At 39.5% G+C, this 60,948-nt stretch overlaps 1 long non-coding RNA gene across 1 annotated transcript; it reads right to left on the reverse strand.

Moving 5' to 3' along the window:
• Window positions 1–33,483: 33,483 nt before the first annotated feature.
• On the reverse strand, window positions 33,484–49,617 carry LOC143441872 (uncharacterized). Its single transcript, XR_013109614.1, has 4 exons — window positions 49,494–49,617; window positions 49,096–49,180; window positions 48,763–48,858; window positions 33,484–33,636 (listed from the first exon to the last, which is right to left on the reverse strand). It is a non-coding gene; the product is annotated as an uncharacterized LOC143441872 (long non-coding RNA).
• Between the last annotated feature and the right edge of the window lie 11,331 nt (window positions 49,618–60,948).

Genomic DNA, 60,948 nt, shown 5'->3' on the forward strand with positions numbered 1-60,948 from the left:
ATGAGACAAGGAAACAGCTCCAGAGTCCTTAAAGACCATTTTGCCCCACCTTGGCACCCTCTTGTACCGAAGCTGCTGGAGCTTTTGTCCCAGCAAAAAGCCTCTCTCTCTCCTGCCCTCTCCTGCGGCCTCCTCAAACTCCCACAACAGCTGCAGGGCCTCCATGTTCACAGTCAGAGACCCACCTGGCAAGCAGTGCTGGGTTCCTATGAGGCCTGGAGAAAAAGGCAAGGTAAATGTAGACTGGGAGCAGCCTCTGCTTCTTGAAGGCCCCACAGATCAGGTGGTTTGTATAGTGAGGGTCAATGTGACAGTAGTGCCACCCTTCTACCCCCAGGTTTGTCCTTCCCTTTGATATAGCACCTGTTCAGGAATAGATTGTGGCAAATGAAATTCTGCCAGGTGGGACCTGCAGGGCAGAAGCAGCAGAAGTTGTTCCTGATTCACTTGTAGATGGCTGACAGAGGGATCCTGGTGGCCATGCTAGCTTGTCTGACCATGAAGAAGGGTCAAGGTAGAGAAAGAGTAGAGCAGCTTGGGTGCTTGAGTGCCTTTAATCCGAGCACTCAGGAGGCTGAGGAAATGGATCTCTGTGTGAGGCCAGCCTAGTCTACATAGAGACCCTGTCTCAAAACAGAATAAAACAAAACAAACAAACAAAGCAACAACTACAACAAAACTCCTTAGATGTACCCAATTCTTGTCATACAACTAACAATGTTTATCATCTTGGGACATGGTCATTATCCCCTGTAAGTATGAGTGAGCTTGCAACATTTTACTCTTTGTCACCAGGGGATTTTAGCACGAAGCTTCATCTGGATGGTCATTTCCTCCAGGATCTTCAACGTCTTCTTTTCATTTATGTAGATCTCTTCTAGTGAAACCCTGGGGATTCCTATTTAGCAACCTTCATGTGACTACACTGTCCATCTTTTCCTGGTTAGCTGCCTCCTCATGTCCCCAGTCAGCACCACGCCTTTGCATTTCTTTGCGACTCTTGCATCTACTATACCATTAATTCTCTCTTTACATCTTGTAAAACATCATATGCATTTATCACAGAAAGACACATGGCAACACACTTGCACAGGTTGTTGTCTGTGACTCCAGTAAAATATATGCACTGAAGCAATCGACAGATGTGCTGTTTGCACGGTAATTTCTGGACAGAAATGCAACCTGGGAAGTTTGTCCCTCCTAAACACTACGTCTTGTTTTACCATCACACAAAACAACAAAAGAAATTGTTCAGTCTGATGCCACCCAGAGAAGTATTTTACCCAGTCTCCCTTTCCTTCTCTTTTCCCCCATCCTTCTCCTTCCTGTCTTCTTTTCCCATTTTACATCTATTTATCGTCCTCACAATCCCAGTCACATCCTAACAGGATCTCAACTTGACTGAAGCCACAGATATTGTCTTTTCTGACAAGCATCCATTCTAAAAGCATGGCAATGGATCCACAGTAATCCTGTAGGTGCTGGAGTCCCTGCTTTTCTGTGGTTTCCAGTTCTTACTAGTAGAATATCTATAAGAAAAGTCTCCTGATGCTAACATTAATTCTTTCCTATAATGTAAATAGATAGATATTCAGTATTTTCATGTTTTCTTATTATGAGAACAGAAAAGAAAACAGATGTTCAACTATCATAAGTTTTGGATAGTGATAATTAGTCATTCTAGGAAATACCAAGAATTAAGGATTTGGGATTTTTATGAAAAATGCTTATTTTCTCAGACACTTTCTCACACCCATGACTTTCCAGTAAAGTATTACTAAAGACCGTGGGATAGAGATAGTCTGGGCCAGTGTCTCACAGTGGGTTTCCAGGGAACTTCTTCAGAAGCAGATCCCTGGTTCTCACTTTTAATCTACCACATCAGAAGCAAGTGTGGGGACGCATAGACACAAAATGACATTGAGAAATTGCATTTTTAACAAGTCATCTGGGTGATGCTAATGGGACCTGATATTTGTGGACTACAGCTGGCTATCTTCTTCTAGTTCTGAGATGGAACATCTCAAGTGTGGCCAGTGCCCCTTTGTTGATTCTTTCTTTCTGACACAGGCTTAGGTGAGCCTTTTGCCTTTGACTAGTTCCTAAGAGAAAATTTTCAGTGCTCCTGGAGTCTGCACTGAAAACAAAACAAAACAAAACAAAACAAAAAACCAGCTAGACTGTGTAAATGCCTGAGAACTTGGCACTATTTCTTAAGATAACATATATATTCTAAACATAAGGAGACAAAATAACCTGAATGGTTTTCTTTCTTATAACAAAAACAATGGTAGGTATGGCCAAATAAAAGCAAACAGTGACCTTTGTTATATCTAAGGTAGTACAGTTAGCACACTAGCCAGTTCCAAAGGAGAGCAATGACTCGTGTACAAACCAATCTCCCTGCCATGCCTCCATTCCATATTTCTCAAAGATGACTACTCTGTCTCCAGGACCATTAAGGAGGGATTATTTGTCTGGCTCTCTAAACACACCTGCGGATGAGTACTTAAAACACATCTTCAAATATATCTTATCCTTCTCAAGGCTCTCATGACTTCTCACAACTCATTTTCTGGTCGTCCATGACAACGAAACAAGGTAAAATATTGTTAACAATCGACAGTTGTCTCACTAACCCACATGCTGCAGCTCAGAAATATGAACGAAAGGACTCGTATTCAAGAATCAAAAACCAAATCCTCTTTAAATGTCCCCTTTTGCTATATTGTCCAGGAATCCTTCCCAAAACACTTTGTTGGGAAACTTAATTCACAGTGAAAAGTGTTAGGTCATGGGGCCCACTGGCAGCCACAAGACCAGAAGTGCTCTACCCTACGTGGATTAATGCTGATTTTGATAGTTTTGAGATTGGGAGAATCGTTTCTGTATCTCATTATCTCTCTTTTCTCTCTTTTTTTTTTTCTGTTTTCCCCCTTTTTACTGGGTATTTTTATTTATTTATTTACATTTCAAATGTTATCCCCTTTCCGGGTTTATAACACGTTTTTTTTTTGTTGTTTTCTTTTTTCATGACATATTTTTTAATTGGTTATTTTGTTTATTTACATTTCAAATGTTATCCCCCTTCCAGGTTTCTCTTCTGAACACCCCATCTGGCTCCCCTCACCCTGCCTCCAGGAGAGTGTGCTCCCACCCACCCACTCCTGCCCTACCACCTGATCATTCCCCTGTGCTGAGGCAACAAACCTTCACAGGACACAGGACTGAAAGGATAACACATTCTTACATAGATCTTTACCGGATGTCTGCTCCTTGATCTTGGTGTTCCTATACTCCAGAGGCAGCAGTGAGACAGTAAGCCATGTTGCTATATATTACAGAATGCAGCATTCTGCTAAAGTAACCGCTACACAGCAATTTCTCCTGGATTGAACTATCCCTTCCAGGAAAGTTGATGAGATGTAGGAATTAAACAAACCTCACATTTCTGGGAAAGCTGAGGTCTAAAAGATTCACAGAGCCTTTCTCCACAGTTTGAGAATCGGTGAACAACTAATGGCCAGCTGGGCTGTCTACATGAGACTCGGAGACCTAATCTTAAAGCCATGCAGAGAGCTCAGGGTTGCAATTTCTTTCTCTGCTCCTCTTTCCCCTCCTCCTTTTCTTCCTCCTCTTCCTCTTCCTCTTCCTCTTCTTCCTCCTCCTCCTCCTCCTCCTCCTCCTCCTCTTCTTCTTCTTCTTCTTCTTCTTCTTCTTCTTCTTCTTCTTCTCTCTCTCTCTCTCTCTCTCTCTCTCTCTCTCTCTCTCTCCTCCCCCTCCCTCCCATCATGTCATTGTCTGTGTTAGCATGGGCTTTTGGGTAAAAGAGTTGATTTTCAGTTCTACCTGCTCCTCCTGTAAGTAATCGGTCATCCACACTCTTGCTCATAATCCCAGTAAACTCATTGGTTCACACTGGTATAATTGTTACATTGGTGTGTGGCATGTTGCCAGTCTGCCATAAGTATATTCATTTGTTATGTAAGGGGAAGGCTCATATAACAGTAACATAATACAGATGAAGACACATGCAGGTGTGAGTTACAGATAATCTACCCAGTGCTGTTGCCCTCTTCCTGATGGCAGGGGTTAACAACATGAGTCTGAAAGTAAACTACAGTTCAAAAGTAAGCCATCTCTGTCCAGTCATGATGTACTGTAAGTCAACAAAACAGCAAAACTCTAAAATAGTAACATCAGTTAGTACTGTTAGTGTTATTTGGACCTTAAATAATAATATAAATTAGTATAGTGAATGCTGTATGAACTGTGAGTCTTATACAAAGAAACAAATATTCAGGCACTGTCTGACTTACCTCCCAGTCATCTGAGTACATAAACATGTATGCAAATTAAAAATAAATCAAAAAGATGCAGCAACCAAGTACAACTAATATGTTGAAAATGTACATTTAAATCCACTCTGTATCTGTGTAACATGTAAGTTATGTCTTCAATAAAACAATGATATTTATGATTTTGATTCACTTGGTTTCCACATGTAATATAAAAACAGATACTTTTGTTTAATAATTAAAAACCTGCAAGCTATCTCTGTATTATTGGAGCTATGTCATTTGGCACAAGATACTGGAAGATAGTATGAGGCTACTTTTAACAACCAAGCATTATTAAATGCAGGTTCCAACTACATTTGAAGTGGAAGGAGCTAACACAAATCAAGTCTCTCACTGGCATTTTAAATGTAGAGAAAGGATAGCTCCATATGAAGCAGAGCTATTTATAAGCCAGGAATAGCCATCAGACTAACCTAAATATCATTATGGTTCAAGTCAACTGAGTCAAAAGAGATCACAGCAGCTCCTCCCAGTACTGAACTTAGAAAGCCATGATACTGCCCCATTATTTATGTGTGACTGTTCAAGGATCTCTATACCCCGCTAAAGCTTGTGAAACAAAGACAAGCTAAAATCCCCTGGGATTACATCATTGGGAACAGTTTTCCAGCAAGGACAATAAGATACTGTTAAGAGAGGATTTTTTTTCCCTCTCCTCCCCTAGCTGTTAGAGTAAAGACATCCTGAAAAGTTTAGGAGCAGCTTACCTGGTGTCAAATTTCCCAGAACACCTCCAAAGGCTGTCACAGGATTTTACAAACCCAGGGAATATCTCAGATCCCCCCTTAAACACACACACACACACACACAGGCTATAAGTTGGATTATATACCTATTACCTCAAACTTATACATGAACAAATACTAGAGATTCATAGTGTTAACATATCAGCCTTAATTCATCAACTGACAGTCATTACCAGAAGCAACAAGTTTATGATCATTCCTTCGGGACACAAATATCCCTGGTCTCTCAGGAATTCTCTTACTTGTAATATACGGTCTTATATCAATCTCTTCCCCCACCATACTTTCAAAATATATGACCATAATAAGAATGCCATCTAGTCTGGTTAAGGCATTTGTTCATTAAAAAGCCAAGTCGCAGCTAAATGAAGAGCCAAAGAATATTAGAGGTGACAGAGCATGGAATGTCTGAAATGAGTGCCTCCCACCAGGCCTCAAATATCACCTTGGCCATTTATGAGTCTCTTGGTGTCTATTTTATACACCATTTATTTAAAACAGCTTTGAGAGAAGGTCATTCAGGTATTTGGACGTGGGTTAACTTCTAAAATGAACCATGGTTTATTATTCTTCTTATTGTCCATTTACTAAGGATAGTACAGTAGATGGTTGAAGTCTATGGCCTCATTTGAGAAACTGCAAAAACAGCACTTTGATGCCAGTCATATTGGAATGAATATCTTGATATTTAAGGCTCTAACCCTGTAGGAAAGAGTGCTGATTTTGTGCATATAAATACATCTGCACCACATCTTTCTAACTCTGGAGCATAATATTCAACTCAGGCAGAGGAGAGCCGCCGCAAAAGAACATTAGTGTCTGCAGCAATGTCCTCTTTAAATGAATTGGATCTATAAGACAGTCTTATCAGGCTTATTTTAATGTAAGTGGCAGCTTTATGTCGAAGCACAAGAGCAGGTAGTGAAGGGTATCATCCTGCATCATAAACCTGCAGGAATTTTACAAGCCAAGATAGATGCTGCGATAATGAGAACGCATTCACTTGTCAGGAGCTGCGATGTCAAAACCAGAGTTTTCCATGAAGTTTCAAGAAGTAGTCTCCACAGTGTTTTCCTTTTTAATACATTGACAACACAGTAGCACCCAACAGCATCTCATGATGCCCAGAAAGGTGTGTAAATTAATATGAAAATGAAGCATCTGCCTCTGGTTGTCAGGAATGCCTGTGGGTAATTTAAGAGTCACTTTAAATGCTGATTTATTTTTTAAACCTTAATGTTTGCAAACTCTCTCAAGTTTGTTTCCTTCATACTGAAACTAATTGGAGAGGCATACTTAGACTAAAAAATAATTGATGCACGGTTCTAAGTAATATTTTTGTCTTTATTCAATTTTCTTTGTTTTGTTTTGTTTAATTTTGTCCAGGCAGTCCTGGAACTCCAGTCCTCTAAAATGGCCTCCAACTCCTTATGTATGCAAAGATGACCATAAACTCCTGACCCTTCTGCTCCCACCTCTCAAGTGCTGGAATTACAGGCATATAGTGTGTTTCACCTTGCTTGAGAAGATTTCTTGCGACATTTCCCCACAAGTGAGAATTCAGGAACTGTAGTAAGCAAAGGTCAAAAGATGAAAGCCCATCACTCAAACATCTCTGAAGTGAACTAAACAGAGTTAAATGTGTATGGCTCAGAATATAAATAAATTGATACGGGAGCATGGGACATGCCCAGAGTCGAGTTTAAAACTGTTAATGTTGAATGAATTTATTAACCTAGAAAAAGAAGGGCTTATAAATTTAAATGTATACCCACGTTGCAGAAGTGCTAAGAGAGTTCAGGAATGAAAGGTTTGTGAGGGTTGCCAGTGGCCATCTGGTTTCTTCCCATGATCTTCTCTAGGTGATGGACAGGATCATGCATGGCAGATAACACTTTTCACTGGAACCGTAGGTAAAGGTTCTAACCATAGAAAGTACTTAGGATTTTAAAAGGACTGCGTAGGGTTGGGGGCAGAAAACATTCAAGTTAGAACTTGAAGAAATCGAGGAGAAATGATTCAATGATCTGTTAATAACTGATAACTATGGTCATTGGATATGGTGAAAATAATCTATCCAGTATATGTTTATAATAGAAAATAATAATCTGGGGAAGTCTAACTGGCTTATAAAGTCAAAACTGAAGAAGAATTAAATTTTTTTTAAATCAGTGTATAAACAGTGATACAAACATATGGTGGACACTATTTATATTTTAGTTTGATAAGCAAAGATGGTACAATTTTATTTAAAAATATAAGTGGTTTTAAGCATTGCATCCTATTATTTCCCCCAAGACCAGTACCCCCAGCTGCTCCAAATGGTGCAGAAAAATGAAATTAGCCAACTCCCTGGAAAGTCTGTAGCATTCAGCTTCTGGGCTTTGTTAATTCTCTATCTCCTGGGGTTTCAAGGGAGAACTGAGAACAGAGAGGGGAGGAAGAGAGAAGAGAGGAATTAACAAGCTTTCTAACCGATTGCTACTCCTACATCTTCCAAGGGAATTGGTTAATTTCACTTTGCACCTCCATTCAGATCAGCTCAAGTTTGAAGAAAGCAGCAATTAAATAGATGGAGAAGGGAGACAAAGGTAGTTGGGTGGAAACGGGAAGGATGGATAGAATTGAAATGAGTAGCCACAGTCTGAGGTATTTCCCCACAAAATGTTCAAGCACAAGAATTTAACTGTTTGTTTGTTCGTTTGTTTTTGTTTGTTTTGTTTTGAAAATCCAGTTAGAACAGACTTTATTTTTGTTAACTTTTATAATCATTCTTAATTTTGATAACTGTTACCCTTCCTTAGGATCTGGGTGAAGCTCCTGACTTCCATCATCTAATGTAGCTGATCCCCAGGGCTGGCTACTGTCTGATCCACACAATATTCATATGCACTCTTCACAATCTTCACAACTTCACCTGCTCCTAACAAGTGTTGTAAGGTCAAAAATGAGGAATCTGTAACTGAAGGGAAACATTGCCTCGAGTGACAAAACCATGATAGATATGAGTAAAGAAACTAAAAGGGTGGTCAGTGCAGGGGACAGAAGGCAAGAGGCTATGACAATAGTAAGTGTACAGACGTTCCCAAAGGACAATGACCAGCGGACCTTTAACAATAAGAGGAAAGGGTATTGGTACACACATTCCCTTGTGTCAGTAGATAGTTAGCAAATCCTCATCATGACATCAGCACAGGAAAGCTCACTGAAACAAATGTAGAGGTGCTCTATGATGTACTTGGATCTTGGAATTACCTAAGAAGGTCTCTTCTTGCTCCTCTTAGATAGAACTTAGAGGATTACTCCTTATTATCAAGTTTCTACAAATTTGACCCGAGTCAACCAATATGAAAACCTGAGGATGTACAGGGTATTGTTGACAGCTCTCGCCATGAAACAGTAAAGTACCTGGACTGCAAACAAAACCTGAGTCCATGGCTGTCCAGGGGGATCCCCTATATGGCCTTAGAAAAATTACTAGACTAAGAAAGAAATGACAACTTTCTTTGAAAAAAAAATAGGGTCATAAGAACTTCTGAGTAAAATTCTTGCGTTAAAGAATGCAACTCCGTTTCATAAACAAAGTGACTGACAGGATAGATGTTTACTGTCAATCAAATGATGGCTAGCGTGATTAAAAGCTTAATATGGACATGTCTAGGACCAAAAGGCAGTGCAAAAAGTCAACTTATCAATGGATTTTCAAATCAGTTTTATATCAATACAACCTGTACAGAGTTTCATAAAACTAGAGATTTGGGAGTCTTATCTCAAACTTACTTGATCAGAATCTCTGTGAATGACATCCAGAAAATTACTTCTGAATTACCAGGTATTTTTTCATTAGTGATATTTTAGGTGGGTTAAGTCACTTGCCAATATCTTACAGTGGAGTGAAGAACTTTGAGTCCTAGATGTCTTGTGTGTCTATATGAATTTTACCCCATTATCTCCATGGTCAGCCAGCATCAAACTTGGGGCTATGTCTTTATTATTGTTTATTTTTCTTATTATTAGTATTAGTGTTATTTGATGTTCCACTTATGTATCCTTAATATATTCCACTGTTTTCTCCTAAACCCTGTTTTGTTTTGTTTTTTTTTTTTCTGGAAGGCAACATGGTAAGTTCATCACATTCCATAGACTCCTAACGTTCATCTGTTACTATTTTGTATACAAACGTAGACCTGAATAAAGAACCTAGATGTTCAAGCTTCCATGTAAGTACATCAAGAAAAAAGTATTAAGTCTGGATGTAAGTGAGAGCTTTTAAGAAAAAAAAAAAAAAAAAAAAAGGTAGCAAGCAACAGATTTACCTTGCTGCCTAAAAGAACTGGAAATAGGTTATAAAACACAGAATCCGAGAACACAGGGCAGCAAAGGCCAGCGGTTCCTGCGAGGTAAGGCAGGAAATAATGCCAGTAAAGCAGCAGCTCATTCCCTGAGGGGCTTCCAGGCCATCATGGGGAGCAGAGATCCTGACCGCTAAAGAGGGGTCAGCCCATCAGAGGATCTTATCTTGCTACTCTGGAATTAATTTAGAAGTCAACACTAGTTGAGGTCCCTGAGAAAGTCCCCAAATATTTGGAAAGGAAATAATCCTCTCTTAAATAAACCATCAGTCGGTGAAGGGGTTCAGAATGAAACAAGAAATGTTTCCAGCTGCTCTGGCGTGGCTCTCAAGCCGTCTCCAAAGTTCATGAATTGAAGATCTGGTTCTCCAGTCCAGCAGTGTTGAGCAGTAGGACCTTTGTGGGTGGGGAAAACATGAGAGCTGTGTTCTCAAAAGTGGATTATTACATTCACAGACTCGGGTCCTAATGGTTTGGGGGAATTTATTTTTATAAAAGCAATCTTTGTCTCTCTATCCTTGTCCATTTCCTCTTTTCTTCCCAGATACTATAAAGTAAGCAGGGTGCCTCCAGAACACACTTGTACCATCATGCAGCTGCTTCCCAACAGGCTTGGGGACAAGGCCAAGAGGCTGTGAAACCACGAGCTGAGAAAATCTTACCTTTTTTTTTTTTTTTTTTCTACTTTTGGTTAAGAGTCTAGCCTTTAGCAGTTGAGCATCTTTTCAGTCCATAATATCTCCTATTTAAAGACAATTTCCTCAGAGATGGAAAGACAAGTAAATAAGGGACGATGGCCTGACTCACGTCAGTTTGCCTAGCCATGGTGAGCAGTGCTCACTGCCAAGGATCCTCAGGAATATCCTTCAGTGGTCCCTGACATGAAGAAAATAACTCTATGCAGTGTCCTTCATCCTCTGAAGAGTTTGAGAACCTCTCCCTTATAGCTGAGGTCCGAGGAAACCACCTCTTTTGTGTTTAATACTCATTTCGTAAGACCCATGCAGATAGTTCGATACCTCTGTTTAGAGCATAGAAATAGTTGGCGCCTGTTTTATCAGGATGTAGCTAAAATAACCAAGTGTCTGTCTGTCTGTCTGTCTGTCTGTCTGTCTGTCTGTCTAGCATCTGTTTTTAACTTCAGTTTGCAGGTGAATCGAGCAGTAGTTCCTTAAAAGCAAACACAAATCAACCACATCTTTAATCAGAAAACTCCATCCTCAAGAGATTAAAGTATCCAATGTTGAAAGAAATGCATGCCTTCTTTGCTTTCTCATCAGTATGGGCAAGCCAGATGATTTCTAATACAAAAATCATATGGTGTTATTGGCTCATAAATATGCAATATACTTATCAATGAATCTAAAAGTTTAATAGCCAAAGTCATCAAGTTATACAGAAAACTGTAATTAGCTTGTGGCCTAAGTGTGCTTTTTGTTAAATAAATAACAAAATCAATTAATTTGTAAAATCAGTTAATGTCTTTTGCCTAATTGGCTCGTGGGTGAAATTCAGATGAGAATAAAAGAGCCAAAAACAAATGAAGAGAAAAATGGAATGAAATAATCTTAAACACTAGAAATCATTTAAATGTTCAGCATATGCTTTAAGAATTATGGGTACATCTAAAACTTTTAAAGATGAAGAGAAAGTCATTTCATTACACGTGATTCATGCAAAAGAATCTACACATTGTTACACCTATATTTATATTAAAAAAGATTAGCTTCACACAGCAAAATAAAATGCTAGAATTAAATGACTGTGTCTGCAGTCACTCAAGGCATGGACTTTTCAGGAACACATAGTTAGCACACATCACTACCCACTGAGTAAATCCTCGTCCCCTGACATAACTCATCTGCTTGGAACTCTACTTGAGAGAGGAACTAGAGCTCCTTTATCTTTTGAAAACCCTGCCAGATAACATCTTCCATTTTTTTCTGCCAACATAAAATTGTACCATCACTTATGGTGGAATTGCATGTGTCCAAAACAGAACCTTGAGTCTAAAAACTATTTTTTCACAATTAATAAAAAGAGAGAAAACAGCAAACCACAGTATTTTGACTCCATAAAGAGCATTGTTTATATGAATGGCGTGATTTAATTAGGAGTCTGTTCAATAGACTCAACACGTATTTACATTTAACAGAAATCATAGATGTCTACTTCAAACACTTTTAAAAACCTTAGGAATTTTTTTTAAAATGTCTTTTAGGGAGGTAACAATATTTATTAAAAGTGGGAAATATATTTCTGCCAGAAAGTCAGGTTTACAGTGTACGCTGATCTTAAATCTACTTTCTCTCCAAATCTCTAACTCTGTCTCCTTCCAAAGTGTACATCACATACAATCTTGTAATAGCAAAATGCTACAACCTAAAAGTCAGCAAGAAACTCACTAAATACAACTGAGCGGAATAATGATTAAAATAACAATGGCACAACTCTCTTTTTAAAAGGTTATATTAAAATATATTTTGAGAATTTCCTAGGTATTTTTGAAAGGCAGAGATGTATATAACTAACACTGTATATATGTATATAACCACTATACTAACACTGCCACACCAGTACAATGATGCATTTTGAACATATTCACTTCATTTCCAGGTCTTCAGGTCCTACTATTACCAAGCTCTTGACCTTTCTATCCCTTCCCATTCAGCCTGTGCTTTCTTCCTCATCCTCTCTGTCTCCCTCCTCACCTCTACACTTCCTCCATTCCTGCTGCTTCTCCTCCTTCTTCTTATGATTCTTCCCCCATTTGAATCCAGCCTGTGTTACCCAGTTAGCTTAATAGAGAGCCCTACCTGGTACCTTTGTATATAGAGAACCTTCTGGGGATCTTGTGCTTAAAAAAAACTGACTCACACTCTCCCAACAGTGATCAAATAATCAAATACTTGACCACCTCAGATGGTCATTGGATTTCCTATCCCCCTGTCTCAGCTCTGTGCTGGAATTTTGTCTGGGTGGAGTTTGGTCAGGTCTTGTACCTGCTGCTACAATCAAGGTGATTCAGAAGTTCACTTGTTCCTGGAAACACTGTTTCATTGATGTAATTAACCACCTCTGGCTCTTACACTTTGTCTGCCCTTCACAGTGAAGACCCTTGATCCCTGGTGGAGAAGATAATGATATGAGTGTCCCATGTGGGGCTGACCATCACACTGTCATTTATTCTCTTACTGTTACAATTGTCCATCTCACTCTCCAGTTACACACACTTGATGCTCTGATGAGGCCCTTCCTGACTCTCAACCCTCATTCCTTGTTTAGTACTTACTTACAAATCAGATCAACCTCAGGACTTCCTGTTGCACATGGTTAAAATTTGTGTTCTCCAAAAAACTCAGGATGATGGTCTTTTACTCCCACAGTTCATCCACCCCAGCCACCGTCTCTGTGAGCCTCTCTGTTCTTTCACAGAATATTCTATCAATAGGTTCTGTTTAGTTTTCATTTTGTAGGTGAAAGTTTTCAAACCTTGATTTTAGCTTTAACTTGGTTGTTCCAAACTCTGTCACTTTTAATGGACTTTCAGAACACATGCTGTATTTAGGGAACCAAGCAATTTAGAGTTCAGTGGCATAGAACTTAATGAAACTATCAGGATGTTTGGGCATAAATGTAGCTTTCATTTTTGTCTGTCCGGATCTCCCTTTTCCAAATTTGGTTCTCCCCTTCTTCTTGTTCACCTTTCCTATCAACACAGGCTCCTGTCTCCAGCTCTGTGAGACTGAATGGTCAGTGTGAAATTGAAATTTGAGAGCTGGAGGGAGCTTAGTCACAACTTCCCTTGCACAGCATTTCCCTTATTCATTTGCTTGTTCAACTAAATGGTTTTGCTTGGGTGTTGTTTTGAAATGCTAAAGATTACATTGTGGGCCTTGGGCATGCTCAATAGACCCTCCACAGCTGGCGTACTCTTCCCCTGTCCTTAACTTCTTCTGGTGTCTTTCAGCTTGTCCTGCACTAATATTACTTGAACATTTGTCTGTTTCCCTCTATATATTCACACCTTTCAGGAAGAATCTTAGGTTATTATGGGTGACATTGAACCACATACACAGGACTCTATTTAATAGTTGTGGAATTTAGGACTGCTCAGATTCTTGTGCTACAATTAAGGGAAACAATACTCTGGAACGTAAGGGACTTTTCCAATGTCATACATTTGGTCACTGGAAAATACCAGATGAACCACTAACCTTTAGTTCTTTCTGTGGGATGCGTCTAATTCAAATTTGAGTCTTTGGCACTGTTACTGAAAGATGACTGGCTTACATTTTAACGTGTGGTGTTTTAAAGGCATTCGGCTACCACCCAGGCTGGTTCAGGAGGGTTTTTATGATCAAGTGCAGTGATGTATGACAGGGTCAGTGACAGAAACAGTCTCCTCATGCTCTTATAATCACAGTACAAGAGTCATCTTAAGGGGAGTCACAGAAGCCTGAATAAGGAACTTCTTGGGACCCTACAAGTATTCTTCTCAAGTCTTTGAATATAGAAAATGAGTGTGTCATTTGTTTGTGTCTTCTGAAACAAAAACAAACAAAAAAACACATGCGAGAATTAATCAGCCATTGTGTTTAATTATATTTCACTACTGACCAGTTACACACTCAAGCAGCTTCTTTTCTTTCTGTCACTGAGAGCATCTGACATCCAGGGCAGTCTTCTGTACCCTGTTCATTCACAAGAACAGCGTTGTTCCATTGTTTTGAAAGGATCAGGAGGCACAGTTCGTTCACCACACACACCCCTTCTACTACCAAGGAGAGACAACTCCAGTGGAATACCTCCACCATCATGTCTTAAGACATCAAGATCATGACCAACACATAGTCAAGATTTATTCCTTAATTATATTTATTTTTATTAATCATTCTATTCATTTACATCTTAAATGACATCCCATTTCCCAGCCCCCATCAGAACACCTCCCTCTCCTCTCTCCCCTTTGCCTCTATGAGAGTGCTTCCCCACCCACCCTCTCCTGCTCCACCCCTCCAGTATCCCCCAACACTGGGGCATCAAACCTCCACAGGACCAAGGGCCTCTCCTCCCATTGATGTCAGACAAGCCACTCTCTGCTACCTATGTCCCTGGAACCATGGATCCCTCCCTGTACACTCCTTGGTTGGTGGTCTAGACTCTAGGAGCACTGGGTAGGGTAGTCTGGCTTGCTGATGTTGTTCTTCCTATGGGATTGCAGTCCCCTTCAGCTCCTCCAGTCCTTCTAAAGTCATTGAAACTACATACTTTGATGGGTACCACCTGATGTGTGTGTGTGTACGCACGCGCACGTGCGCATGTGTGTATGTGTGTGTGTGTGTGTGTGTGTGTATTCAAATAGGGTTGACTATCTTTATCTCCTCAAACATCTATCATTCTTTTATGATAACAACGTTTCTGTTTGAAATACATGGTACATTCTTGATTGATACTCCCCTGTACAATATCATTGCAGAGGGACTAGACAGTCTCTCTTCTTGTCCCTTACCTACTCAACAGTCAGCTTTCTTCATACTGTCTTCTCACAGCTCCATACTCCTCAAGTTCAAATAACCACAAATCTACTCTCAATTTATACAAGACTGACTTTTCTAGATTCTACATATGACAACATGTAGTAGTATCTTTCTCTACCTGTCTTTCTTCACATATAACAATCACCCCTTCCATTCATATTGTTACATGTGACAAGAATCCGTCTGTCATGTGGTTGAATATTGAAGTATGTGCAAATCCATTTATCACTTGATGGAAACATAAGATTATTTCCATTGCTTGACTACTGTGAACAATACTGCCTTGAACATGAAAGTGTGGGTTTCTCTGTAACAGGATAATCTCTTTTGCTATGAGTTATAATTGCTGGCACTTACAGTAGTTGTGATTTTAATACATGGAGGAATTGATAAGTTTCCACTTCTATGAATTACTTTTCTTGTTACTGTGACAAAATAGCTCACAGAAGCAGATTCGATGCTAGAAGACACTGTATAGACACAGACTCAATGATAGAGGATTTTTGCATACCCATGGTTTCACAGCCTCTCGGGTCATCCTGGGGGAGAAGATATGGCAATAAGCGAAGCTTATTGCATCACAGAAGTAGACAGAAACCAGAATGCACCCAGACCTTAGAGCAGCTATAATCTTCAATGACTCATTTCTACCAGCTGGAGACTCACATCCCAAAGCTTCCACAAGCACCAAGAACAGCACCATTGGCTTGAATCAATGTGCTCCAACACACACCGCTCTGGAAAACACTACATGTTCAACTGATCACTTGGATCAAGAGTATGCAAGGGCCCTGTTAGCACTTGACATATTGAGTCATTTTTAATAAGTCATTTTTACTGGGGTATAGTTTGGATTTTCATTTCCATGGTTATTAGTGAAGTATTAGTGGTATTTTCCTTTGAGAAATATCTAGTTAAGTCTTTCGGCTTTGATTTGTTTTTCTATTGAGTTTCTGCAATTCTTATTATATCCAATGTGTTAATCCCTTGAACAGTATATAGCATGGAACTGTTTTGTCAGGTGCTATCAATTGTCCACTTTAATGAGTCCTTCCTTAGCTGTGTAGCAACATTTTAATTTGATGCCATCTTTCCTATTTTTGTTTTGTTTCTTGCACTTTTAGGATCTTGCCCCACTAAAGGCCTTCTCCATTCTGTTTCTAGGCAATGTTTTTCCTGTTTTGTTTTGTTTTTGTTGGTTTGGTTTTTGTTTTTGTTTTAAACAGCAATGTTGTAGATCTCCAGTCTAATATTTATGTCTATATTTCAGTCACGATTGCATTTTGGAAATAGTAAAAATCTGACTGTAGTTTTATTCTGAATTAACCAAAAACACTTTCTTTTAGTGGAAAGTAGGTTGGCTGTTGATATGGGACTTTACTTTTAGACTATCTGTTCTGTTTTGCTAATTAATACTGTCTCTTTCTTTCTTACAATATTGTGTTCTTTTGATGGCTACAGCTTCTTACTATATCATGAAGTCAAATAATACAGAAACTTTTGTTTTGTTATATTTTTGTTCAAAATTACATCAACAAGTTGAAATTTCTGTGACTCAATGAACTTGAAACTTTTAGGAATTTTTGTTTCTTTGTTTGTTTTGTTTTTGGTTTCCTATTCAATATCCCACATCCAAAATTTTCATTATAGAGATCTTTTATGTCTTTGGTTAAACTTTTTCCTCATTAATATTTCCATATTTGTTGTGAGGTTGCTCTCTTGATTCCAATTTTAGATAATTTTGTATTAGCATATACAAGTGCTGAGTTTTAAATAGTAGTTTTATATCTTTTAATATGGCAAATTTATTATTTCTAATAATTTTTATTAGAATCTTTTGAGTTATATATTTGCCATTGTTTGAATGTTCCCCATTGTCCTCAGATATTCATATGATACAGGTTTACTTAACAGGGTGGTGCTATTGTAGTGGTAAAATACTTAGGAACTAGAGCCTAATGAAAGGTATAGAGGTCACTTAAGATATGCCCTTGAAGGGAACAAACCTTTATGGTTTGTTTATGGTTTATGTTTATATGTTGTTGTTTATGGTTTATGGTTTATGGGTTTTGTTCCTCTGCCATGATATACTAGTGCAGACCCAAAGCAACTGGGTTGAGCAATCCTGGACTAAATTTTCAAAACTGAGTCAAGGCAAGCATTAGCTTTTTTCACTGTTTATTATAATAATAGAAAACTGACTATTGTAGAGTCTTCACCTAATCCTCTCTTCCTCCCTCTCACTTGAAGTAAGGCTGGTAAATACAGGTAGCCACCAAATTCAGTAGACATGTCTCCCTGAAGTCATGAGTATATGATAACTGGGTAGGAGCAACCAACTTTGCAAGTCTACACCCTGATTTGTAATGTTTCATCATTCAAATCTGGGTCTCTGAAGACAGACAGAATTTCCATTGAGTACATTGTACCTTAAATATTTCTTAAACCTGAATCAGTGTAGAAAATGCAAAGGACAACCTCTAAACAAGTGGTTTAAGAACAGGCTAGATCTTGATTCCAGGTTATCAGAATCCAGTTGATACATCAACATGGACTGAGAAAGCCATGATCCCTAAAAGCCTCTGTGTCTTTTAAAACCTAATAGTCCACATGCCTCCTATGTATCAAATGACCACAGAGATCTCCTCCATCTTCACAAACAGAAACAGGAAAATATGATGTCATTCAACAAATATCTTCGTATATTATTTGGATAATATTTATTTAGTCTCTTTCCTTTTGTTTGAACTGGTGCATCATGACAGTGCAAAGCTTGCTATTTTAATGGTAACACAAAAGCCCTGCAGGAATAAAAGAAGCATTCTGAATTCAAATAAATCAAGTATGCAGACACCACAAATCTCAGAAAATATAACAATACCAGCACTGGAAAAGTTAAGAAATGTGGAAATAGCATTACTCTCTTTTAGGATAATTACTAGTGATTATAATAGAAGCGATTATCAGCATTTCACTGTCTTCTCTTCCTTTAAGGTCTTTCATTTCAATTGCTGTTGTGTGTCTTATTTCTTGGGCCAGATATCATAAAACATAATTAGGGTCACTCTTTCTTTTGGAAATTTGTTTGAATTTGAATGTTTTCTCGGTTACTGAAGAAAAAAAAAGTATCATAGATTCTAGATTAGCTCTTCCCTGAGCTTCTTGCTCATCAGTCTGTTCATATGTATACTTACTGATCTCTCTGAAGAAATCTGGGCTCAGAACTCATTTTTCCTCTAAGTGAGTCGGAGCATACACATCATGCATATATATGGTGAGAAAGGCAACAAACAGTTGTAGGAGGAAGATGAATGATCTATGTAACGTTTTACAATGTACATTAGACAACATCAAAAGACATCATGGCCTTTATCATACCTCTTCAGCTAAACCTCCACTGAAGCTTTTCTTTTACTTTCTGCAGTGCCCTGACACTGTGCGTGTCTCTGCTCTCTCGGGTATTTTATTCAACGACAGTTCCTAAATTCTTAAGAATGCAGTTTAAACATGTCTGGTATTAGAACAGGCTCATTACGGCTTGCCCTGTTCATTTTCGACTGTATCACAATAATCTTCTGTATGAGATGTTCTCCTCTCTTTCAATATACAATCTCATGAAATATCAGAGGTACAATTTTTCTCTTTGATTATTTCTCTACACTGTTCATTAGACTCGAATTCAAATTCCTTATTAGCGGTAATAGTCACACTCAATCAGGTGACCCAAATACAGGGCTCGGCACTGGTGGGGAATGGAATGGATGGTGTCACCACTTGCCTGTAAAAATGGGTGAGTCAACAGGCCCTGAGGACTTGGCTAGAAGGCAGCCTTTACTTTCCAGAGCCCACATGTTTCCCAGCTCTGAGAAGCACATTCCATAACACTCTTTTCATTTCAAACCAAACATCTACAAACTTGCAAAGGTAGAAATGATGGCCACAGGGATCCAGATAATTATATCTTGGATTTATAGGGCACTTTTTAGAGGAGCTCGGAATTTGTCCATGGCTCTACGAATTTGTCTAAGGAATTTCTCCATCACCTCCCTTCCCTGAGTCCCATAATCTAAACAGCAGAGATTATAACTAAGACATCTAAGGCTTACCTGGAACACTCTCCCTATAACTGACTCTGGGAGGGATGAATAGCAAGCTGGCAGTGAGTTCTGGCTCCTGTGGTGGTTGCAATGTAGTTTGCTCTCTGCCTGAATAAAGTGTTAAGACATGTGTCAAGCATTGTTAGAGAGGGTGTTCAGCAACTGTCAGCCCCTGAATAATTATAGACCATGGGCTTCTCAGATGTGTGCCCCACTTTCTGAGGGCTGAAACTGCATTCCACCATTGTTCAGTCAGCACTACAGAGGAGGAATTCGAAGGCTGGTCCTTGCTCACCTGCGGCTAATAATTACACTGTGTCTCTTCTGTACCATGTACACATCCAAATAGTTTGTATTGTCGCTTGAAAACCTTAGAGAAAAAGACAGCAGTCAGTGCAGATTAAGGTCAGCATAGACTTCCTCATTCTCTCTCTTTCTCTTTCTCTCTCTTGCTCCCTCCCTCCCCCTCCTCTTCCCTCTCCCCCATCCGCTCTCTCTCTCTCTCACTCACTCTCTCTCACTCTCTCTCCCTCTCTCTCGTGTGTGTGTTTGCATGTATTGTGTGTATATGTTTGTGTGTGTGATCAACAACTTGCAATAGTTTTAAGTTAATATAAAAAAGAAAAAATGCCATAAACATGACTCCAGTCAAAATCATCTTTTCAAATTGTTGCTCACCTATGGAAGGATGTCCTTGACAGGGCAACACGAATGGCTACTGGGGTTGTCTGCATCAGGTGGATCACAGATATCTTTGCTGCACTGACGTGATCTCTGGTTTGAAAATGAACACCCAGAAAACTATACATCCAGAGACTTTGTTGACACTTCTTACATATTGCCTTCGTTCAGAAGGAGTTGGTCTTCATGTGGCTAAGAGGCCATCATTTTAGCCCAGCAAAGCTGCTTCTGAAGCAGAGAAAACAAAAGTCCTTTGAAGATGAATGCATCTGCCGGTCTTCATTCATTTTTATTCAAGGGCACAACCATGTTGTTCCCTGCACTGTCACAATTTAAGAAGAGCAAGTATCAGCTTCATGTGAGAGAAATGAATCATGGGATAGAGTTCTCCAGACTGCCCCGAATGTGTCCAGCCTCCCACAGTGCTCCCACTCATTCTGTTGATATTTATTTCCTCCAGAGATGTCTGTGAGTTCAATCTAAATCTTGCAGCAAATATGAAAACACATGAAGAGGTCAGTGCCACCCACCGGCACGTTTCGGTTAGCATGCAAGAGCATTTTGAAATAGCATTAGAGGGTCCTCTGGAATACTTCTTTAGACAAGTGTAGCACACAGAGCATTGGATTTCCCCAATGGGCATTGCCCAGGCCCATGTATAGGAAAACTGTCCTTTTGTAGCTTCCTGCCAGCATCCCTAATGAAACTTTGCTTTGTTAATCTCCAATTCCTATAAGTGGCTTTAAAAAAAAAATACTGTATTTGGGCTTGCAGCCGTGTGACTTTGGTGCTGGGATTCTTTCTTACAAGCTTTGTCTTTTGATCAAAGAGTTCTACCCTCTGACTTCATCTTTTATCATTCCCCAGTCAGACGTAGGATATGGATGGAATCCTGCAGTTATTTTATTTAACATAAAAATGATTTCATTTTCCTGCCAGAAGCTGGCCTTACTGATCATGTTGCTCACTACCTGAAAGCCTGGAGAATCATGGCTTTTACATAACTTCCAGTAGTGGGAAATGGCAGATCATCCTAATTAAGGAGAAACATGGACAGGGCGAAAGACTACAACATCGAACAGGAAGAAGAGCAACTCCACTGAAGTCATTATTTCCATAGTCTGAGAGACAAACTGTCAAGGCAGCAGGAAGTGCTTTCAAGAGCAGACTCTGCTCCAAGACTCTATGCAGCTGCATGCACTTGCTCTCCCGCTCTCGCTCTCGTTCTTCACTTCAAGTGAGGATTTCAATTTAATCCAGTGCCTCAATACCAGCAGCTCAGTAGAAAACATTGCGAATTCAGAAGGGGAAATCATCTTACTATTGCAGTCACCACGTTTGGGTTCAGAAGGTCTGAATATATTTCCCCCTAGGCATTCTTTCTTCTTTTTCCCAATTTCAAACCACCAGTCACTTATCTTCTAGTTGAAAACTTAAGAGTTGGTATGGAAAAAGGGCAATACCACAGTGCCCTGGCTGCTTTAGATGGAGCCTCGTGTGTTAACTAGGGTTTTTAACTGTTACCAAATGGTTGGAATGCATCAATTGCAGCCCCAAGTCATGGAAATGAGCATCGTCCATGGTACCCTGTCACGAGTGCTAACTTGGAATGTAGGCATCTGGAAAAATGCAAGATTGTCAGCAAACTGGAACCTGTGTTATACATGCCCTCCCCATAATAGATATTTTATGTTCTGTGTACATGTTTTAAAAAAATTAAAAGAACAACTAAACTAGTCTCTAGAACTAAAAAAAAAATAGTCTTGGCATCAGATGGACATACAAGTATAAACACATGAAGAAACAGCACTGTCCAATGAGGATTTCCTATTATTCACCAACTGAGTGGCCTCCAACTGCAGTGAACAGCTGAACATCCCACATCTAAAAGCAGCTATGGAAAAGCTTCTGGCCAACAGATATCAAACATGAAGACCCACTCATCCTGACATATTATATAAACACTCTTTAAAATCAAGAAACTACAGAGTTATTATAGAGTCTAAAAGATTTACCTGAAAGGGTACTACTTTTCTTTCAATTGAATAGGGGAAAATCTGAGTTTTTGTTTTTGCCAAAAATCAATCTCTCTGTCTCTCTCTGTGTGTCTCTGTCTCTCTCTCTCAATCTCTCTCTGACTCTTTCTCTGTCTTTCTCTTTTTCTGTTTCTCTCTCTCTCTCTCTCTCTCTCTCTCTCTCTCTCTCTCTCTCTCTGTGTGTGTGTGTGTGTGTGTGTCTGTGTGTGTGTGTGGTGTCAGTATAAGTATTTGTGTCTGTGTGTTTCATTTACTACTACCATAATAAAGACATTATAACTTTTTTAGATGAAGAAAAAGGTGATACATACAATCACAATCATGTTTTTTAATCAGATTATCCTTACTATTTGGGGTAAAGCTTGTCAATTTCTCTTCTAAGTGGTTTAAATGTATAAAACTACCCAGAAAAGGATAGTTTGTACTAATTTTAGAAATAAATAAATTGAAATGTGCAAAACTGGAATAATTTTTCCAGTTCAACACAGCAAAACTATAAGGACAAGATTAAGACCCAATCCCTTCTATAAGGACATGATAACCAAGCACCTCAGCTATGATAAGCTTTGCTGCCTAGAAATCTTAACAGTCCTAATTTGTAGGTCAAGTGAAATAGAGCAGTCTGCTAAATCACCACTAGCTATGCAATACTCCAGAGCTGACAGCATTCACTAGGGAAATGACCACATTTAAAGCATGAAATCTACTACTAGGTATTTGGAGTCTAGTCCTAGTATACTGGAGGAAGTATTGCATTCATTTGTGTATACTTTAGTATAACATATAAGAGGTTTAACCATATGAATTCCCTGAACTTATAAGCAAGAAACTTCATAGCAATGTGAACATTGCTTTTTGTATGACATTCTTAGATCAATTTTCTTCATAGTTGAGCTTATGTGTAATTAAAAAGTTCATTTGCCTTACCTATTATTTTTGTTTTTGTTTGGTTTGTTTGTTTGTTTTTGTTTTTTTGTTTTGGTTTTGGTTTTAGTTAGAATTGCTTCCAACTGGAAAACTCCAAGACCCTTGAAGACTTTGTCAAACCAGATCATACAGTTTTAGGATTTTGATAATGATTGACGCAGAAAAAACATGAGATATCTTAAGACACAGACAAAAGATGCATTGTATAAAAGAAGTTAGCATGCCATTAACAAAAGATAGAAGAGGCCCTGGAGCCTCAAACATGAATAAAGCGTTGTCACCTATTCTTTGGCACATAAACACTGTTATTTTTTTTTTAAGTGAGAGGTGAAAGATACACAAAGGAGCCTGTGACAATATTTGCAAACATGCTCTTTTTGTCTCTAGAGGCCCTTACAGGCTTTCAAAGTAACCTGATTAACCATACTTCTTAATGCATAAGCTAAAACATCTATGTGACTTTTTTACGGGGTATAGGAGGAATCCAGATTGTACTGGAGAACATACCAAATATCAGTGTGTACCCTGTATTTTCCAGTCTCCTATATAGTTATCAGACCATTTGACTGTAATTAGATATAAACCTCTCTCCTGCCAAGCCCCTATACTTAGTCATATTCTAAACCCAGACTCCCCCACTTGTGTATCTGGAAGTGCAGGTCTCTGAAATAGTAAAGTCTAGTAAATAACAAAATTTCTGCTCTCTCAGTAGCTACTGAGAGCAAATGTTATGGTTATGGTTATTATGTGACAGGCTCACATGTAAGAAAAGTAGCGAATCATGATGTTTGGGGAGCCTGTGTAATCTTTAGGAAGAAGGACTCGGCTGGAGGAAGTGGATCCCTTGGAACTGGGTCATGAGAGTTACATCCCCTCCTCCTTGCCCCATGAGTTCTCTCTGCCATTTGGTGGGTAACAGATGAAAAGAACAGTTACCATACTTCTGTTATCATTGCTACAGCTCCCGACTGCCAAGCCTTCTTGGTCCGGAAAGATTATAGCTTGAACTGCCAGTCACAAAAAAATCATCTCTCCTTGAAGTTGCATTTGTATGCAAAGTATTTGGTCACAGTGATGACAAAAGCAGCTAATACAGCCACTCAGCTATGACACTCTACATAAGCTCTAATGACAACAAACCTGGGTTAGACAAAGAGAATTCTTTCAACAGCAGTCAGCCTTATTTTATGAGCTTGGGTCTACAAAGTACTTCATGAAGTTTCTATGGAGGTAGGTAACATAATGAACGTAAGTGAACTGCAGCTATCCTGCTTATACAAATTTAAATCTGGAGACTTTAAACTAGCATGTTTCTTGGTAGAGCAAGAATAGAGTCAAAAATGTGTTTTATAATTTTATTCCTATATTATTATGTGTGCATTATTATATTATATACTCATATGTATACATTGGCCATATATAATATAAATACACACTTCTCCCTGTTGATATGTTAGTCCACTGAAAGTGTAGAAAGAGTATGGTCTTTTATAATGCCCATTTCCTAGGTAATAAAAAGTCTATTAAAACTTCCTTGACATTTCACCTGACCCTAGTCTGAATGGTAGTCATTGAAACAATAAATAACAACCAAGGATGGCAGTAGTGTGGATAAAGGTGAAAGGTGAGCTTCATACAGTGCTGGTGAGACTGAAAACTGGTAAAGCCACTTTGGAAATCACTATGTAGTTTTTGGTTTTTGTTTTGTTTTTTGTTTTTATAAAACTAAAGATAGATCTATTATGTAACCATGCTGAATAAGACCTTGGTACTTACCCAAAAGACTTCAAGTCAACATATCACATTACTGCAATGAAATATGCAATCGTGCAAGGTATCTAACAACAGAGGAATGGATGTGGAAAATGTGGTGAGTGTGCACAACAGAGTGTTTTTTGCTTGTTAAAAGTGAAGTTATGTCACATGCAGGAAATGCATGCCACCAGTAACACTCATACTAAGTGAATTAAGACAGTCTTAGGAAAGCAAATGTTCTACATGTGCTCTCATTTCTCATTCTAAGATGTTTAACCAAGACATAAAATCAGATATGTGTATATGATGTGAAAATAGAAGGGAACCAGTCCAGGGGAGCAAAGGAGTCTGATGGGAATAAAGAGAAATAAGAAAAGAGAAGAGGTGGGTGCAGGGAAGATACACTCACATATAATATATCCTTGCATGGAAGTGTCCTCTTGTAGGGCCATGTACAATGAAAATACACAAATTTTTAAAAAGAGAAGACAAGAAAAAAAAAGTGTTGTAAAACACAAGACTTTAGTTAATCATTTGGTGTTCACAGCAGACTCCTTCCAACATTTCTTCTCCTTGGGGAAACAGAACAGAAGATTCAGTCATGTAGAATCATGAGCTGACTAGCCCACAGAGTTAGCTCAGTTTAGCTTCTTATATAGAAAGCACAGACCTATAGAATTTCAGTTTGAGACCCAACATGATGGCCTCTGCACATTATTATTAAGCAAGCATGAGACTTTCCCAAGATAGAAAGCTATTATACTGACTTATTGATCCTCCAGAAGCCCCTCTATACTCAACTGAATTAGAGAGTCAATGAGCTCTTTCAAACAATGGTGGATTCCACATCAAACCACAGGAAGCAAGGGTCTCAATGACAGTTAACACAGGAAGTTAGATGAAATGCTAGGTGACTAACCTGGTTGGAACCAGCTATATACTAACAGAAAGAACTGGACTGAACTGAACAAGTTATAGTAGTCTGAGCTATTTATCCTTGTTCTCGGGAGACTGACATGTCACCATCAAGGATAGCTTGGGATCTATAATAAGAACTTGTCAAGGAAAGCAATAAAGAAAAACAGGGAGGGAGAGAGAGAGAGAGAGAGAGAGAGAGAGAGAGAGAGAGAGAGAAAGAAAGGTGGACAGGAAGGGAGAGAGGGTAAAAGAAATGGAAAGAAGGTTAGGAAGAGGGAGAAAAATAGGAAAGGGAAGAAGGAAGCGAGCAAAGAAAATAAAGACAGAAAGCAGTCTCCAAGGCTGGTATACTAAATGCTCAACCTGTTAGATCGGGTGAGATTGATGCGAAAGAGGATTCCGGATTCAGAGGCAAGATATAGTCTAATATTGAGCTTATTTATATGCCTGAGCCAGGATTCCAGGCCTAAGTAACATTTAAATTTCAGATGCCTCTTTGGTTCATCTTTGAGACCCAAATATCTTCTTGCAATCTTGTTGTCCATAAAAAGGTCCCTAGGCTTCCATGTCTTCTATTTTACTTTTTCTCATTGCTTGACTTGTTTGCTTGGCCCTTCTGAGTTCTAGAAATGTAATTTCAATGAATGTGTGTTGAAATTTGAAAATGTACCCGTGACTCTAGCCTCCTGATACTGTTCCCCGAAACTTTACTTTCTGAGTATAGTACAACAGGAGGATTCAAGGAATTTGAGACAGGCATCCTACGTTGCCTTAGTCACTCTTCTAACGCTGTGAAGAGATATAAAGACCAAGGCAACTTTTACAAGCAATCAACTGGGGACCGCTTACAGTTTCCGAGGCATACTTCATTATCATCAAGGTAGGGAGCATGGCAGCGCTCAAGCAGACATAATGCTGGGGAAGTAAATGAAAACATAACTTCCTCACCCTCAAGGAGGAGGAACAGAAAGTGAGGCACTGGGCTTGTTGTGGTCTTTTAAAACTTCAAAGCCAAGCCCCAGGGACACACCACAGTCAATAAGGCTGTACATCTTAACCCTCCTTGTCAGCTCTTCAACCGGGGACTAAGCATGTGAATACATGAGTCTATGGAAGGCAATCTGATTCAATCCTCTGCACAGGTTAATTCTCTGTGGGAGAAGACAGAAAGTTGGAGGCCACGTGACAATGACAAGATACTATCTTAATAGACCTCAAAGTTGTCAACCATCAAGAAAATGCAAGATCCGATGTGCATGTTTGGTTGATATCCTTGGGAGGCCTACACTTTTCTGAAGGGAAACGGAAGAAGAGGAGGAGGAGAAAGAAAAGGAGGAGGAGGTTGGTGGGAGAAGAGGAAGAGGAGGAGGGGTGGAGGAGGAAGTGTGGGCACCTGGGGGAGAAGGGAAGTGTGGGGGAAGGACTGGAAGTCAGATGAGAGTAAAAACTGCAGTCAAGGATGCAATAGATGAGAAAAATAAATAAAAACAAGATGGGTAGGAGCAAGATCCAAAGACGAGGATAGCGCTGGGCTCTCCCAAGCTTAAGTGTGAAGCTGGGTAGCCCACTAATCAGTTCTGCCAAGTATGATTGTCTTCCTTCAGCTGCATTCGACCTCGGCCCCTGCCAGGGTAAGACCCTTCCTCCATCACATGCTAGTGTCGGTTTAATCCATCAATGATATGGATTTTATTTAAAGTTCGTGGTGGGGATCTATTTCTTGGTAAAATGTTCCAACAAATGAGTCTGTCTTTCTTTCTTTCTTTCTTTCTTTCTTTCTTTCTTTCTTTCTTTTTTACTGCAGTTTCCGCCCCCCAGCCTAGTCCAAAGTAATCCAGTGCTGCTCCCAAGACTCCAGCCTGCTGCCAGGAGTCCTTATCCACCCAATCCTTGGCTGCCTTTGGGCACTTTGCTTTGTGGAGCACAGCTGGATTCTACCTTCTATTTGCTGAGACCATTTAACAGTGATCTGCTCTGTGTACTCCCGTCTTAGAACAATCTGTACAAGAATCATTTTGTCACAAACACTGTACAACTTAGCTTAGGTTGAGGTAGTCTTGGGCAGCTTGAGTATTGGATATGTACAGATTCCTGGGCAAGTTAAGTAACTTCATCATAAGGTTAATTATGAGACAGTTTTAATTTTTCTCTGCCTTTTTCTAAAAACAAACAAAAAGGCACAAAATGATTTTGGTGCAACATTTGTTTATATGTGGCATAGATACTAATAACTGTTGGATGTACAAGTATATTAAACATAAAATCACATCACAATGGATTTCAAGCAGAGAGAATCTTTTCTTTTTTTTTTTTTTTTGTATTTCAATTTCTTAAAATTATTCTAGCTCCAATGATGTTGTCCTAATGTGAAAACTCACACTTTTAAAGTTTACTCAAGTGTACAAATCTCTTCCTATATATACAACACAGGGATGTTTCAAACTATTAAAGCATTCTTTGAGTAAGTGAATATATCACCTGTATTGAGGAAAATGCAAGGAGGTGCCCAAGCAAGGGTTGAGAGTTTTTTGTTTGTTTGTTTGTTTGTTTGTTTGTTTTTGTTTTTGTTTTTTTTTTTCAAGACAGGGTTTCTCTGTGTAGCTCTGGCTGTCCTGGAACTCATTCTGTAGACCAGGCTGGCCTCGAATTCATAAATCTGCCTGCCTCTGCCTCCCAAGTGCTGGGATTAAAGGTGTGCTCCACCACTGCCCTGCTAAGGGTTGAGAGTTTTAAAGACACCCACAGATTCATTACTCAAGAAAGGGAAGCATTCAATTTCATTCAGGTGCTGAAAGCAGGGAGTCAGCATTGGTTATACTAGTCAAAGAAGATAGCCCACTCATCTCTTCCTTGCTATAGCTGAAGTATGTAGAACTCACAGACTCTGACCTGAAGCATGAAATCGAAATGTCAGCCACATACATATCACCATTTGCCAATGCTCCTCCGATGGGCCTTAGCTGTGAAAAGGGCATAACTATAATCTGAAAGAAGTTAGAATTTTACCTATAACATAGGATTGGATAAATAAAACCAATGTCTAAGAACCCAGTGGACATCTTTTGAGGCACATATCCTACATCTGGATGTATTTGCTACAAGCTGAGGGTTTGAGGCCAGTGTCCAGCACTGGAGATGGAGACAGAAGACTCCTGAGGCTCACTGGTCAGTTAGACCCTCCGGATTGGCAAGGTTACTGTCACATGAAAGGCCTGGTCTCATAAAACAAACTGGGTGGCTCCTGAGGAATGGTATCATTGGTGACCTCTGGTCTCAATATGTACAAGATTATACATGTACTCACAAGCTCACACAGAAATACACAAAAATAAATAATTGGCTGAAAAGGAAGGTCAGGGGGCTGCTGGAGTTTTCTTCTCTTTTTTACCTAGTTCCACAGAACATATTATGGAGAACAATATTATGGAGAACAGAAAATATTATGGAGAACAAACAGTTCTTCCAAATCCAATGATGTGTGATTTAGATACAAACACAATGATTTTCAAATGCAAAATGAGAGGGAGGAATGTGGTCCCTTGAAGAATCTCACCAACTTGGGGAAGTAAGTGAAAATTTGTATAATTCAATGGCATATATATATATATATATATATATATATATATATATATATTCCTTACTAAGACAGCAACTCCTGCTATGAAGGGCAGGCAGCCACTGATTCTTAGAAGAGAGACACAAGAAGACCTGTGTCTTAGGATTCCCTTGTTTTTTTCTGTGGCAAATAGAGAGAGACTAACTGCCAAGACTTTTATCATGAGAAACTGCTGGGATGTAACACAGTTTTTATAATGAACGATGATAGGAACCTGAGCTAAGACATGGCAAAGGATGCCAGAAAAGGATGCTCAGGAGATACGTAATACACTAACAAAGTGTGATGACAAACTGGATCCTTATACCTGTCAAGTAAGAGCCTATACTGGCTCTTTATCTGCCACCTGTAATAGGCAGAATAAAAGTCCCATAAAGATGGCTGCATCCTAATTCTAGAAACCAAACACTAGGTTACAGCGGAAATGGTATTGGGGTGCCATACAGAATTGGATGGCTAACCAGCTGCCCCTGAAATACTGCGAGTCCCTTGGATTATTCATATGGGCTTGATGTGATCACAAGGGCTCTTCAAATGTAAAAGATAGATTCAGAGGAGCCAGGGTTATGAGAGCTTTGAGAGCCTCTGCTGGCTTTGGAAGTGTAAGAGAGCTGGAAACATGAGAGAGTTCGGCAGCCTTTGGAAGTCAAAGAAGCAAGGAAACATTCTTTTCCCCATAGCTTCCAGAAAGAAGGCAGCCCTGCATGTACCTTTGTACTACCCTACCAAGAACCATGACTACAACTATAGGATGTTTTATGAAGCCATGAACTTTGTGAAAATTTGATCCAGCAGGCACAGGGTGAAAAGAAATACATTTACCATCTGGGCTTTGGTAGCAGAACCATGGTCTCTCAAATTCATTTATATTGCTAACATTTTACCTGACATATGCTTTACAGCTTTCTTAGCTCAGTGTTTGTAGCTTATTTAAAATCTAAATTTTAGATAGTAGGCACAAGCTTATTAGATCATACCTACCACTGTGTGACTATCACTCTAGTACTCTAAACTATTAGGTATATTTCTGTGAACAGGGAGCCCATCAGATTACCTCCATAGAGACTTGAAGGCAAAGAGCATTCTGTGATTTGGTCTCATTTTTCCTAGCTTAGCTAATCATCAGTCAACTAATGTAGTTCTCAAGCAATAAATAATTTACTGACAAAATTTAGGCAGCTTTCTGTCACAAGATATATTTATTTTGCTGCTGAATTAATTAATGTTTGGGAAATGCCATGTAAATGTTAGCTCTTATCCTTTCCCTATTTGTAATAGGTAAATAACTTTACATTTAATTCCCTACACTAGGAAATGCCATATAATGAAGCGTAAGTTCTAAATTCTAATGATGAATTTGCCCCCAACACCTTCTCTGTAACCTACATATAATATTCAGAACTGGATATGATGGAGATAATATCTTCAGACCTAGCTTGGCTCAACAGTCATGAAACATAGATGTGAATGATTTTGGCTCACAGCCTTTTAAAAACGAAGCTTTCTACAGTGTCTATATGGCTTTCAAAGGAGGGATGAGGAAGAGATGAGGTGGTAAGACATCATTCATGTGATATCTTGAGGGCAATTAAAAACTGTGTATTTACTTAAAGCCCAAAATTGTATTTAAAAATCAAGTTTTAAAAGAGACTGTTTTAACTCTGTTTTAAGGTCTCGAAGAGTGTAACATGGGGGTTTATAGAAAGTGCTCTTCCCTTGGGAGATAGATTACAAACAACTGAAGAGTGTTTATGTTCACTGGGCTTTGCCAGATGTTTTTAAAGGTCAACAGAAAAGACAATGGCATTGCAGAAGATAAGAATCCTATTATTCTTTGCAGGAATAGAGGTGCTGGGAACATTATGGTCTCCCTTAAAGTGGCAGCCAGCCAGCCAGGCGAGTGAGCAAAAAATCTACTCTCTAGTCTAGTGATAGTATATGAGCATCCTAAGGACAAAAGAGCTTCAAGTGGAGCCATAACAGGTGCACAAAGCATGACAATAGAATTGAAGCTCACTTTCAGGCAGAAAATCAGTTAGAGATACCCTTTCATAGAATCCACGACTCTCTAGTCTATGCCCTTAAGCCATAGAGACACAGAAGCCAACATGAAACTGGGTGCTGTCACTTAGTTAATGCTGAGGTGACATGATTTCAAGTTATAGACAAAATTATAACTATTCCGAATATTTATAAATTGTTTGTATTTCCGAGAGTTGGGCCGTATGCCATAAATCTCAAGGTGCAGGGTAATTGCATCACTGTGGCAAGTTTGTTTGCAGAGTAATCCTGTATTTGAGCATCTCTGGAGGGCAAGGGTGTAATCCACCACAGCTGTGCAATTGAGGAGGCTCTGGTGCACAGGAGTGTACGGGTAATTTGCAACTAGCTGAGCTCGGGGTATTTTTCTCTCAGAATACAAGGGTAGAGTTTCTGGGTTCTGGTTGTATTCCTCCCTCAGAGTGCTACAGAGTCACCTTACAAATGCTACAGAAGCTGCATGTGCTTACAGAAGCAGGGTCTGAGCTAGACCATGCAAGTGTAGTTCACCTCAAGTGTGTAATTTCAAAGCAACTTTTAAACACACTAAGAAGAATCCACCCAAGCCCAGGTACACTGTGTATCCTTCCTGGGACTGTTGACTTAAGCAAGTTTTACAGTAAGTAAATATCCTGAAATACGTCACCCACATGTTCCCATTAACTTCCCCTATTAGATACTGAAACTAAGCAATTCGCAGTATATTCAAGAGAAGTTGATGGCTGTATATGTGTAGGTGGTTCTAGTTATCATCCAGGCTCTGCTGTAATAGCACATTCTTGGAAATTTCCACAGCCTTTGTTCTGTGAAAGATATTCTACTTCATTAACTTGAGTGTAGTTGCCCTGTCTGAACTTTTCTGCATGAATTCCTTCTGAGTATCATCAAGAGAGTTTGATTTCTGGCCTCTCTTTTGGGAAAGGTTGCATTTACAAAAGCAAATTGTAGGTCATATGTAGACATAAGCTAAGCACAAACCATTCAATAGTTATGTCCCAAATCCTTCTCTCATCTATGAGAAACTGGCTGAAGAAAAGACCATAAGATCTCAAATAACTACTAATGAGCTCCTAACTTCCTGTGCACCCCTTTCAAAGCACCATATGATCTGCATAACTTGGAACAAGGAAGATTCTGATCCAAAGAAATGGACCTGGGGCTGTGCTTGGAGTCCAGCAGATAATGCAGCTCGCTTCAGAAAGATCGTCAAAAGCGGGACTTATCTGAACAGACAGCCTTTCTGAGAACATGGTTTTTAGAGGACAGTCAAGGAGAAAAAAGAGAGAGGCGAGACAAGCCAGCCTCACATTACCTGTGATCAGTGAGCAAGGAGACAGATTTTCCAGGGTAGCATAGGAACAGGTCTCTTTGGTCCCCCAGTGTATAACTTTACTCCTTATTGTTACACAGTGTTTCTGACTTGGCATATGGCATAATTATTAGTAGCACTATCATGAGTATATTAGAATTAACTCCTACAAAACCAGTTTGTGAGATTTTTCTCATAGAGATAAACTCCGAAAGAGGGACATAATCATTTTGGCCTGACTTGAATGAGCATCTTAGTACAGAACACTGACCTCTATGGATGACAGGCCAATTGCCTCTTGAACTCTCAGTAGGTGTGATTACCCCCAAGTGAGACCTGCACAAGACTGAGACTTTGCCCACTAATGTGTCTGTCACAGAGAGGGACAGGGTCTCATACTGAGCCTCTTCCTCGAAGATATCTAGTTAATAGGCTGCTGGGAGAGGGAAACTGCTTCTGGGTATCATAGCCACTGGTAAATTTACCATGCCCCTGTCAATAACTCCACATCTCCTTGCTGTGTGAGTGACCCTAATTAGACTCACTGGTCCACCAAATCAACACCAAATCATTTCTTTGGTCTGTGGTTGTTTATTTGATGTGGGGTGAGTAAATGATTGATTAACATATTTCAGAAAACATAAAGGCTCATGAAGCACTTGGCAGACAGTGAATGTCAAAGAAGAACTTATTAATTTGTCTTTTCAAACCTGTCCCAGAGATATCTTACCTTTCCTAGCAAGAGCGATTTCTAAATCTAGTGAATTGAAAGAAGAAGCATGAAATAAATATTTAAGATAATGATCGTACATGGACACAGTGTGCGTCATTAGATAGATGAGAGTAAGTGTCATAAACAGACCTATTTGGACTTTAGAGGTTTTTAAGCACATGAAAGTCCCAAATAGCCTAGGACAATTACAGCCATTTGTGAGCAAAGTGAAACACGAGAAATCATTATGAATCTCATTCAAGAGTTTATTATGATTATTCAACAAATATCAAGTGGCTGACTGGTAAACGGAGATTTGGGGATGTACTGGAAATAAAGGCTGAATTAACAATGAAAATAAATTCTGACCAACCCAAGGAAAGTACCTTTAATATTAAATTCTGTGCAAACACAGTGGCGCCCAGATTGCCCCACCACCATCACCACCACACATTGCTTCTGTTCCAGTGGGTAGCTCCGGAAACAAGGAAGAAGTACCAAGTGTGTCATGTGATTCTCAGACTCCTTCAGATTTTCTTTCTGATTCTGTAAAGCAAAAGAACCGGTGAGACGTGAGAACTTGGTTTATACCCTTCACATCCCTAACCTCTGCAGTTCCTCACACAGAGGCAGTTTGTAATTTCTGTCCATCCCGACCAACTATACCGGGCTGGGGAAGTCAATGGGATGAGGATGAGAAGCTGAACGATGCATCTCCAGGCTCACTCAGCAACACGCTACAGTGGCTTGGGGTGTCTACATTGAAACACCCTTGATCAGAGGCTTGAAAAAATGCCGGCTCACAAACTTTCTAACATCAGCAGGAAAATTTCTCTGTGTAAGTCTTTCCTGGCCCCCAGCCGACTGTCTAGCTGCTCAAGGTCTGGTAGCCAATACTCCATCATGACAAACATACTTCCTATGCTTTCAGTCAGAACCGGAAAGATAGGGGCTGAGGATATGGCTCAATCAGCAAACCGTCTGGCATTTAACAACAAGGACTGCAGTTTAGATTCCTACCACTAACTTTTTAAATGCTGGGCATGACCAAACACATTTGTCATCCTGGTAGAGGGGTGGAGGGAGACAGGAGGCACTTTGGAGCTCACCCACTAGAGACTCTAACTGATCAGCGGGAGTCAGTAGAGTGAGAGTCCCTGTATGAGGAAAAGGTGGAGAGCAAAAGGAGACATCTGATGTTGACATCTGGCCTCAATATGTCTGTGTACAAAGGATGGAATACACACAAGCACATATGAGACACACACACATGAAAAGATTAAAACAAATAAACAAGCTTCTTCTTGATGTGACTCTACCTTGTGTCTTATTCAGACAAGATGCCTACAGCCAAAGACAGGGAGAACTGCAGAGTCCAGATGAAGCATGCCATTGATGTGTGCTTGTTCTCATCAAGGTTGGTGCTTGGCTTGTGTAAATTCCCATGTCAGACAATGAGGCAGAGCTCATGGGTTCATCATGCTTTCTATGTTAAAACATGTATCTATATAACACAGCTACTCAATGACCAAAGATAGCTGCAAACAAACTCTTATGCAGAAAATTTCCACCAAGATTTTCACATCTCACTGAAGAATCCTGTAAGTGCAGCAATCAATATGCTTGAGGTCTCTGGAGTTTTCAATAGTGCCAGGCACTGTGGGTCAGGGCTTTGGAGAAACTGCTGGCCTAGGAGTCCTAGGGCAACATTCAATGTTCATGTGGCTTCTACAAAAATCATGTAACCTCTCATTGCCTCCACTGTTTGATTGCTAAAGGGAGACCACACTAATGCATCTACCTCACAAATATCTTTTTAAAGTGACATGTTTGGAAGAGCAAAGAGAAGAAGCACATGCTCCCTAAGCCTCAGCTGTGCCTAACTTGGCATCTGAGTAGAAGGTAAGAAGAAAAAAATGGGGGAAAACACAGTGAGTAGAATCTGTGGTCTTGTTGGAAAAGGAAATATTTTCATTCAAAAAATATTTCAAAAAATGAAGGATAAGAAAATCCTTGGACACATAAAAGGAAGCCTCAATTATTTGCAAGAAGAAAGGTCTCTGTACTAGGCAGTGAAGTTAAATGTGTTTTGAATGAACATTTTAAAATCCTGTGATTGAATCAGCCAACCATTAAATTTTAAATTAGGCAAAACCCTATAGAAAAGATAGACAGCTATCTAGGCAACAAAAATAGAGATTAGAAAACTTGTTAATTTGATTTTCACATGGCCTCTTTTTATGATTAATATAAATATCTGCAAAATAGAATGGCTTATCCAAAATTTCATATTAAACTGGGCCTAGACTAGTTATTCCAAGTATGTCAAGCAAGTGGTCTCTATAAAACTGTATTACAGCTTTCATATATGAGCCCTTGTAAATAACTATTCCAAAGCAAAGAAAAGAAAACTAAGAAAAAACAAGCATGCGTCGAGATACCAATAAACATTATTGGGCTAACTGGGATGAATTTACATATCGACATCAGCATGGATAATAGAAAGAGGCCAGTTTCCTCATTGCCTTGTTGAGATTATGCAAAATATGATTGACTTTTAGAAACACTTTAAAGCATTGATAACCATCTCTCACTTCCAAGTATTAAAACTGAGACTAACAGAATAGAGCCAACTTTTTCAAAGTTAAAGTGATTTGCAATCACAGAACAATAGCTGGTTCTCTTTTGGTTCTCTTGTGACCAGAAAAACACAACATTATGTGGCAATAGAGTTGGTTTCCTAAGGCTGCCATAACAATTGACACAAACAAGATTGCTTCATATCAAGCCAAGGTATAGGCAGAGCTGTGTTCCCTCTGTGAGTCTCAGGAGAGCATGTGTCTTCTATGCTTCCAGTGCTTTCCAGCTTCCAGCAGCAGCTAGCATCCACTGATGTTCATCTGATATTTTTCAACCACATTTTCCATCCATCAATAACTCCTAATTTCCTCACTTAGAACATCCAAGGGACAATAATAGATCCTTGGCTGATTACATTTGTCACATAAGGCACTACCAGTTCCTTTACTCTGTAAAACACTAGTCATAGGTCAAGATGTGGAAGTATCTGAAAGTAGAGAGTAGAGAAGTAGTAAAAGAAACATAAGCCCACCATAGCTTTTAGCACTGGCAAGCTTATGAGTGTGTCTGAAATAGAGAAGGCACTGCCGAAAGGCTTCAGGGTAAAATCTTAAAAAAGGATTATCCTTTGCCACTTGCCCAAAAACTCATTTTTTTTTAATTAACTGAGACTTGATCACAGAACTCAGCTTACCATTTTTATCTAGGTCCCAGGGCTGTACTGAACTTTGTCAAGAGATGTCAAGTTGTAAAATGTCAAAATGTGACCTGCACCCAGGGAGCTGACCCTGGCCTCTGCCTCTCTACCCACTCCACCTATATCCAGAGGCAGCTTGACCTCCATGAGTTCTGATACAACTAGGATCACAGGCTCACAGGTTCACAGACTCACAGGAGGGACAGGCTCCAGTCAGAGACAGCAAGGCCATTTAGCACCAGAGATAACCAGACAGCAAGAGGCAAGCACAACAACATAAGCAACAGAAACCAATGCTACTTGACAACATCAGAACCCAATACTCCCACCACAACAAGCCCTGGATACCCCAACACACCTGAAAAGCAAGATTCACATCTAAAATCCCATCTCATGAAGATGATAAAGGACTTTTAAAAGGACATAAATAACTCTCTTAAAGAAATACAGGAGAACACAGGTAAACAGGTAGAAGCCCTTAAAGAGGAAACACATAAATTTCTTGAAGAAATACAGAAAAACACAATCAAACAGGTGAAGGAATTGAACAAGATTGTCCAGGATCTAAAAGTGGAAATAGAAACATTAAAGAAAACACAAAGGGAGACAAGCCTGGAGATGAAAAACCTAAGAAAGAGAACAGGAATCACAGATGCAAGCATCACCAAGAGAATACAAGAGATAGAAGAGAGAATCTCAGGCATATAAGATACAAAAAGCAAAAAGCTCCTAACTCAAAACATTCAAGAAATCCAGGACACAATGAAAAGACCAAACTTAAGATTGATAGGTATAGAAGAGAGCAAAGATTCCCAACTCAAAGGGCTTGTAAACTTCTTCAAAAAATTATAGAAAAAGACTTCCCTAACCTAGAGAAAGAGATACTCATAAACATACAAAATGTTGAGATTAATATTTTAAATGGCATGGCCCAATCTGGCTTGTTCTTAAGGGGCTGCCATGTTCCCCACTAGACAAGGCCTGAGGCCAAGAGCAGCAGTGGTAGAAGCACCAGCCCTCGTCCCTGGTAGAAATGAGACTCTAACGATTAATTATTATCCAAAGGCTTTATATATTTAAAAATGCTCAATTAACAATTTGCCCACACAATTAGAGTTGTTTCCCAATATCTAACCTTAAGATATAAATCGTTACCCTGGACCATCCTAGACCCGTGGTTCTCCATGGCTCCTACACCTCGCCCCCTTTTTTCCTAGCTCTTCATCTTCCTTCTCTTCTTCCTCTCCTTACTCCTCCCACATTAGGTCCTCCCAAATTACCAAGTTTATTGTAAATGGGGGGGGGAAGGGGGGAGAGATATATCCTGCTACACAAGGAGCCCACAGAGCACCAAACAGATTGGAAATTCCTCCCATCACATAATAATCAAAGCAAACACTAAATACACAAAACAAAGGATGAATTTTAAAAGCAATAAGAGAAAAAGGTCAAGTAACAAATAAAGGTAGACCTATCAAAATTACATCAGACTTCTCAACAGAGATTCTAAAAGCCAGAAGATCTTGGGCTGATGTCATACAGACTCTAAGAGAACACAAATGCCAGTCCAGACTACTAAACCCAGCAAAACTCTCAATTACCATAAATGGAGAAACCAAGATATTCCATGGCAAAACCAAATTTAAACAATATCTTTCCACTAATCCAGACCTACAAAGAATAATAGACAGAAAACTCCAACACAAGGAGGGAAACTACACCCAAGAAAAAGCAAGAAATTAATCTTCTCACAACAAACCCAAAAGAAAAAAAGATCACACAAACATAATTCCACCTCTAACAACAAAAATGACAGAAAGCAACAATCATTGGTCCTTAATATCTCTCATAATCAATGGACTCAATTCCCCAATAAAAAGATATAGGTTAACAGACTGGATATGTACATAGAACCCAGCATGTTGCAGCATACACAAAACATACCTCACTGACAAAGACAGACATTACCTCAAAAAAAGGCTGAAAAAACATTTCCAAGCAAATTGTCCCAAGAAACAAGCTGAAGTAGCCATTCTAATATTCAATAAAACAGACTTTCAGCCCAAACTTATCAAAAAAGACATGGAAGGTCTTTCTAGGGAAAAGTGGTCTTTGTTGGAACAGGGAGGATTAGTTAGGATTTATTGCACAGCCATAACCTATGGGTAGAAATCTGTATAATTATTATCAAGATGAAGTTATAATTTCCTAAATGATACAAAATTTACTTTAATTTCAAATTTAGGGTTTTCATTGGTACGAGCTTCTTATTGATATAAAAGTGAGATGAATATTGATACTCTCATGGGCATTGTGCCTGTATAACACATTTAGGAATACAAGGCTTAGACCCAGTCCTTCTTTAACTTTTTTAACTGATTTGAGATGGTTAGCCTGTGAGTTAAGGGACTATAGCAAATTCATGGCTCTGGGTTTATTGTTAGGATGTTTTCTATATTTTATTTAGAAATAGCTCAGAGGAGTTAACAGACAACAGTCCAGGTTACCTTACATGGATAGTTGGTTTTCAAAACGTCAGAAGTCCACAGAATTGATGTTATAAACATTTCTATATTAATGTTCATTTTGATTAGAGTCCTGTCTGCTCCTGACAGCTTCCTGTCTTGGATTCTAAGAAGAAATTGAGCATCTTTGGGGTTACTCCAGTTGTGGGGAGACAACCACTAGGCAAGAATTGCCTCTTTCCATCTACAGACAAATTACTGTCCAGAAAAGGACACACTTGCAGAATAGTCAACTGATTATATCTGCCTAGACAGAGTAATCAACCCTTAATAATTCTGCATCACTAAGGTCTGTCAGAAGATCCTGGGCCAGAAGGCTGAAGATTTGATGCTCCAACGTTCTGTAGTATAGGGACTGTCCAGGTGTTCAGCGGTCTCTATAAATTGGCTAAGTTTTAGAAGCTATGCTTTGTGCTTCCCATAATTTCAGTTAACTCAGTCATTCTGGATTTCTGACAGGGTTGAAAACTTATAGTCTCACAGCCAATCCTGGCTATTTACTTTGAGAGAAAAAATCTGAGTGGATGGTTTTCAGCTGACATTCATTCTAAAGCCAAGAAACAAAGCCAGGTTCAGAACTAAGTGTTTTAGTTAGGAGAGATGACAGAGGTTCTGGTTAGTCAACAAAACGATGGACTGGGTATTAGGACATCTTGTACCTCACTAGTACAAATAGGCATAATTATGCTCTAATTGTATTTTGAGAGAAAAGTTTTATTTTAACAGGAAGGGTGATATGTAGGAGGAGCTAAGGTGGGAGGAGTACTAAGAGGAAGAGAAGGAACAAGGAGAGGAGAAGAAGAAGGAGAGGAGAAGCTAGGTGATGAGAAAGAGAAAGAGAGAGAAAGGGGGGTACATGGAGGTAGATGTTCACGTGTCTCCACCAGTCAAAGATAGTTGATATATCTAGGTTGGGTATTGGGTTACACTTCTGATTGAGCATTACCAAACTTATAAAGCCTTTGATTAACATTTTAAAAAATTGTATAAAAGCAAAAAGAAAAGGGGGCATGGGATAGGGGTTTTCTATGGAGGGGAAATGGGGAAAGTGGATGGAATCTGAAATGTAAATAAAATATCCAATAAAAAATGGGCACTGTAATAAAGTAATGAGAGATTTAAAAAAAAAAAAAAAGACGTGGAAGGACACCACAAACTCATCAAAGGAAAAATCCACCAAGATGAACTCTCAATTCTGAACATCTATGCCCCAAATACAAGGGGTGGGGTGGGTGAGTGGATGAATGAGCACCCTCATAGAGGCAAAGGGGAAGAAAGAGAGGTGGGATGGGATTGGGGATTGGTGAAGGGAGATATCATTTGAAATTTAAAAAAATATAAAATAAAATAATTAATTTTTAAAAAAGATTTCAAAATTATTTGGTAGACTATCTTATTAGGGGGGAGGTCAGGGTATAGGGTGTGGAACATGTCAAGTTCCAGAAAATGAGTCAAGACCTGATCAAACGCAAATTTTACAGAAAACAGGAATTAACTTATTTTGACTCTGCCACAAGATGGTTTTTAATCTTAAAATGGAGGTAGTCTGGTCCATCACAACCTAGAAATACTTTTCCACCAAAAAATATGTTCAGCTAATAAAACTGTTTTCTTTCATGACAAAAATAATTCAGAATGTACACATCCAATAATCTTTGCTTATTCTTAAAACTCCGCTAATAAGACAGCTAAGGACCAAAACAAACCACACATTATGGAAGAAGGTGCAGGAGAAAGAAATACATGAATTAAATTCTGACAAAGGGCAAGCTGATGGACTTAACACAACGAAAAACCACAACCCAGAGCTTATGAAACGAGAAGCTGAAGCCAAGACGACGAAGACAGATAGGGCTGGAAAGATGGCTCAATTGATAGGAGTGTTTGCTGCTCTTACAGAAGACAGGGGTTCAGTTCCCAACATGCTCATCAGGAAGCTCACAGTTGCTTATGACTCAAGCTCCAGAGAATCAAATGCCTTTGGCCTCTCTCTTCTCTCTCTCTCTCTCTCTCTCTCTCTCTCTCTCTCTCTCTCTCTCTCTCTCTCTCTCATACGAACACACACACAAAGTAGTTATTTAAAATCTGTACATTCATTCATACTAAAACATTTAAGAAAATCTAGGAAATAGAGGTATCATTATTTTCAAAGACCCAAGTGAGCCATCAAAATTTAATAATATTTTTCTTTTTGTAATATCATTTTTTAATATATCCACTTTCCATCCCACTGACTGCTCCCTCCCAGTCACCTCCCTCCCAGTCAACCTTCCCACAACCCTTCACCCACCCCCTTTCTAATACCTCCAAATGCAAAATTTCCAACAAGTAAAATTGTTTTAGAGATTTTTTGGGGGTGACAAAATTTTACTTTCTCCAAATTTGTTTGTTATCAAAATATGATCTAAAGTATATAAGGCTAATTTTAATCGTTATTAGTCCTCTTTTAGTAAGACTCTTCATGTTCCAGAGCAGAAAAAAATCAATGTATTTAATTATGGAAAGTACTACAAGTCTCATTAGGTGATATATCAATTACATACTTTATTACTTTTTAAAATCTAAAAATTAAGTCCAATTCTCAAATATATCTAGCCCTCAGAGTTTATAAAAGACATCCTGGATCTATGTTATGAGCCTTTTCTAACATTAGTATCTCCCTTTGTCATTCTCCACCTCAACAAGAAGGGGCCTGCTCTCTGAAAAAGTGAGTTCTAGTCTCTGTGAGGTCTCACACCAAGGCACACACATGGCACCCATCCTGAAGTCTGAGATAGAAGGAATAGACCCTAGTTCCCCGATAGGCCCACAGATAGGTGCAATGGGCATGCACTTGAATTAGTGAGCTTTGTACTTTTGTGATAAAGTGTCCAAGATAATCACGATCAGAAAGGGAAAGATTTTATTGTTGCCTTTGCTTTTATGTTTTTGCTTGATTTTATTCTGAGAGAGGAAAGGCACATGTTACTATAGGTGAGTGCCTGCAGATGTGTGTTTTGAAGTAGTTACATTCATGTAAAAATCAGAGTTCTATGCACAGCGTCCCCTGCAACCATTCCTATTGTTAGCTTGTTTGTTGTTGGTATTGTTGAAAGTCTCTCACTAAACCTATTGATTCAGCTAGGATGGCTGGCCAGTTAACATCAGGAACTCTCTCTCTTGCCTATCTCTCCACTCCCGCTCCCCAGCACTTGGCTATAGATGTGCCTAGGTCCTCATTCTTGTATGGCAGGCCTGTCAAATTCTAAGCCATCTCCCCAGCACCTAACCCTTGGTTTTCAGACTTGCTCTGGGTTTGTGTTTATTGAGACAGAATCTTATGCTGACTCCTGTCTACATTTCCCAAGGGAAGAACTACAGATATTGTAGCGGGATATTTTCCACGCTACATTTGCAATAAAGCTCTGTGATTGGGCAGTATGAAAGGCAGGCAGAGTGAGGAGTTGAGAGGAGAAAAGGAGAGGAAAGGGAGGAGAGAGGTGGACGATGACAGAGGAAGATGGATGGATCGAACACAGTCCTGGGTAGCAGTTTTTATCAAAAGGTTAGATATTCGGTAACAATTCTAATTGTGTGGGCATCTTGTTAATTGAGCATTTCCAAATATATAAATCCATTGGATAATCTTTAAGCATTAGGAGTCTTCATTCTACCGAGTACCGCGAGGATGTTGGGTATTGTCAGGGGCTCAACCGAGCTTATGGAGACAGCATGGTGGATTGGAAAAGCCAGCTACCACGCTGGCATCTTGTGGGTCTAGTTGTGGCACCTGTGGCCTCTTGCAGCTTCTAGCTGTGGCCCGCTTGGCTTTTGTCCGCTTCTAGTGCAGAACATGGTGGAAGCTAAGCAGAGCCATCCAACTGGTTAGATAGCCGGCCGACACCGGGCATTTTTAAATGTCTCCCATTACAAGGTATGTACCATTTCTTCTGGGTAATGTCAAAATCCCATTCTGTGGTCTCTTGTGACTGTTGCCCTGAGTCTGTAGTATCACAGCGCAGCATGCCAGAAAGACAGGATGAACAGATAGGAAGCAAGAGACAGAAGACAGGGTCCTCGACTTTTAATATGCCCTTCAAAGGCATGTTCTCAGTCAACAGCCTGATTTCCTGAAGGCCTCAACTCTCAAATGTTCGATCACTTTCTGGTGGCGCTATAGAGTGGGGACCAAGGTCAGGGACCAAGAATGGTGACCAAGGTTGGGGATCAAGAATGGAGCTTTGAGGACATTCAAGATTTGAACCTATAGCAGCATTTCTATTCGAATGTCAAAGACATGGGGGTTTTCCTCTGAGCTGTTCAAAAACCAAAGATTTCTACATTTGATACTTTTGGAGATTCCGAGGAAGACTGTAGACAGTCCATCTGTTTACTTTCCAGAGTACCTCCCCCGAGTGTACAGAAGTTTAAATTGGACTGAAAGAATGTCAAAAAATATTAGACATCTGAGGACACAAAAATATAAAGAAAACCAGTGCGAAAATGGACTCTGGGTAAGAGCATGCCTAGAGCTTTAATTAATAGCCACAGAAAAAAATAAAAGTTTATATCCATGATTTATCTGTGATCTTACCTTTAATTAGAAATAATATTACCTTTAAAAATCTTCAGAAAATAATATAATCAGATTAAGGGTATGAAATGTTTGTATTGAATAAAAATATAAGAAATTAAAATTGGCAAAACAACTGCCAGAAAATAAAGCAAAAAGAAAAACCCCCAAATACATAAAAAATGATAAAGAACTTGCTACATCACACATTAAGACTAACACAGAATTATTAAAATCCTATAATCTCCCAGATAGAACAAATGTGCTAACCACAAACACTTCAAACAGCCGCATCACTGAGAGCAAAAAGATACTTAACTACTCTTCAAAATTCTAATCAAAAATAAGCCCCAACCTCACTTGCATATTATATATTAATTTAAGCAATAGTATATAGATATTAATCTTTTAAAATATGTTCTAGATGGCATAGTAGGTTATTGAAAGAACATCATATTTCAAGAAAGTCAGATAAGTAATAAAGAAAAAATGAAATAAGAAATAGAGTCAATTCAAACAAAAAGAAGTTGGCATTTCAAAGATAATATGACGTATATGTAACAGTGAGTTCTTCTGAGTAGGCTCAGGCAGCACCTGTTCTGAGTTGGAGGAGGACAAAGTGCCTAACCACAAGAGCAAGTAAACAGAGGAGGCAGTTGTCATAGCCAGCACCAAGCAAGGAGTACAAGAAGGCGAATGTGGTGGTTCTAGTGACCTAGGTGACTTAGCCATGCATCACACTTACACTTCATAAATACCAGTATCAAATCAAAGCGGTTAACATGGCTGCATTACAGCTGAGGGAAGAGTGATGGGAGAGACTGGGGAGGGTGATATGGAGGCAGGAGAATATTCATTATCCAGATTAAGGTCAAAAGGCAAAGGCTAAAGTTCAAAATGAGCTATTTATGCTTGATACTTAGAGGTAAGGTGGGAGAAGCAGGAAGAAGCAGTGGAAAGCTGTGGGCTCTGACTCAGAGATGCTGGCGCTCTTGATCTACAGCAGACTCTAGGACCATTTGTTAGGACTCACTGGCTTTTTAGAATATCTTACTATGATTCAAATAAAATCTGATTTTACTAGTGATGTGTTGATTATTAGCAAATAAATAATTCATAATTTTTATTTGTGAGTGTTTACTATTTTCCTTACTTTCTATTTTCCATCACAACATATTTTTACATTATTTTAAAGTGGTGGTTTTTCTTTTAAAAAAAGAGCAAATCAATCATTAGAGGATAGCTCAGATCTGGGCTTGACTTTAAGGGCAGTGAGTAGTTAAACTCCCTCAATGGGCATTTGCATTCTTCCCAGCTTTTTCCCCTACTCCTTTTCTTTTACTTTGTAGGTAATTACGGAACAGTTGCTGCACAATCTACTGGAAGCATGGTTTATTCTGCTACTTTGTTGTTCAAATATTGGTCATTCACAGGTCTTTTATTGGGGTCTTGTGTCCCCTTGACATCCTTTTTATCGGTTTTTTGACCTTTCTGGGCTTTTATTTTCCTTTTTGGTTAGTTTTGTTTGAGCACTTCTTCAGTCTCTGCCACTACATTATGGCTCATACTCTCGAAGTCTGCACATTAAGTATGGGCGGGGTGTTAGCTCAGAGGCTAAAGGGCATCATCAGGACTCTCCACAATCCACACCGTGTTTACAGCGCTTTGTTCCCATCTCACGTGGGCTGCACAGCAGCTTCCAACCTACAGAATAAGCTTAGGCTTCCCAAGCAAGAAGCTGGGCTGACGTAAAAGTGACTTTTTCTACCAAGCTTCTATTTTATAGGATGATTAACGTTGCCCTGGCTAAGGCTGGATCACATGGCAAGTCCTGACCCAATGATACCCAAAGAACTCTATGGACTAGTTTTGACAGATCATATCTTCCAGGACTGCATACAGTGGTTATCTACACACACACACACACACACACACACACACACACACCCCACTTGTAAAAATAATGGACAAACTGGTGTGCAAAGCAGATGAAATGTCAAGTGGATGTGTATTATTGCCAATAGCATGGCTATGTCAAAGATGACAATGCATGAGACTCAAGGGAATTACAAGGCTTTCCCTGGGCCAGGCCCAGGGAAATGGCAAGAGCTTCCCCCCTGAATACAGATGTTAATGGACAGTTGACCATTACTTGAAAACAGTATATGCAGAAAGTACCAACCAAAGTTCCTCACCCAGGATGAATGCTTTTCTGAGTCTGCCCTGCTCCAGAGATACCTGTCAGGATTATCTAAACTGCTGCCTCCTTTGCAGAACATAGTAAGTGAGCTGAGTGTCTGGACTAATGTTGGTGCATCTCTATCCAAGTCCACTGGATCCCAGCTTTACATCACTTGTGTCTGTCTGTCTTCACTCCCAGTCTGGTTTATAGCCCCAGCCAGTTGGCATGCATACTGGAATTTATTTTTTTTCTTTTGTTTTATTTTGCATTTTTAGTTTTTCAGGGCCATTCTTCTTCTGTGGCCTACAGTAAAGTTCTTAATGAATTTGTTTATAAGAGAAAGGAAAGCAGCTCTCTCTGTGGGCCTAAATGTTGCATATAACTAGAAGGTAATCCTTCTCATTTTGCTTGGCTTTTAATGTAAAATTAGTTTGGAAGGCAAGACCTTGAGTGCATTGATTTGCCATGACATTTGAGAATGAATTTCTTAGTTTGTGACATGTGAGCAGCTGAAAACACACAAGCACACAACGCATTGAAACACAAAAGGTATGTTTTAAGCTCAAAGCTTTAAGAGGGAAGTGATGTATTTCAAGGGTTTGCTGTATGTGTTCAAATAAGGAGTCTCAAAATCCACCAGGTGAATTTTCCGATTCTGCTTTGTTCTCAGTGTGTCAATGTAGGCCAAACTGGACTGAAGTCCTAAGTTACTCAGTGAAACAACAATCCCAGGTATTGTTTTCAAGAAGTTCTGTAGACTAATGGAAGCCCCTCGCCAGACAGGTTAGGTAGTTCATCTCTCAAAATCTGGGTGGACATGATCTGAGTGGCAGGAAAAATTTAAGAGCAAAGCTGAGTTTCAGGCAACAAGAGGAAATTCTCCCTGTAGATAGCTTCCACTTACATGAATATGCTCAATCTGGCTGCTGAGTCTCTCTCATGTCACTCCCCATGGACTCGTTCAACCAGGTCTCACAATGTCAAGCCTTTGTGATTTTTCTTCTTCTATCTCTTCTTCTTTCCTACTCATTCTCCCTTTTCATCCCCTCTCATTGATCCACTCACCTAACCACCTATCTACTTTAATACTTTTCATCCATGTAACATCTGCCTGTCTAGCGTCTATCATATATTTATCTATTGTCCCTCTATTTGTCATCTATCTATCAAACATGCAGCACCTCACTGATCTTGTTTCTCTGGTTGAACTGTGATTGATCTACTAAAAAATAAATTACTTCAGACAGAACCATCTTCTGCTTTCATACGAGTCTTTCTTCACTTTAGTATTTCTTTTCAATTTTTGTTATTTCTTGCTTTTACTCATTTGCCTTGTGTGGGAGGTGAGGTTGGCATGGTGTGTGTGTGTGTGTGTGTGTGTGTGTGTGTGTGTGTGTGTGCGCGCGCGCGCGCAGATCAGAGGAAGAAGTCAGTTCTCTCCTTCCACTATGTGAGCTCTGGGGACCAACTTTAGATCCTCAGCCTTGATGACAAGCACTTTTACCTATTGACCCATCATGCTGACAATACACTAATATTTATAGAATTCTTTTTCTCTTATACTATACAACATGGTATATAAAAATTACACTATACAATATAGATAAAGTATAATTGGTTTTGTGCTTCAATATCCACACATCACAAGACACCAATTCTCTAGAAGAAAACTTCTTACAAGTCTGCCTAATACAGTAGAAAAAAAATGAGGAATGGTTGTTCATAGGGAAAAACTAGGACAGAGTTCAAAGGTCGAAATCCACAATCACAAGATGAAAATAATTCATGCTGACATTTTGACAAAATAAATACATCTCCAGCATCCACTGGTCCAGGGTGTTTTGAGTCCTGCATGAGGTTGTTGACACAGTGGAAGAAGTAAACAGGAGTCCAAGGCTGACAAAATCCAGCTCTTGTCTTTCAACAGGGGCCAAATAACAGTGCTTGTGTTTGTTTGAAAACTGAAGTTTAAACGTCTTAGATGTGATAAGATTCCAGATCATTTTCTGAGGCATTTCTTCACTTTTTATTGCTCATTTGAAAGAGAATATAATGAACCTCAGAAATTATCCTTTCCTATGAACTCATCTCCTGCAGTATTTTTAGATAAAAATCATCAAAGTATCACAGTTTTGTTTGGGGGGGGAGGGGCGGTGAGATATCTGGAACTGAAAACAAATTTTGTATAAAATTGCTCCCTATCTCTCTTCTCTGTTTTTTTTTTTTTTTAACTTTCATTTGCTGATTGAGGTTTGTTAACTTCATTATTCTCCATTTCTATTACTAGGATATAAGTTGTAGGAGGGCCAAGACTTTATGTTTGAACTTCAGTGTATTTTAGCCCAGTAGTTAGCACAATGTCTGGCACATGGTAGATGTTATTGAGCAGAACATCCATTGTTTCTGAGTCTATAGTACAGGCATGATAATAGTATACAACTTTCTAGCATATAATTATAGGGGGAAAGACTTTTTATGATATTCTCAAAATTCCTCGTCAACATGGACTCCATCTTTCCACGTGGGCATCAATATCTGCTTCCAAATACATTGTATGCAATGTAAAGAAAGATAGGCAGAAACAAAACATTAATCAGTTTCGTTTTCTTCAGACTTTGCTATGCTGTTCTCAATGTAATGAGTTCCTGATCGGGGTATTGTCCTGGGTTGTGAGCAACTGAAGGACTATCTATTCCAAACAAGCCCCACGCCAAATAGGAACTGAACCTTTTGCTGGTTACCATGTAGTCCCAGCAGACAGCTGCTCAGCAAATGGGATGATTATTGCCTTCCATGATGCTGGATGCAGTGAGATATTAAAAGACAGATATGGCATTTTCAAGTGATTAGTAATAATACCAACAAATATTTCAGATATGTAGCCCAAGCATTCTTTATTGGAGTTGGCAGCCTGCCCTCTTCTGTGATTAGAAGAATTGGAGAGAAATAGATATGCTTTCTGTAATCAAACGCTGAACGGAACTTTCACATAAACTCATCGGAGTACTCACCTTGGCCCCTGAGACCAAAGAACAGAAATTTGCCAGACCACATTCTTTAATACTCTGCCATGGGAAATGAATGATCCAAAGTTAAATAAAATATGATCATGTATCAAATCCACAGAGACACCTACTGGGATCTCAGCGCTGGCTCCATCCGAGCAACCGGCTCATCTGATACGGTTGTGGATGCTGCCCTGTTCTCTGTAGTGATCATGCATCATTCATACCTGAATAATAAGAAAGAATAAAAGGGCTTTTGTTTCTTTGAAATTGTATTTTAGATCTTAGAGGTGATAGAAATTTTACAACTGCCCACAGAGCCTTATTATCAACTAAAGAGAATGGAAGAAATGACAAAAAGCAGAGAGGGGTTTAAAGCGTGAAAATAGGTAAATGCAGGCGATGCAAGAAATATACAGTCAAAAGGCCAGTAAACAAACCCCTTCGAAACCCAGTTAACTTACAGCATTTATAAGCAACTTCTCTTAGCCCTTCTGATATGTTTCTACAAATGCCAGGATATCATTGTTTTCAGAGACGGCCGAAGTACTGGCAGGGGCAAAACACAAAGCACATTTTTTTACTAATAATATTTTACTTTAAAACACCATTGATCTTAAGCTACCTTCCCAATTGCAAACTGGAGTCTTTTCATGTAATTTATAGAAGAAAACTATGAAGTTTATCTTTGAGATGAAATGAAATAATACCCGCACTTCCTACTTTGGGGAAATTTTATGTTAAATCACCTCGACAGGAAAAGATGACAAAACATTGAGAAATATTTAGAGATTTCATTTCTCTTCCTGATAACGACAAGGTTGATTTTGTGCTCCCAGAGGGGAAATGAAAGCTGATTTACCATCGGCTGCCTCGTTGCCTTTGGCCACATTTCACAGTCTTTAAACAGCCACAGCTCAATGGTGCTGCCTATCCTTCTGGTGGGGTTGATCAACTGCAAAACGCCTGATGAGTCACGCGCCGCTTCCACATCTAAGCTACCTGTTTCTTTATCGTGATAAAGCAGGATGTGCAGCAAGAGGCAAACTGTCATAATTTTATTGGCGAGAGAAGTTTGATTTACACCGCCTCTTTTCTCTGTGCAGGAGCTAAAAGCATCAGTGAAAAGGGCAGCCTACAATGAGTTCTCTTCCGTTCCTCACGCTATGCTCTTCGACACTGCCTTTCCCAACCAGAAGAATGGCTCCCTGCTTGCTGTGACCCCATGTGAGGAATGCTTAGGGCAGATTTTTAAGGAAGTCCAAGAGAACATAAGAAAAATAGCCCTGCTTGGCCTTGCTCAAATAACCCACAAATTTCTAATCTGATCATGACTTCCAAGCAGACCCACAGTGAGCTTAGGGGAAGCCTTATCAAATATCCCACAGGTGGAGCAATATGCCCAGGTAGAATTACTGTTTCAAGGGAAGAATCTATTGTTTTCAGTTTTCTTCTCCAGCTGAGTCTAAAAGTCATAATGTATATAAAAAAAAAAACAAACAAACAAACAAAAAAACACTAATAAAAAACTAGGCATGTCCCTCCTGCCCACTCCTGTGTCCGCCCCAGTCAGCATTTCAGCTCATTTGAGTTTTCCTCTGTTGAAACTGCTAACACTCATTGCTAAGGTATGAAAACAAATGAGGAAGGCAAGAAAATGTATTGTGTTAGTGAAGACATACCAAGATAAAGGATGTAACCGCCCATTAGTGTTTCCGTCTTGGATAACCGAAGGCAACACCTATAAAAAAGGTTAGAGAACCAGGATAGACACATAAGGAAGTTCTGAATGTGTCACTTAAAAAGAAATATAAAGGCAGTGTGATAAATTCTCGCTCTAACTCCCATCATATTTAATTGCCCATTTCCCCTTCTCTGAAGCATTAAACTGTTTGAAACAGTTATATCAAATTTGCTTTGCCTTGTCATTTAAAATGTTTATTTCTCTTTAGAAGCGTGTATCTCCCAACCAACTGGACACGTCTGCCATCTATTGAAGACTAGTTTACCTAGTCGTCTGATGAGCAATTTAGTATTGTTTCGGGACCAGCTCTGAGCTTAACACGTTAAAATCTGACTACCTCTTCTCATCTCAGGACCCCTCCACACACTGAGCAAGGCTCATCTACTCAGACAACCGTCCTCTGCTCTGCACAAGTAAAAAAAAATGAAATAGTAAAAAGTTGGGTTGGTGTGTCTAGACAAAACAAGTGGTCACTGCAAAAAAATCCTGCAAAGATGACGGTTGCCAATCTATCGTTGGCAGAAGATATTAGAAGTTGATATTTTTTAAAAAATTGAAACATTCCCATTTTAAAATATGCAAAGAGGCCTTCAATGGATTTGAAAGATCAATCATTGGATGCTTCTTGGGCCTTTAATACTTGGTTCATGGGTTTTCCAAGTATCCTGACTTTCTCTCATTAGTAGACCATAGCTTATGTAATGCCTTTCCCTTCTTCCCTTCAGTTTTAAATTTCTGAAGTCCACTCTTAACAACTTGTGTTCTCACGAATACGCCACCAACATGGTTACTTACAGGAAAATGCTTCTCTAGTATTTATATTTTCTCCCTCTCTTTTCTCACCCCATCTTCCTGGACAGGTAGCTTCTAAAAGAGATCTTCATCTTGCTCCACTGTGTCATTCTGAATGACAGGAAGCATAAGCTGACTGAACTTACACACAGAAATAAAGGCTCCTTTGTGGAAGCAGAGGTGGGGGACAGCAGCAAGGGCGAAGATAAAGGTTATGGAAAGAAATAAAAGGAACAAAGTGGCTGTGTTGAGAAGGAACCTGGGGGAAAGTGCTGAAATATTGAAAGGGAGCGAGGACATTTGGCTATGGGATGTATCTTAACCTGGCTTGTGTTTACAAGACCTTGCTGAATTCCATATTCATCAATGCTTCTGAAGCTGTTTTTTGTAGATGGTGGGTTTCCTGGCTTTTGTTTGTGTTCCTCTCTCTAGGACTTTCAAAGACGTGCTGATTTTGATCTGCTTTCTCAGTAGAGAAAGAAACAAAACAACCCCAGTACCACAATCTCTAAGTCCTGTAAGACCATGTCCTCAGCTGCCTGTTAGAATGCTGTCCCTCCATGCCCACATCAGGCATCTCAAACTCAACCTTCCTACACCTAAACTCAAAATTCTGAATCCCATCTCCCAATTCCCTTTCAAAAATGACAGCATTATCTACCTACATGTATATGTCATGAACCTTGAAGGACAGCCCTGGTCTTTCTGTTTCGAGGTGGTTACCATGTTATGGCTCCTTAATACCTCTCAGGGTCTCTTATCTCTTTTTCTTCTATCACAGTCCTGCCTTAAACACTACAATCCCTGTGGAACCATTGCTAACACTTCTAGAGTTTACCCTCCTTTCATGCAGAGCAATCGTTAAATGTGACAAACTCACAAGAGCAGCTCCGACCACTATTTTTTTTAGAATAAAGTTCTAATTCCTTATTTCTACTGACCAGGGTTTTCAGGCTTGCTTTCTACCCCCTTCCACAATCTTCTCTTCCTTCTTCTCTTGTTATGCTCATGACTGACCCTTGTTTCATTTCTCCGAAGAGCTAAGTATTCTGCTGCCCCCACACATGCTGTTCACTGAGCAAAAGCCCAGCCCAGACTCAACCCCAGCTTATCTTGCCTACCATTTCTTCTTCTTTTGGTTATTTTTAATCTTTTTTTAAAAAGTCTAGTCATTATCCCCTTCCCATTCTACCCTCTGACTGTTCCTCATCCCATTCCTCCTCTCCCATCCCCAAGAGAATGTCCCCATCCTCCACCCTCACCCTGCCAGGCCTCCCCAGTGCTTGGGGCCTCAAGTCTATAGAGAGCTAGGTGCCTCTTCTCTCACTGAGGCCAGACCAAGCAGTCCTCTGCTGCATATGGTCGGGGGGCTCGTACCAGCTACTGTAAGCTCCCCAGTTAGTGGCTCAGTGTCTGAGAGATCTGGAGGGTCCAGGTTAGTTGGGACTGCTGGTCTTGGGCTCACCCTCCTCCACAACTTCTTCCAGCCTTTCCATAATTTAATCATAGAGCTGCCCAGCTTCTGTCCATTGGTTGGGTATATGTATCTGTGTCTCACACTTTCAGCTACTTGTTGGGCCTCTCAGAGGGCAGCCAGGCTAGGTTCCTGTATGTAAGCGCAGCATAGCATCAGTATTAGTGTCAGGCCTTGGAGTCTCCCCTTGAGCTGGATCCCAATTTGGGCTGGTCACTGGACCTCTTTTCCCTCAGTCTCTTCTCCACTTTTGTCTCTGTTTTAGACAAGAACAATTCTGGGTTAGTTTTTGACTGTGGGATGGCATCCCTCCACTTGATGCCCTGTCTTTCTATCTTTCTTTCTTTCTTTTTTTTTTTTTTCAAATAACAAAACCACTGTGTATTTTATAAACCCATTGTGTCTTCTCCACACCACTTCTTCCACTAGCGCCACACAGAGAATACAATTCTCTGCTTTCTTCTTAATGTTTACACTGTAGACAAGAACAATCATCAGCCCGTAACTATTTACAGCCAGGGTACTGGATAGTTACAGCTGTTGCATCACAGGACAGGCAATTAAATTAAATTCTGGAGAAATGGGTCAGTAGTTAAGGCAGTCTTCCACAGAACCAGTGGTTCCCAGCATCTCCATGGTGGCTTACAACTGCCTTTTAAGCCACAGGGCTCTTACATCCTTTCCTAGCTTCCATGATGCACGGGTGCATACATACAACATGCATGCAAATACTCACACGCATAAGAATAAAACCTTTTAAAATAATTCTGGGCTTTTTATATTGTCTTGGAGATAAGGTTTCATGTAGCCTCGAACTTATGTAGCCAAAGATGGCCTTGAACTCCTGATCCTCCTCTCTCTACCACCCAGATGATAATTACAGGTTTGCACCATAACTGACAAAATTAAATGCTGACAGGCATTACAAAGTACTCCAGAAGACTGTTCAGGTTGGCCTCAGAATCAGAGCCATCTTCCTTCCTCAGATGAGTAGTACTGAGATCCCAGATGTGAGACGCCGCCTTGAAACAATGAAAAGACTTTTTCCCAGTGTGAAAACAGATTCAGATTATCAGTTATGGGAATATAAATAAATCACCAATGGTCAAGGAGTGTTGAGGTGGCACTTCCCATCAGTGTTGAAAAGCTGGACACTGGAAGTAGCCCAGGCTGGCCTTAGCCTTAAACTCCCGATTTTTCTTTCTCCCTCTGGAAGGCTGAGATTACAAGCCTCTTTTTTCTTTTATTTTTCTTTTTTTCTTTTTTTCTTTTTTTCTTTCTTTCTTTTTTCTTTTTTTTCTTTTGTCAAGGTTTCACTAAGTAACCCTAGGCTGGTTTTCAACTGTCAAGAGTCTAACCTGGGCCTCCCTATTAGCTGGGATGATAGGCTCCGTGGCCACACCCAGCTCACCTCTGCAGTTAGTCTGTGTCTCATAAAGAAGGCTCCCTCCTTTACTTTTTGTTTTGCTGAGAAGCCAGCTGGGGGCTCTTTGATCTCACTCTCTGCAGAGTGACCGGTTCTGACTTGTGAAGAGCCTGTTTGCCTCTACATCCCCGGGTCTGCCTGGCCTTTCACTGCCCTGCACAGCTTTCTAACTCCAAAGTGGAGCTTGGGCCCTTGAAGCCCCAAAGTTGCCCAGCCCTGAGGAGCTGCTGGCCCAACTTTAGGCTCAAGTTCCTTTTCAGTTCTGCTGCCACCCGGGGAGCTACCTCCTGGGTAGCATCCTGGATGTCCTGTAGGTCCCACTGGGTTCTCAGGAGGGAGAGCATCATCCAGCCAAGAAGCCATCATGAGTACAACGCACTTGCATGCAAACAGCAGTGGTCTTCAGCTCCAGGCAGATTTCATGCACCAGGTTCCTCTGCTGCTGCTGTGCCTCATGCATACACTGCACCTCCAAAAGAAACCTGGGAGGTACAAAGTGCAGGCAGCGGGTGCCAGAAGATGAGCATTGGGGACTTGTTCAGCCATCTCATGGGCCTCCTGGGACCTCAGGTCCAGGTTGGAGTACACATGGCTAGTTAGTTTCCTGGGAGCCACAGGGCTGATGACTGGGAGTCGGGAGTCCTGAGCAGCCTGGCAGAGGGCTCTCAGGCAAACTCTCAGCTGCTAGGAGATTCCATCATCCATCCCCACCCATAGTCCTATGATGCCCTGTCTTTCTATTGGAGGTGGACTCTACAAGTTCCCTTACCCCACTGTTGGGTATTTCATCTGAGGGCCCTACCTTTGAGTCTGAGTGTCTCTTACTTCCCAGGTTTCTGGTACATTCTAGAGGGTCCCCCTACCTTCTACCTCCCAAGGTTGCCTGTTTCCATTCATTCTCTTGGCCCTCAGGGCTACACTCCTATCCCCCCAATACCTGATCAAGTTTCCCTTTTCCCCTCCATGTCCCATCTTCCACCCATGTCCCTCCTTCCCTCTGCATCCCGTAATTGCTTCTTCTCCCTCCCAAGTGGGATTGAGGCATCCTCACTTGGGCCCTTCAGCTTGTTAACTTTCTTGAGTTCTACAGATTGTATCCTGTGTGTTCTGTACATTTTTTAAGCTAATATTCGCTTATTAGTGAGTACATAACCATGCATGTCCTTTTGGGTCTGAGTTACCTCACTCAGGATGATATTTTCTAGTTCCATCCATTAGTCTGCCTTTCAAATATTGAGCTGGGAAGTTACCTCTTCAGGAATACTTCTGTCTCTGATCCCCGTGTCTCCCTTCTCTTTCTCCCAAATTTGCCATTTCTCCCCATTATCACCTCTCCTAGTAGAGTCTACATTTCCTTGATAGAACTTATTTTATTTATAATTAAATAACCTTTTCTATAATTATTGTCTTCTTCCATGGCAGACTCTCAATTATATGATTTATAATGTTAATGTTATGCTGGTAATTGCTAATTGTTTAGTGTTGTGCAGACAGTCATTTCTAAGAACTTCAGTGATAGAATCTTTTAAGGCTAAAACGTTAGAAATGAAAACTTCTCTATGTAAACTGTAGTTATAGTTGCTGTTTCTATTTCCCTGTTTACGCTAGAAGAAAGACGTTAAAACAACCAATAAAACTAGAAACTAAAATTGAGATGTATATGAGTCTGAAATAAGAATCCTGGGGCTATCAAAGGAATGGTGCTTTTTCTTCAAAGGGCATGTCAATCACTTACAAGGACAAGATCTTGCATCTCCAGACTCTGCAGTGGAACCTGTAGAGGGAAAGAAACCTTATCCATTTCAATTCAGACATCACCCTCACTGCTGAGAAAGCTCACAAAAGGAGTTCATTAGTGCCACGTGGGATGACAGGTTTCTGGTCTCATCATCATAGCCCCTAATAAATGAGCTGATGAGTCAAATTCACTGAAATCTCTCTTCCTCTAGAATATATTGTAAAATATGAAAGTCGAAGTGGTGATGCGCTTCATGGCCTTTCAGATGTAATAAAGCTTAAATCTCTCACTGCAAAATGTAAATTATGTGAAGTGAGATGTCTTTTTAACACAAAATATTTGGTGGGCTAATAACCCATGGCATACTGCTCATCAACATGGACCAAGGAAAAAGACCTTTTAAAGTCAACCTGACTCTATTATCCCCAGTACAGGCAGCTTTGCTGCCAAGAGGATGGGAACAAACAAGTATGGACAGAGGTACCTCCCGTGCCTTACACTAGAAAGCCACTTCAGTCCATTCCTCCATTCAATGGCCACTATGTGTATTGTCTAATCTTTTCTTTGATAGTAATTCAACGTATGCTCAATAAAGAGTCATGGCATATGCTGCTTCAGATTCTGTCAAAAGCTGAATAGTCACTGCTTTGAAACTACCTAGCAGGTATGGTATATATAACTTTCATGTACACGTATATACAAAACTAATAGACAATTAAGTTTAAAATGCAGATTTCTGACGGTGGGTATTAAGAGACGTTCAAAATAAAATAGAAGTCATAGGAAGATGAATGTCATAAAAGATAATGAGTTTACCTGTATTCACACCTATAAATAATTTAGACAGTTGGACCAAGGGTAGGAGAAGAGAACAAATGGCTGGTGTTTGGAGCAGTCAGAGGAAATATTGGAAAAACGGAAATATTTCACGAGCCAGAATGAAAACCTCTGAGCAACTTCAGCAAGGATGAGGCAGGCTATCTGCTTACGATGACAGTTGGTAGAGTGACTCCGTACCACACATAAGGCCCTGGGTTTGGGTTTGATCTCCAGCATGATTTAAACTGGACATGTTGGCATACACCTGCAACCTCAGCAGTAGGGAGGTAGAGGCAGGAAAATCAGAAGATCAAGGTTATCCTCAGCTACAGAGTGAGTCTGAAGACAGCCTGGGTTACATAAGGCCCTGTCTCGAAAAATATAGGAGAATGACATACTTTTAAGCAGAGTGACATAATTAAAATGCCACAAAATGTCATAGATAAAGGTATAGATTTGCCAATGCTGGGAAAAAATTGTGATGTCTAAAATGATCATAGCATTGATTGGATTATACAGACTGAGAATAAATAATAATAATAATAAAATATCAAAGAATATTGACACATGCACTATGATCTTAGTAAGAACAGATTATAAAAATAATATTACTTGCATATGTTCATACTTAGAATTGAAAAGACTGACATTTTAGATACAAACATAAAAATCAAACAAAAAAATGGAGGCATTAGGAAGCTCGGTGATTAAGAGTGTTCACTGCTCTTTCAGAGAGCCCACAGAACACACATGGTGGCTCACAACTACCTGTACCTCCAGTACCGTGGGCTCCAACATGCTCTTCTGACTCCATGGGCTCCTGCATTGACATGCTGAACATAAACACACTCAAGCACACACATATACACGGTGTGTGTGTGTGTGTGTGTGTGTGTGTGTGTGTGTGTGTGTGTATTTAAACTGGAAGGACCTATCCACTGTCAAAATGTTTGAGGTGAGATGTCCCTAGTATCCAGGGAATCGGTGTCTTCTCTAAAGTTCAGGAGTCATTTCTATTTTATTTCCACCATAGGTGAGAATAGTTTCTATGATGCTAGAAGTCCCTCCCAATATTGAGTTGAGACTTAGCCTTCTGTAGCTTACATCTAAAAAGTCCATTTCTTCCTTTCTGGAGCAACGTTGAAAATATGTTCAGAACCCTTTCATGTGACTAATCTTCAAAAACTCTGAGAGTTATTGAATCATTTTATTGTTGCTTTTTAATAATCTACTATTTATAGCATATGAAGCTCATTAACACAATTAATAAATGCCTGTGTTATTAATAAGCATTTCTGAGGCATTACAAATATCTCCCAAGGATTTACTGATGCTATTTCAGTCTTATGTTTAGATTTATGGCTTTGTCTTGTGGGGGCTTGAGGGAGGGAGACAGACGGCTTTCTTTCCCTAAGAGCAAAGAATATAAAAACTCAATTCTAAATCAAAATGTCCTGAGTTTAATGAAAACCAGTAACAGAAAGTCCAAAGATCTGTGGCTGGGCTTCTAACTTGAGAGAACAAATTAAAAAGTATCAGATTCAATTTTCCAAAAGATTGTGATTTTCTATTTGTATGTGCTGCAAATTTGGCAGGCTACATAGATTTAGAAAAAAATTATTATTATTTTTCCAATACTTTCAAAAATGTATTTGCGTCTAAACCTTAGGGTGCATTCAGGTAAAAGAAAAAAAAATCTATTTACGTATCCATTATCTCTGAGTAGAAGTCGAGTTTGATGAACGCTCCACACAACTAACAAATGTTTGCCTGCCCAGATGGCTTTTGCTCTAGCATAATGCTCAGAAAATAAATTATTGCTATTATTTATGCTCATCATAAACTATGTCTGCATAACAAGTTTCTCAGAGGAGCTGAAACTAGTTTTTGCTGATTCTACAACACGTCTCATTTGTAAAAGTCAGAAAACTGTACCTTTCTTGTTCCAAGTAAGAAAATGTGTTAGAGAAGCATACAGATGCATGGAAGCACAAGCGAGTGTTCAGTTTACCCATGCATAGAGACACTCATGAATCAACACTCTGGAATATGGAAAGCCATTAAGTGTCAGCTGTGCTTATAAAACAAAATTATTAGAAACTTTAAAACTACCAAGAACTGTATGTACCTGCTACGGAGACCAAGATTGCATGACATGGGAGAAAGATCCCATCCCCAAAGATAAGATCTCAAAATATAAAATAACGTGAGACTCTTACAGGAGAGACTATAATGACTTGCTTAGAAATGGCAGTTGCTAAATTATTGTGTAAGAAACAGAGTTCTGTTTTATTCCCCCACTCTGCAACCAACCAAAGCTAGTTATTTATCCCACCTGTAAAATGCAATAAACCTGCACATGTCCCAGAAGGATAGGTGAGGATTAATCTCCTGGAGGTGTCTGGAGTTTCACAAATGTTGTTGTGGTGATATACAAATTGTGGTCCCTTCATTTTGCTTTTATAACACGTTCATGGTCTTAACACACTGGAGGATACCTCAGCTGTCCAGGCAGTACATCACCCATGCATTCAACACCCATCTTCAGTACCTCCTGAGGATTAGCTGAAGATCGAGCTAAAAATATTGTTCAGTGATTGCACATTAAATCACATGAGGTTGAGATATCCAAGGTCTCGATTTACTTTTGTAATACAAATTAACCTTGTAGGTGCAAAATTACAGTATTATTTTATAATTACAGCTGTGGTCTCTATATTTATGAGATACTACAAAATACCTGACCTTCCCAATGCAGGTTAGCTAATTATTTTGTATCCAGCTAGAACAAGTTCATTAAGCTTGAATCTCAATGGAAGTATGGCTAATGCTTCATCTTACCAGATTCCATTGTCACTGGTGGTGGTGAATTAATTAAATTTAGTATTCAAGCATGAATTTAGAATCTAAAAGACCCGACTAAGTGCACCCAAGTGATTATTTGTTGTTTAGAGCATCAGATATACAGTGTAAAGGTGCTATAAATAACTTGGTGTATATTTGCATGTTGACAAGTTACTTATTTACTAGACCTTATGCTCATTCAGGGAAGGACAATTTCGGGCTTATTTTTGTACATGTGTTTCTAAACATAGCTCTTAAGGAAATACTTTGCAAATGGGGAACAGATAACATGTTTCTTGAACAGTTTTAGGTTGTAGTGAAAGATGCAGATTTTCCAGTCAGTTGTATTAGAGGATAAAGGGCTGTCATATTCTTATTTGTATGCATGTCAATCAATGATAAGCCTAAGACCTAAAGTCCTGTACAATGAAATCATATTTATTTGCCCTTTAGATTTACAGTCTTAAACATACATCATAATATGTAAGTATGAGATGTTGTACAATATTTATTTAAAAAGTTCAATCTCATCAAAATGCATAGAGTTGAAGTGTGGAGTCCTCCCTAATTACAGAAAGTGGGGGACAATACAGAAATCATTCTTTCTTACTCTTGAATTTCAAATACACATAATAATACAAAACACTTCAATGTTCAAATGTAAAAAAAATTACCTAAAGCAAAACTGACTGTTGAAACTTATTTTGTAAGTATAAAGCTAAGAAAAATGATTTCTGGCCTTTGCAATAGGCTTCTTGCAATTTTTCTCAGCCTGAAACTTCATAGTTTTTATTTCTTTTCTTTATTATATAAAAATGCAAGAGCCATTTGCTTGCCACCTTCTCCCCACCCCCTCTGAGTAGAACTCACAGCAAGCCTGTGTTATTAATATGAAAGTTTTAATTTAAGAATTTTAATATATATCACAGAAATCCTTTTGATAAAGTAGGAAAATTCAGGGCTCACTTATTAAGACACGGCTATGAAATTAACTTCACTTATTCTGAAAGAATTTCCATCTTAACCATATACATTCCATATTCTTTCATAAGATTGATGCAGGGCCAATTTGACATTACTCAAGTGTGCTTCAATGCTGGTTTAATTTCCACTAAGAATAGTAGAATAATGTTTCATTTCTGCTAAGAATAGAAAAATTGAGACAGTGGTGGAAATGCAAATGAAATACAAAAGTTGAACTTGGAGAGCTTAAAAGTAAACTTACAGAAAGTAGACTCAGACACACAACCCAAGTCAGAGCTATTGACGATAACAATACATACATACCACAGGATACTGACTCTACTCCCTGAATTTTCAGTTCCTTCAGATCAAGAGCCCTACGAGCAAATGATTTTGTTCTCTGTCAGCGGTGCACACATATAGGCTTTATGGGCTGCTGTACATCAGAACTGGCTTCAGTTTGTGTTCTCGGCACAGGCAATGGTATAGGAATATGTATACATGGAAACAGTGGATG

This window comes from Arvicanthis niloticus, chromosome 4, assembly GCF_011762505.2.
Source record: "Arvicanthis niloticus isolate mArvNil1 chromosome 4, mArvNil1.pat.X, whole genome shotgun sequence".
NCBI classification, from domain to species: Eukaryota; Metazoa; Chordata; class Mammalia; order Rodentia; family Muridae; genus Arvicanthis; species Arvicanthis niloticus.